The sequence below is a fragment of the Marmota marmota genome, unplaced genomic scaffold (genome assembly GCF_001458135.2).
Source record: "Marmota marmota marmota unplaced genomic scaffold, marMar, whole genome shotgun sequence".
Taxonomy (NCBI): domain Eukaryota; kingdom Metazoa; phylum Chordata; class Mammalia; order Rodentia; family Sciuridae; genus Marmota; species Marmota marmota.
This window is the reverse complement of record NW_026000048.1, coordinates 1,398,026-1,470,114: the sequence shown is the minus strand read 5'-3', so window position 1 is coordinate 1,470,114 and position 72,089 is coordinate 1,398,026. Positions and strand designations below refer to the sequence as shown.

Genomic DNA, 72,089 nt, shown 5'->3' with positions numbered 1-72,089 from the left:
GCCAGTAGGTGAGAGGGGATGGCCAGTTTTCATTGGATTTTCTGTTGTTGCGGGTGGAGGAGTTGGTCCTTCAAAATAGGACAGAGATACATTTGTTACACCAAGGAAACCAAAGTCAGATTATTATTCAGATTTGAGTCTACAAAATTTTAGTTAGTTCTCTCTGCTCCCTGGCTACCACAGAGTGAGCAGCTTTCCTTCACCATGCTTTTAGCCATGATGCTACAGCTCATCTTGGCCAGAGCAATAGAGTTGGCTGACCATGGACTGAACCTCTGAAGTTCATTATCAGTGTAGACCACTAGCAGTCTTTGCACTTCTGGTACTGTGTTAACACGGTAGAAACAAGGACCATTGCTCCTTAGGAACAGTTTCCAAGTGAATACACAGGGAGTCTTAGGCCCCTGGACTTAGACATTCCCATCACAGATGACATAGTTTCAAATGAGAAGGGCATATCTCATGACAGCAGGGGACAGGAATAGGCCTGAGCAACAGCTCTCCAGCTGTTCCAGAACAATCAAACCAATGTCTACTGAGATGACCAATGGTTAAAAACAAGACCACACCTGTAGAGTGTTCACCAGAAATCCTTGACATACCAAAGTGCCACTGATTACATCATCATCATTTTTTGGAAGGAAAGAATATTCATGCCATGTATGTCCCAAATATGGACCTGGTATTTGTCCATTGTCATGACATTAAGGAAAAAATCTGAGAAAGATCACATCTGCTAAGGCTAACTGACTTTTCAGGGAGTCTACAAGCTTTTCCCATCTGTGTCAGCTGTTTTATAGCCATTCCCTAGGTCTCCAAGGCAATTTTAAAAGGTAGCATGCATCCATAAATCTGCATAAAAATGCATAATGCATACATCTGCATAAAAATTGTGCATTGTCAAAGTGATCTGCCATTTCTTGAATCAATTTTGTTTTTGTGTTAGTGCCAATAAAGTTTGCAATCTCCCCTTAAAGAAAAAAAAAATCACTTAAAATTAAGGTTTGGATAATAACCAATTACCAACAGAATTTGTTTATCTGAGGTAAACAAATGTGTTCATTTTCTCCTTTTTCCTGTACACTGTGTTTTATGCTAATGTTATTAATGTTGCATCAATTTCTGCCACAGCTTTCTACAGATGACATAGTGTTTATGACAAGATATCATTACAAAGCAAAATCAGATCAAATTTTGGGAGAACATGAGATCTGCTAACTTCTCTTAGTGAAGAAGAATGTGACCATCCAACCAGATCCCAGTGAAGTTGACAGCTGCTGCTACCTGGCCCAGGAGGAATTGGAAGAGCTCCTGGAAAAGGGAGACAGGGGTGAAGTGAAGGTCACGCCCTGGCTGAGAATCATTGCAGAGAGGTTTCTGTATAAGTGGTGGCCTCACTTGGATGAAGTGACCCAGTTTGTGGAGCTTCATAAGATACACAGAATATGAAAAACAGGGAGGAAAGTGTCTGCCAGGAAGGGCCAGATAGCAAAGGCTATGCTTGCAAGTGGGAGACTCTGGTTTAAATGGGATTACGCACCTCAACCAAAAAGGGGACTCGATTGCTAATCATCTATAAATCACTACTTTTGATCATTTAATCTGCTTTGTCATGTTGTCTTCATTTCCCCCTTTTGCTTTATTTCTTTCATCTGCCTAATTGCAGGGAGGGAATTTATTGTTTGCCCCAGATGCAATTTCTAAAAAATTTTAAAGTTCATTTTAAAAATGGAGGAAAAAAGAAGAAGAGAAAATCCCACAAGTAGAGATCTGAAATCAGCATTGCAGTAGCTAAATGTCACATAACCATCTTTGGACAGCCCTTGGATGGGTCTCCAGGCCTCTTATTGAAAGAAGCACAGGAAGCCAAATCCAGCTATTAACAGTCAAGCATAAAATTTGGCAAGAACTGAAATGCCTAAATTACACTTAAGCTGTCCTGCTTTAACTTGCAAGAACTAGATTAACTGTCTTCTAAGAACTACCGTATTCACTTACCCACATTAAGTATTTCTACGTAATGCACAGTGGTCATAGTACATATTCATCAAATGAATGAATTAGGGATCCTTCAGACAAGCGTGAAATAATGTGTTAAAGTAGTTTCCTTTCTTGGAGTAACTTAGAATTTTCACTGACTTGAAACATACTCAAAAGGCCTGCCTGCTGTTAGCTGTTACACTTTACTTGTGGAGGGAAGCCAGAGCATCATTCTTGGAAAAACTGTCATTCTCACATTTTATTAAATTTATCCCTGTGTTTGGAAAGCAGTGGTCTATTTTTTTTTTTTTTTTTTTTTAGCAAGAAGGGCCTGGACTGACGNAGTGGTCTTTTTTTTTTTTTTTTTTTTTGGTACCCGGGATTGAACCCAGGAGTGCTTAACCACTGAGTCACATCCCAAACCCTTTGTGTACTTTATTTAGATACAGGGTCTCACTGAGTTGCTTAGGGCCTTACTAAGTTGCTGAGGCTGAATTTGAACTTATAATTCTCTTGCCTCAGCCTCCCAAGCTGCTGGGATTGCAAGCATGCACCACCACACCCAGCAGCACTAGTCTATTTTTTAAGTCTGTTCCTTTTGGGGGTGGTGGTACACCTATGATCACAGCCTGTTGGGCAGCTGAGGAAGGAGGATGGCAAGTTCAAGGCCAACCTGCACAATTTAGCAAGACCCTATCTCAAAACAAATATAAAAAGGACTGAGGATGTAGTTCAATGGTAGAGCACCTCTGGGCTTCAATCACCAATACTAAGGGAAAAAAAGTCTATTTCCACAGTCACAGGTTCTGGCCAACATCTTAACACTTTTAAAATTTTTGTTGTTTTTGATTTAGCCCCCTTAATGGGTAGAGGTAGTAGTTTCTTGTGGGGAGCCATTTTGACACGTGACTGGGCGGCTCCGGTTAAGGGTCTGAGGCGTTCTGGCTGTGTCGGAACTTTTTCAGCCCTTTCCTGATGAGAGAACCCGTCCGTGTGGGGGTGTGACTGACCACTGACCCCAGGGGCCCAATCACTGACCTTGACCTTGGAGTGTGGTCCCCCCTCAACCTTTATTGGATGGAATTATCCCTTGAATTTTTTGTTTCCCAATAAAAGGTTACTCCCTGGCGTGTTTTCTCTCTCTCTCTCTCTCCTGCTAGCCCTGAGTAATCCTTGCTGCCCTGCTGGGCGGTTAGAGGAGGGAACCAGAGAGGGGAGCCGTCTCGGACCTGGCAATAGAAAAAAAAAAACAGAGAGGGGAGCCGTCTTGGACCTGGCAATAGAAATAAGGTAACTGAGTCTGTGTGTTTTATTTCGATCTCTTCTAGCTAACTTTTATGCCAAGAACCTCATTAATGAAACCAATGCGTGGGCCGCATGGTGGAATTGGCGCCCAACTTGGGGCATTCTAGATTAGTTAGATTGAGTGGGAACACGCTATAAAGATAAGGATAAAAATAAAGATAAAAGAAGTGATGACAATTTAGAGTCACAAAAGTACCTGGAGATATTGAAGGAAAGAAACATTAAATTAATTAAAATGGGAAATTCAACTTCTACGGATAAGGAAATGTATCTGACTATTTTAGACAGTATAATTAATAAGAAAAAAAGATAAAAAAAAGCTCAGTTATTACAATTCTTAAAGATTGTTGGTAAATATTGTCCTTGGTTTTGTGAACAAGAGTCTCCAAATTTATCTACTTGAGAGAAATTAGGAATAAAGTTACAAAAGGTTTATTTTTCTAATGAACTACCTGGAGGCATAGAAAGTATTCAGAAAACTTGGACGGCTCTAGAAGTTTGTCTTTTTGAGTATATGGGCCAAAGTTTGTGGCCCCCTGAAGACCTGTTAAAAGGCTTACAAAGGGCTATTAAGTCTATTCAAATGGAAAATCCGCCTGAGGCTAAGTTAATTCCTTTTCCCTTAAGCCGTTTAAAAACAAAGACGCTAAGGGCCAAACCGAAGGTTAGGAATGTGACTTTAAACTTGCAAGACCAGACTAGCCCGCAGGGAGATTCTAGGGACGAATATCATAGAGGACAAGCCTCCGAGATCCTAGAAAGCCCTCCGGAAGAGGTAGAGGATCTTCCTGCAGAGGAAAATCCGGAAGAGATTCCTAGATGGGCACAGAGTTCTTCTCAGCCACATGGTTTAGAAACCCAAATTCAAAATGGCGATAATACAGAGTCTAACCATGGCTCGCAGTCTGAGGGAGAAAAATCAAACATTAAAATTCAGGACTTACAGAGAAATCTTAACAGGCTGTGTTTAACACCGCCTGCCCAGGCTATTCGAATTCGGCCAGTGCCTGCTAAAAGGACAAAATTTAACAGGTACGCTGGATTAACAATGACTTTTCTTACCCCAGTCCAGCGAGGTATTGAAAAAGCACAGGAAGATGGGGAAGATACTAACGGTTTTCACCTTTTTCCAGTTTTTGAACAAGTTAATGAACAAGATCAGAGAGTTAGAGTTCATACTGTAATCCCATTTAAAACCATTAAGGAACTAAAAAGTGCATGTGAGACGTATGGTCCAAATTCCCCTTTTGTACAGAGCCTGATAGAAAATATTTGCTCACAACCCCTTCCTCCTAGCGATTGGATTTCTTTAGCCAGATCTTGTCTGAGTGGGGGGAATTTCTTACTTTGGAGGACTTATTGGACTAATTTTTGTACTGAACAGACAAAAAAAAACAAAAGACAGGATATAAAAACACCAATAGAGATGTTTCTAGGGACCGGTGATTTCGCTAATTTAAAAAGACAGTTAAATTATGATTTTGTAATATACAATCAAATAACTGATTGTGCAAAACGTACTTGGAGACAGATCATCTCCAAGAACCAATCCAATTTAGTTCTTACCAAAATCAGGCAAGGTGCAAGTAAACCTTACTCAGATTCCGTAGCCCGATTGTATCAGGCTGCAAACAGGTCAGTCGGGGACTCAGGAGCGAGTGAGTTCATTGTTAGGCAATTGGCATTTAAAAATGCAAATAAATACTGTCAGGATATTCTCAGGCCGCACCATAAAAAGGAAACAATCTCTGAGTTTATTAGCCTATGTTCTGACATAGACTCTACTCATTTACAGACAGTAGCCCTAACCACGGCACTAAAGGAAACTTTGAGTCCACAGGATTTAAGACAAAAACCCCACAAAAAATGTTACATTTGCGGGAGAAATAATCATTTTGCACGGGAGTGTCGCATGTGCAATTTTAAGTTCAGGGCTCCATCTACTGGCGATAATAAATATTGCAGGGCTCAGCCCCATGCGGTAGATCCAGATGCCGCGGATGAGCCCGCCTTCTTGTCATCATTTCCGCCTAGCCGGAACACAAACTTCCAGTCGGCCCGCCCCTGGGCCGAGAATGAGAAAGTAGGTGATGGTCGCGCAATGTGACGTCATCGCGCCGACCATAGGGGCTGCCATCTTTAATTTTACCGGAGCGAAACAAACAGTTTCCATACAAACCCCTAATGATTTTCAAGGTTTTTAAGAGATATTAATTGGCTAAGGCCATCCTTAAAACTAACTACTTCTGAGTTAAGTCCTTTATTTCAGATATTACAAGGAAATCCCTCTCCAACCTCTCCACGTCAGCTGACCTTAAAGGCTAGAACGGCTTTAAGGAGAGTTGAACATACAATTAAAAATGCACAGCTTACTAAAGTTGATCCTAAAGAAATAGTGTATTTGTTAATATTTCCAACTAAACATACCCCAACAGGAGCCATATGGCAAAGATTGGGAGTTATTAAGTGGATTTATTTATCCCACTCTCCTCAAAAAACATTAATTCCTTTTCATGATTCTATAGCTCAATTAGTAATTAAGGGCAGAACTAGGATTTTACAATTAATTGGATCTGAGCCTGATATCATAATTATTCCATTTTCCATTCCGCAGACTAATTGACTTTTTCAAACTTCTAGCTCGTGGCAGATAGCCTTTGCTGATTTTCCTGGCCAGATAGATAGCCATTATCCTCGTGATAAGATTATACAATTTACATCATTAACATCATTATTTTTCCAAAGATTGTATGTGCACATCCTATAGATGAAGCTTTATTGGTGTTCACAGATGGTTCTAACTCAGGTAAAACAGGTTTTTATAGTCATATTCACACAGAGGTAATACAAACTTCTTATACTTCTGCCCAAAGAGCAGAGCTTCAAGCTCTGATTTGTGCCTTAAATTACTTTTCTAATGAGCCTATTAATATTTATTCTGACAGCTTATATACAGTCAGAGTTACTAAAAATATTGAAACTTCAGTTATTGGGTATACTTCATCACAGGAGTTATTTAAATTATTTCATAATTTACAAAAGGCAGTGCTAATGCGAAAGTACCCATGTTTCATAGGACACATACGTGCCCATACTAATCTTCCTGGACCTCTAGTCTCAGGTAATGACAAAATTGATAAGTTAGTAGCTTTTTGTCAACAGATGTCTTCATATGACTGTGCACTAGCTTCCCATTCCTTGCATCATCAAAATGCTTCTAGCTTACATAAAAAATTTAATATTACTAGAGAACAAGCTCGTCAGATTGTAAGCCAATGCCCTAAGTGTGTTATTCACACTCCATCTCTGCCATCAGGAGTAAATTCCCATGGATTAAAACCAAATCAAATATGACAAATGGATGTAACTCATATTCCTCAATTTGGTAAGCAGTGTTATGTGCATGTCATAGTAGACACTTATTCTAGATTTATTTTTGCCGCAGCACGTACTAAAGAAAATACTCAACATGTAATTTCTCATTGCCTAACAGCTTTTTCTGTTTTAGGGTGACCTATGCAGATTAAAACAGATAATGCTCCAGCTTATGTAAGCTCTTCTTTTCAACAATTTTGCCAAGAGTTTAAAATTAATCATAAAACAGAAATTCCTTATAACCCTCAAGGCCAAGCCATTGTGGAACGAGCTCATTTATCTATTAAGCTTCAATTACAAAAATTAAAGGGGAAAAATAGGTTTATGACTCCCCAAAATAGCCTTAATCATGCCTTGTTTGTTTTAAATTTTTTAAACTGTGACGCAGAAGGTCACACTGCTGCTGAGAGGCAAATGTCTCCCTCAGTAACAGGCCCTTTAGGCAGAGTTTTGTGGAAATATTTACAGACTGGTCAGTGGAAAGGCCCGGACCCGGTGATGATGTGGGGCAGAGGTCATGCTTGTATCTTCCCAGAAGGCGCTTTCCGTCCTATTTGGGTACCTGAACATGCTATCAGACATGGAAGAGATAGAACCCAGATTCAAGCGACTGAGGATCAACCCGGAGGAGCCCCTATCCAGAAGGAGGAGATATCGAAAAAGGGTGAAAAAAGACCAGATTGACCCAGCCAAAAAGCTGATTTCATGGGAAGACGTGAAGAAGCTAACAACCCAGGCTTCCCGAATACTTCGACACCTAGGAGAGAACAGGACCCCAGTGATGATGGTAGCAACAGTAATTGCCCTGCTGGGCTGTCAGGTAAAGGGGGATCAAATAGACACTTACTGGACATATTTCCCAGATCCACCCCTGGTACACCCAGCTGTGTGGACTGGAGAATCTATTCCAGTATTTACTAATGACTCATTCATGATGGGAGGATTTACAGATACTCATATTACTCCCAATCATGTGACTAGATTTAATTATTCTGGCTACAGTGCCCAATTACCTTTGTGTTGGTCACACGATAAACATGCTGGCTGTCTGAAAGTATCATTCGAAGAAAAGACAGCAATTGGTAGACCTAGACTGACAAATAATTCTATTTATGGGGACTTAAGACCTTATACCAGATCAGTAATTAAGATGGGACTTTCCCATAACAAGCCAGTCATTTCTACAAAACCTCCACGGATACCCCACTGTCCAAATAGTTCTACAATTGAGATTGGCACCTTTCCTAGATGGATGGATTATGTAAATACCTTTCCTGTACAACATAAGGTGTCTAAAGATAGTGGGTATATTTTAGACTGGTCTCCAAAAATTGATAAGAGACAATTACAAAGAAATTCTGCTATGACTCCTGCAGGATTTGTTAGTAATATTTTAACTTATAGTGAAGGTGGTGTTCAAAAAGATGTTTGGCGTTTAGTTGCTGCCTCAGAATTCTTACATTTTACAGACAAACCTTTACCAAAATTTGTTGGCAAGAACTGTAAAGAGGGATCTTGCTATGGCTTATGAGCCTGTGTCCAATATCCTTATGTTTTGATTATTGAAAATGTAAAAGTTAAATGGATAGATGACAGATATATTTTTACTTGTAATAAATGTAACCTAACCAATTGTATTACTAGGTATAATGGAAGAAAAGGAGTGCTGATACTACATCAGCCCTCTTTCGTTTTATTGCCTGCTAATATTTCAGAGCCATGGTATGCTGATACTGGTTTACAAGTCTTGCAGCAAATTCATGCCCAGTTAGCAAGGCCTAAACGTGCTATTGGAGTTATAATTGTTGGTGTTTTGGCGCTAGTCTCCTTTATTGCCTCAACTGTCTCTGCATCTCTGACATTGTCTCAGAATATTCAGCATGCAAAATTTCTTAATAATTTAGCTCAAAATACTTCCAAGGCTCTGCATAATCAAGTAAATATTGATGAAAGGATTGAGACTAAATTAAACGCCTTAGAGGCGACTATTATAGACATAGGTAATGAACTTTCAGCCTTAAAATTTAAGGAAAGGCTTAAATGTCATGCTAATTATAAGTATGTTTGTGTTACAGCTGCCAAGTACAATGCTTCTGTCTGGGATTGGGAGAAAGTTAAAAACCATTTGTTAGGTATTTGGCAAAATAGTAATAATAGCTTGGATATTCTGGAACTTCATCACCATATCCAAGACATTGAAAATAATAGAGCTAATTTTTCAGATCCTTCTTCTTTGGCAAACCAAATACTGAAGGAGTTGAATGGATTCAACCCTGGAAATATTCTTAAACACTCAGCCTGGTACATTATTGGATTATTCTCTTTGCTGTTAATTCTCTTTTGTGTTGTAATTATAGGATGGCGAGTCTTCGGAACAAGAATACAAAAACTCCAAAGAGTGAACCGCCGCCTCATTTTTAAGAATAGAAAGGGGGAATATGTGGGGAGCCATTCTGACACGTGACTGGGCGGCTCCCGTTAAGGGTCTGAGGTGTTCTGGCTGTGTCGGAACTTTTTCAGCCCTTTCCTGATGAGAGAACCCGTCCGTGTGGGGGTGTGACTGACCACTGACCCCGGGGGCCAATCACTGACCCTGACCTTGGAGTGCGGGCCCCCCCCAACCTTCATTGGATGGAATTATCCCCTGAATTTCTTGTTCCCCAATAAAAGGCTACTCCCTGGCATGCTCTCTCTCTCTCTCTCTCCTGCTAGCCCTGAGTAATCCTTGCTGCCCTGCTGGGCGGTTAGAGGAGGGAACCAGAGAGGGGAGCGGTCTCAGACCTGGCAATAGAAATAAGGTAACTGAGTCTGTGTGTTTTATTTTGATCTCTTCTAGCTAACTTTTATGCCAAGAACCTCATTAATGAAACCAATGCGCAGGCCGCATGGTGGAGTTTCTCACCAGTTTTTTTTTAATTTGCATTTCCCCAAGACTAGGTGATGCTGAACATATTTTCATATACTTATTTGACAATTTGTGGATTTTTTTTTTTGAGAAATGTCTGTTCAAGTCCTTTGTCTATACTTGGTTTGTTGTTGTTGAATCTTAGTTCTTTATGTATTATGGATATAAATCCCTTATCATATGTGGGTTTTGCAAATATTTTCTCCCATTCTGTAGTGTCTTTTCACTCTGTTCATAATGTCCTTTAGTACAAAAATTTTAAATATTGATGTAGTCCTATTTGTCTAATTTGCTTTAGTTGGCATTGCTTTTGGTATCATATTCAATAAATCATTGCCAAATCCAGTGTAATGAAGAATTCCACCCATGTGTTCTCCTAGAATTTTTAAGTCTTATATTTAAGTCTTTAACCCTTTTAGAGTGGTTTTTTCTTCCCTATACCCTCATGGTACTGGGGATTGTACACTGGGCCTCTACCACTGAGGTGCATACCCAGACCTTTTTATTTTATTTTGAAACAAATTCTCCCTAAGTTGCTTAAGCTGGTTTCAAACTTGCCATCCTCCAGCTCAGCTTCCTGAGTAGCTGACATTAGCATGCATCACTATGCCCAACTGTTTTTTATATTTTATTAATGCAGGACTTCACTAAATTGCCCAAGCTGGCCTTGGGATTGCTATCCTCCTGCCTTAATCCCCCAAATAGCTGGGATTACATGTGTGTACCACCACACTCAGCTTCAGTTGTATTTTTGTGTTGTCCTATGAGGAAGAGTCCAACTTCATTCTTCTGCCTGTACATATCAGGTTTTTCCAAAACTTGGAGAGACTCTCCATCTCCTGTCTATTCTTGGTCTCCTTGTTGAGGTCATCTGACAGTGTGTGGAAGGTTTTATTTTGGGGTTCTATATTTTGTTCCCTTGGTGTATACATCTGCCTGTAGGACAGTACCACAATGTCTATTACCATTGCTTTGTAGAATTTTTTAAGAATCAGAACATGTGAGTTCTCCAAAACTGTTCTTCTGTTTCAAGATTGTTTTGTCTGTTTGGGGGTCCCATGAGATACCATATAAATTTCAGGATTTTTTTTTCATATTTGTGCAATTAAAGAAAAAAAGATCTTATGGGATTTTGATAGATGTTGCACTGAATCTGTAGATATCCCCAGGTTTACAGACTTCCAATCTGGGAACACTGGATGGCTTCCCTCCTCCCTGCCTCTCTTGCCTCCTGTTTTTGTATTTGATTTATTTTTATTCATGTTTTGTAGTTTTCAGTATTTTTCCTTCTTGGATTATTCCTAAGTATACATTCTTTTTGATGCTAATATAAATAGGATTGTTTTCTTAATTTCCTTTTTGGATTGGTCATTATTAGTATATAAAAATAATGCTGAATTTCTCATATTGAGTTTGTATCCTACAACTTTGCAGAAATCATTAGTTAACTCTGTGTGTGCGTGTGTGTGTATGTGTGTGTGTGATCTTTAGGATCTATGAAAAGAAATTTTACTTCATCCTCCCACTTTTGATCTCTATTTGCTTTTTGTCTAATTGCTCTGCCTATGTCTCCAGCTGCATATTAAACCAGAAAGGGAGGAGTGGGCTTTCTTACCTTTCTTCTGATCTTAAATGTAAAATTTTCCATCTATCAACATTACAATTTAGCTGGGGATTTTCCCATATCTGACCTTTATTAAGTTGAGGTAGTTCCTCAGTTTTTAAAATGTTGGGATTACTGATTAAATCTCCTTGTTAATTACAGGTTTATTAAAATTTACTATTTCCTAATGATTGTCTTCAGTTTTGCATTTCTAAAAATTTTTCCATTTCATCTGTTAACCAACTTGTTGGATACACTTGTTTATAGTATTCCATTATACTCATTTTTATTTCTATAGAACAGAAGCAATGTTCCCATCTTCATTTGATTTTAATAATCTAAGTCGTTCTCAATGTAGCTAAATGTACTTTTCATTAACCTTTTCAAAGAACCAACTGGTTTCATTCATTTTACTGAGGATTGAATCCAGGGTTTTGTGTATACTAGGTAAGCACTCCACCACTGAGCTACATCCCCAGTCCTTCTTATTTTCTTTTTTATTGGCTCGTTTTAGTTATACATAATATTAGGGTTCACTGTGACATAATTAGACAAGAACAGAATATAATTTACTCCAATTCAGTCCCTACTACTTTTCCTTTCCCTTCTCTCTTCCCTCCTCCTGTTCCCTTTCCTTTCTTCTAGTGATCTTTTATTTTTTTAATTAGTGCATTATAAATATACATAAAGGTGAAATTCACTGTGATATATTCTTTTTTAAATATTTATTATTTTAGTTGTATTTGAACAATACCTTTATTTATTTATTTTTATAATATTTATTTATTTAGTTGTAGTTGGAAACAATACCTTTATTTCACTTATTTTTTTATGTGGTGCTGAGGATCAAACGCAGGGTCTCACACATGCGAGGCGAGCGCTCTACCGCTGAGCCACAACCCCAGCCCCCCTTTATTTTTATGTGGTGCTGAAGATTGAACCCAGGGCCTTGCACATGCTAGGCAAGCACTCCACAATCCCAGCCCCTACTGTGATATATTCTTGAGACAGGGTTTCACCAAGTTGCCCAGAGGGCATCCCTGTCTTGTTCCAGTTTTTAGAGGTAATGCTTTCAATTTTTCTCCATTTAGAGTGATGTTGGCCTGGGGCTTAGCATAGATAGCCTTTACGGTGTTGAGATATGTTCCTGTTATCCCTAGTTTTTCTAGCATTTTGAACATGAAGGAATGCTGTATTTTATCAAATGCTGTCTCGGCATCTATTGAGATGATCATATGATTTTTATCTTTGGGTGTATTGATATGATGAATTACATTTATTGATTTCCGTATGTTGAACCAACCTTGCATCCCTGGGATAACCCCACTTGGTTGTGGTGTGCTTTTTTTTTTTTATATGTTTTTGTATTCGATTTACCAGAATTTTATTGAGAATTTTTGCATCTATATTCATTAGAGATATTGGTCTTAAGTTTACTTTCTTTGATGTATCCTTGTCTGGTATTGGAGTCAGGGTGATATTGGCCTCATAGAGGGTGTTTGGAAGTATTCCCTCTTTTTCTATCTTATGAAATAGCTTGAGAAGTACTGGTGTTAGTTCTTTGAAGATCTTGTAGAACTCAGTTGTGTATCCATCTGGTCCTGGGCTTTTCTTGGTTGATAGGCTTCTGATGGCATCCTCTATTTTCTTGCTTGATATTGATCTGTTTAAATCGTGTATATCATCCTGATTTGGGCATATCATATGCCTCTAGAAATTTGTCAATGCCTTCAATATTTTCTATTTTATTGGAGTACAAATTTTCAAAATAATTTCTAATTATCTTCTGTATTTCTGTAGTATCCGTCGTAATATTTCCTTTTTCTTCAAGGAAATTAGTAATCTGAGTTTTCTCTCTCCTTCTCTTTGTTAGCATGGCTAATGATTTATCAATTTTATTTATGTTTTCAAAGAACCAACTTTTTTATCAATTTTTTCAATTGCTTCTTTTGTTTCAATTTCATTTATTTCAGCTCTGATTTTAATTATTCCCTGTCCCCTACTGCTTTTGGGGTTGATTTGTTCTTCTTTTTCTAGGGCTTTGAGATGTAATATTAGGTCATTTATTTGTTGATTTTTCCTTCTTTGAAGGAATGAACTGCATGCAATGAACTTTCCTCTTAGAACTGCCTTCATAGAGTCCCAGAGATTTCGATGTTATATCAGTGTTCTCATTTACCTCGAAGAATTTTTTTTAATATTTATTTATTTATTAGTTGTAGATGGACAGCATGCTTTTATTTCACTTATTTATTTTTTATGTGGTGCTGAGGATCAAACCCAGTGCCTCACGCTACCACTTGAGCCACATCTCCAGCCCTCTAAAAATCTTTTAATTTCCTCCTTGATGTCTTTTGCAACCCATTGTTCATCCAACAGCATATTATTTAGTCTCCAGGTGTGGAGTGGATTTTATTTCTTATTTTATCATTGATTTCTAATTTCATTCCATTGTGGCCTGATAGAATGTAGGGTAATATCTCAACTTTTTTGTATTTACTAAGATTTGCTTTGTGGCATAATATATGGTCTATTTTAGAGAAGGATCCATGTGCTGCTAAGAAAGTGTATTTGCTCATTGATGGATAATATACTCTATATATGTCAGTTAAGTCTTAGTTATTGATTGTATTATTGAGTTCTATAGTTTCTTTGTTTAGCTTTTGTTTGGAAGATCTATCTAGTGGTGAAAGAGGTCTGTTAAAGTCACCCAGAATTATTGTGGTCTATCTGACTCTTGAACTTGAGAAGAGTTTGACTGATGAACATAGATGCTCCATTGTTTGGGTCATATACATTTATAACTGTTCTGTCTTTTTGATGTATGGTTCCCTTAAGCAGTATGAACTGTCTTTATCCCTTTTGATTCACTTTGGTTGAAGTTTACTTTATTTGATATGAAAATGGAAACCCCTGCTTGCTTATGTAGACCATGTGAATGTTATAAATAAACAAATAAATAGATAGATAAATAAATTCCAACCTTTCACCTTCAGTCTGTGGGCATCTTTTCCTATGAATCTCTTAAAGGCAGCATATTGTTGGGTCTTTTTAAAAAATCCAATCAGCCTATGTCTTTTGGTTGGTAAGTTTAGGCCACTAACATTTAGGGTTATTACTGAGACATGATTTGTATTACCGGTCATTTTTATTTTTGGTATTTAGCTTGACTTGGTTTCTCCTTTGGTTGGCTTTTCCTTTATTGTAGTTCTTCCCTTTACAGAATTTCATTGTTGTTTTTCATTTCCTCCTTGTGGAATAGTTTGTCAAAAATGTTCTGTAGTGCAGGATTTCTTGCTATAAATTCTTTTAGCTTTTGTTTATCATGGAAGGTATTTATTTCATCATCAAATTTGAAGCTTAATTTTGCTGGATATAACATTCTTGGCTGGCATCCATTTTCTTTAAGAGCTTGGTATATGTTGTTCCAGGATCTCCTGGCTTTGAGAGCCTGGGTTGAAAAATCTGCTGAGATCTAAATTAGTCTTCCCTTTTACATAATCTGATTTTTATCTCTTACAGCCTTTAAAATTCTATCCTTATTCTGTATGCTAGGCATTTTCATTATAATATGTCTTGGTGTAAATCTGTTATAATCATAGGCCTCTTGTATTTAATTTTCCAATTCATTCTTCATGCTTGGAAAATTTTCTGATATTATTTCATTGAAGAGATTATGCATTCCCTTGGTTTAAATTTCTGAATCTTCCTCTATCCCAATAAATCTTAAATTTGGTCTTTTGATGGTATCCCATAATTCTTGGATGTTCTGTTCATGGTTTCTTACCATCTTCACTGTGAGGTCAACTTTATTTTCAAGATTGTATATTTTGTCTTGTCTGAGGTCCCGTCTTCTAAGTGACCTAGTCTGTTGGTGATGCTATCATTTTGTTGAGGATTGAACCCAGCACCTCACAAGTGCTAGATGAGCACTCTACTGCTGAGCCATAAACCCCAGCCTCTATTGAGTTTTTTAATTGGCTTATTATTTCTTTGTTTTGAGGGTTTCTGGGTTTTTTTCCCCAGAATCTCTTTCTTGAAGCAATCTCTTGCAACTTATATTTGCTCTCTTACCTCTGTGATTGATGGTCACCTGAATTTGTTCTCTTATCTCTTTGTTGAAGTGCCTGTATCTGCTCAGATTGTTCTTTAATTCCCCAATCATTTTGTTTATTCTGAACTCCTTCTCTGACATTTCACCTACTTTGCTATCTATGGATTCTCTTGTTGTAGAATCTTTCCTCCCTTGTTTTCTCATGATGTCCATGTGTGTCTTCCTCTCTTAACAGTGTAGATCTGAGGTATTACAGCTTATGCCCTATTGTCTTACAGTGTCCCTACAGGTTACCAATAACCCACTTTTAAGGGAGACATCAATATTACAGCACTGAATGTACCCAATGTGCAGCCATGTATCAGTTAGTTTCTATTTTTACATTTAGTTTTGTCAGTAAGGGAGACATCAATATTACAGCACTGAATGTACCCAATGTGCAGCCATATATCAGTTAGTTTCTATTTTTACATTTAGTTTTGTCAGTAACATCAATATTACCGCACTGAATGTACCCAATGTGCAGCCATATATCAGTTAGTTTCTATTTTTACATTTAGTTTTGTCAGTATAATCAGAAATGATGAGTTCAGATATTTTCTATCATATAGTCAATAGGTTTGCATAAAGGTTCACAGTTTCTGATGGTGGGGGGTTGGCTGAGATGCTTTTAAGGTAGAATGTGAGAATATGGAGGTATTAGATTATATGACTAGTGAGAGGGTAATCCTAAGAAGGTGGCTGTTAATAGGAAAAACAAGAGATAGGCAACCCATGTAAGACTCTCTGTTACCTCAGTAAGAGGATAACTGTTAGCAACCCTAGTAGAGAAACCTTTTGGTGCAGCCAGGTCCACAGGGACCTTGATGACATCGTACCAGGTCATTACTATTGTCCCTAGATATAAGTGTCACTATCCCAGTTTGGTGGCCATGGCAGCCTCAAGCCTATATATACCCTAATATTGGGCTGTAGAGCCATGCTTTGGTGAATAAGGAACCCCAGGGGTGGTGGCTCTCCTGGAACTCCAGGCTGCGGTGGATGGCGTGGGGCGGGTAGTTCCACGAAGTTGCTTTTGAAATTCCTTATCCTTAGCTTCTGAAAGTACTAATCCTTGGATGTCTGGTCCCAAATGGGGAAAAAACAAGTAAAGAAAGCAGTGGCCCTTTAATTTCCTTATAGTTTAGCTAATGGGGGTTTACAATAATGGCAACTCATCCATTCATCATCAGAAGCAGCTACTGGCAATCAGAACATAGATGTCACTTGAATCTGATTATTTCTTAATATAACCTTTCCTAGCAGTTATCATTATGCTTCCAACATATAATACAACAATATAAACATAAATATGCAGAAAAATCTGAATTATATTACAAAAAAAACAGAAGATACACTGGGGTACTTGAAAGGGTACTAGGAGGCATGACTTGCTGAGCCAGGCAGCATCTGTTCCTTAACCACATACAAAGTCAGTGGTAATGATAATAGTGTTTTGTAGCCAAAACGTATTTTTCCCTTTAATATTCCAGCATGCTTGTTACATTTTACAGTTTAGAGGGGTTTGAGCTTACACATACCTCTCTATTTTCCCCATTTAATATTAAGTGAAAATAGGGTCCAAAGAGGTAGCTTGGTGATGGTACGGTGGCATTTTTGTTATTTTCTTGAACATGTCACACTGGATTGCTATATAACCTTAAGCACTTTACTCCTCAAAATGTATTTTTGCTTTAAAAACAGAAAAGGTCATACCTTTTTTCCTTTGACCAAATCTACAGTGACTTGTAACAAATAGCAAAGTAAATCAAAACTATTTTCTTCTGAAGGTTTATTTTGGATAAAATAGTTGAAGACAGATTACAATGATATATTATACAAAGACTAGAAAAAAAATTTTCCTTCTTTTTTTTTTTTTTTAATATTTATTTTTTAGTTATCGGCGGACACAACATCTTTGTATGTGGTGCTGAGGATCGAACCCGGGCCGCACGCATGCCAGGTGAGCGCGCTACCGCTTGAGCCACATCTCCAGCCCCGTTAGAAAATAATTTGAGAGAGAATTTTAAACATAGGGTTCTAACACTCATAAGTGGATATGCCTTCTATCCTGCAGGGGAAGGCTGGTAGCCTCTGTCTACGCCCAACAAGTAGAGTGCTTCTTCACAAAAAGGGCTCTTCAGGTGTGATGATCCAAATCTCCCTCTTGCAAAAGTGTTTTCTCCATCAAAACAACCAAGTAACACCAATACTTCTACTTCTGCAAATCTTCCCTATCAGTTTGTTGAAAGTCTATTATCTATTAAGTCAGCTACAAGGGATAGCTTTATCAAGTTTTTACTTTATTAGGCCATACTTTGTTTCTTTGTGATTTTGTTGTTGAAAACTTGACATCTGAAGCTTGTATGGTGACTCTGAAGCAAACACTCCGTTAAATGCAGAAACACCATCTACTCAAAATTATAGTATCATGAAGTGATTAAAATTTCCCACACCTATATATGGTTATCCAGTTTTCAGGAAAGAAAGAACTTTAGTTACTTCCACTGTCTTTTCAGTTACTAGATCATGATTCCAATTTCATGAAACCAAACCAAGAATTAAACAGTAAAATTCTAGGCAAACCATGTCAACTGAAAAGGATGCTATCTCCTGTCCTTTTTACCAGCTTTCCTCTTTCCAGAGAGTAAGTGCTTGGGCTTCATATCAAACACATGTCTATCTGCCTCCCCTTTCTTTCCCAAGCGATTCATCTTCTTCTGAGCATTCTTCATCATAGTCTTGGCTTTCTTCACCATCTATAGAGATGAAGACAAAAAAGTTAATTAATGAAACCCAAATAAGTCTCCACCAAGTGCTAAAAAAAAGAAACAGGTTTTCTCTATAAAGAGATCCTAATAAGTCGAATCCACTCAGGTTCACCACAGTATCTGTAGCAACTCAATAAATGAAAACCATATCTAGTATAATTTTTGTACCTGGAAGAACTGGGACATAAGGTATAACTGTTATAAGTCCTTATAAACAACACTGAAAGTGGGGCTCAGGAGAATGTACTACTCACATCTGACTGACAAGGGGGCTATGCCAATATTAACACCCAAATTTCCAGATGGAAACAGCACGATGGAATGAAAAATTCAGGCTTCCCTAATGTAAGCTGCTTGCCAGTATACATATAGACTTTCTCCTGTATCTGAATTTTCAAGATATGAAACCAAACATTTTTGTGTTTTTCAAAAAGACATTTCATCAAAGAGATTGTGGACATTCAATGTGCCTTTGTCAAGAAACTAGAAATGATGATAGTGACCCAAGTTATCACTTTGAACAGAAAACATTCCCATAATAAAATGAAAAGAAACACGATCATCTCATGATCATCCAAAACAGTTCCCTCCAGGTTGGTTCCTCCATGTGGGCTTGTTGGGATTGAGGCCCCTGATGCTAATTTCCCAGCACTGCTCTGAATAGCTGGGACCTAAGCTCGGACTGCTGGTGTACTATGAGATCATGCTTCTGAAGGAAAGGAAAAGGAAAGGGAAGGAGGGGAAAGGAAAAGGGAAAGGGAAAGGAAAGGAAAGAATTAAAGAATGGTCCACTAAGGGCGACTGCCAGGGGCATCCAATTGTTTGTTCCATGGCTTAAGCTCATCTATAAAGGATGTCAATAAACTAAGGAATGGAGTGCACAGCTAAATTCCTGCCTGTAACTCCTGCTCCTCCAAATAACTGTTGGTGTTTTCCCTGAGCCCTCAAGTAACAAATACTATTTTTTTTTTTTTTTTTTTTACTATTACATATGAGGCTCTCATTTTCTCATTATTACATATCACAGAGACTAACCTTGACATCCCGAAGACCAGAAACATCACGTGGAGGTCGAGAGCAGCTCCTACTCCGGGCTACAGAAGAGGGAGGAACAGATTCTTCCCGCTTTCTCTTCCTAGTGACACTCCGAGATTTTCTTGCCTGGACTGCATAGTGGGCCTGAAATGCACAGAAAACAAACTGTGGTGCTCTAGATCCCAGCCTTGCTTTCAGGGCCAGTGATAATCAAAATTAGTCTAACAAAACGAATGGACAGTAAGGAGTTTTAAGCTAAAGATCTTTTAAGATATACATAATTAATTTCACATAATTACTGGTGAAATATTCTTAATATAAGCTGCTTGATGCTACAAAGCTGATTTTAGTTCCATTTAAAAAGTTAACTCAGAACCTCCCCTTCAAAACTGAACCTCAGATTTAGCATCACAACTGATTATTTCATACATTAAAAAATTACCTCTCCCTTACCCCACCATTCTGGGGTTATCCATCTGAACACAAACTGACAACCAACACACGGAATGTTCAACCCTGAGGTTCAAGCAAAGGCATGTAGTCTGCCTAAGAGGATGTGTTCTGCAGTCAGACCTTAGTCAAGTCACGGCTCTGCCTCATGCTGGGCATGGGACTTTAAACAAGTCCCTTAACCTTGTTCACCCACAATTACCTGGTCTATAAGATAAGGATAGTGAAACTACCTGGAAAGGCATGTAAGCATTAAGCCTGGCACTGAAGCAGCAACCAAATGTCAGAAGCGATAGACAAATATTAGAAAAATTCTCCAAGCAAGCACATGTGAAGCTAATAGCACTCACACACTGGTGATTGAATCTAAATTATCCTACTACTTTTGGAAAAACGGAACACAATGTTCTCTTTTGAGTTTGGTAATTCCACTTCTTGGATCATTTTTGAGAAAATGATCTAGTAACATGAAAAGGATCTTTTATATGAAGATGTATAAGCTCCAGTATAATTCATCACAGCAAAAAAAAATCAGAATTATTAACAGATATGTAAGATGCTTTCTAGTCTTTGAGATCCCAGGAAGATAAATTCTGAGGTGACAACAAATGAATTTTTGAACTCAAAACAATCCAAAAGAGCTAAAATAAAAATACATTGTTACTCAACTTAAAATGTGAGAAACTGACTCTAAAATGGGGGGAGGGGGGATACCACAGCGAGATGTAGAATATGTGGACTGCAATCATAAATATATATTTTAAAAAGAAAGACTGAAAAACCCTCCACTGAAGCCTACTTTATGAGGCTGGGGCTCAGTGCCTGATGCACTGAGTTCGATCCCCAGCACCACATTAAAAAAAAAAAAAAAAAAAAGTAAACAAAATAAAGGTATATTAAAAAAAAAGAGAGAGAGAGAGAACCTACTTTATTTTTGTATGATATAACTACTAGATAAGGACTGTTTTTGTTTTTAGTTTAATATTTTCCAAATTTCCCATCAATATGAAAGAGGTAGATAAGCAAAAGCATTGGGTTCATCTGATTTACCTGATGTTAATTAAAACTGAATTTTATGTAACACACAGGCAAACCTTACCCATCCTCAAGGATGAGTTTTAATTAAGGACAAGGGAACATGTGAGATCTTAAATTCTACTTGAATTGTTAGCAGTAAGAGCCGAGTTCTGAGAATGTCACCTTTCTGTACCACTAACACGAACAATGAAATAAGTCCCTAAGAATTCCCCAAGAGGGAACTGGAACAGTGTGGCTATCTCTTTAATTGCTAATCCATCACCTCAAACCAGACCCTACAGCAATAAATCTGCTCACCAGAAACACAGAATGTTCCTATTTCTTCTCCCTGTAATTCTAGCATCAACTTTGTGTTTCACAAGTTTCCAAGATCTTGGTTTTCTTTATTTAAACAAAGTTGAAGCTAGCCCCATGAATACAGTCACATGCAACATAACAACACTTTAGTCAATGATGGATCACATAAAAGAGTGGTCCCACAAATTATAATGGAAGCCAGGTGTGGTGGCACATGCCTATAATCCAGGGAGCTGTGAGGCTAAGGCAGGAGGATTGCAATTTTGAGGGCAGACTCAGTAGGTAAGTGAGCCCCTAAGCAACTTAGTGAGACTGTCTCAAAAGAATGGGGATGTTGTTTAGTGATAACACAGTTGCCACAACGTCATACCACTACATGTTACTTAGATTTGTGGTCATGCTGGTATAAACAACCTATTATGCTGCCAGTCACATAAGTGTAGCACATACAATTATATACAGTACATAACACTTGAAAATAATAAAAGACATGTTACTGGCTTTCGTATTTTACTATTTTTATCATTTTTTTAGAGGGCACTCCTACTTATTAAAAAAAGTTTGCTGTGGAATGGCATGCTGCTATGCTGGCAGCAGCCTCACAGAGCTCATGTGTACTGCATATCTTTATCGCATCATTTTCTCTTGTGCTTGACTTAATTTTGTTCACTGGCCCTAGAAGCAACAGGCTACAACCTCTATATATAGACACACGCTGATGCACTGCTGACCAATCACATAATGACGGATTTATTGGAACTCATCCAAGTGATTAAGCAGGGCAAGACTACACATAAAACCATCCCTGCACACTTACATTGTCTTTATCATCCATGTCAACACCAAGACTACGCATCTCATTTTCCAAAACTGTCCGCTGAACCTGAAAAGTTAAAAAAAAAAAAAAAAAGTTTTTAAGTAAAACTGGTCAGATGAAATGTTTAAAAAGAAATTAAAAAAAAAAAAAAAAAAAGGAAAACACATCTACTACTATGGTACACATTACTGGTTCATAATTCCTACACTCCTTGCTATTCCTAAATGACTAGAACAGTAAGATGAAGCAGCTATAGAGCAACAGAGATGAAGGAGAGTCTTTGCTATAACTAGGGTATTTCAGGTCTCAGGAAGCAAACTGTCTGATCTTTTGCCCTCCTTTCTCTGGTTCCTTTTTCCTCTGAAGGAAGCTATTTCTCTTTCTCAAGGCAGGTCAAACTAAAAATAAATTCCAGTCTTCCCCTGCCTTTCTGTCCTGAAGTTAGTTATCAAGAAATCATGTACCTCAGCCAGGTGTGGTAGTACATACCTATAATCCCAGTGGTTTAGGAGGCTAAGGCAGGAGGATTGGAGTTCAAAACCAACCTCAGCAACTTAGTGAGGCCCCATGCAACTCAACAAGACCCTGTCTCTAAATAAAATATAAATAAGGTCTGAGGAAGTGGCTCAAGAGCATGCCTGAGTTCAACCCCCAGTTCCAAACAAAATTTAAAAAAAGAAAAAAGAAAAATTATCTACCTCATTTGAAAGATGATCATAAAGATCCCTAGGGAGAAGGAATGCTACAACACAAGACAAGAAGAATCTAAAAAATAGCCTTGCTGGGCTTCCCTGTTCAGTCTACCCCATGAAAATCCAGAAGGCCAAGGTTTGAAAACCTTCTAGAAGGTTGAACATGTGGAAGCCTGCAGTAGTGTGGACAAGAACCCATTCAAATGCAGGGGAGGATGGTACAGCCCAACAACAAGGAGACTCCTGTGCTTGGGACATTTCCAGATCTCATCCTACTTATCTCTTCATCTGTGTCCTTTAAAATGTACTTTATAATAAGTAGGTCAATGTGTGTACTTGGTAAGTGTAGTGTTTTCCTGAGTTCAGTGACGCACATTGCAAATTAACCAAATTAACCAAAGACAGAATCTTGGTAACCCCAATTTACAGCTGCCAAGTCAAAAGTTGCAGAGGCCTGGACTTGAACTAGTATCTAAAGCAGGGGCAATCCATGAGACTGAGTCTTCAACATATGGGTTTTGATGCTATCTCCAAGTAGACAGTATCAGAAGTGACTTCAATTAGAGCATGCCCCGCTGCTATATGCTGCAGAACTGACTGCTTGCTTATTGACTGAATGGAACCTCTCCCTCACCGCCTCCCACCCCCCCACACATATTCTGGGAATCACATAAGTGATCTATGTTGTGGGTGTACAATCGGATAAGACAAACTGAGCTTGTATTTTCTCTATATCTACAGATCATGCCTTTTACAATGACCTGTAACACATTTCTGTTAGAAGGTGTATTTTTTACTCGGGATTACTTGCATGTTTTTGGATACTTCAATTAAATCCCATGAAAACTAACATTTACATTTCTCTGTTAAGATACAAGGCATACTGTCCTTTCATTCTTCATAAAAACCCAGGGGAGGGCTGGGGCTGTAGCTCAGCGGTAGAGCGCTCTCCTTGCACGTATGAGACCCTGGTTTCGATCCTCAGCACCACATAAAAATAAACAAATGAAATAAAGGTGTTATGTCCAGCTACAACTAAAACATAAAATATTTAAGAAAAAAAAAAAAAAAACCCAAGGGATAAGAGAAGGACTGTCATGGTATAGATGAGATAGTAAAGTGGATGGTAGTAATACACACTGAGACAGATTCAGTGTGCCAACATCTTTCCTCCCAGAAATCAATGAGTACCACCAGGAAAAATTAAAATATCCTAGTTATGTCAAGAACCATTCATTTATCACATTTTAAAGCATGAATATCTTCTGAGAAGTTTTTATAATGTCAAATTGTTTTTCTTCCTCTCCTATTATATTTTAGCTGCCTGCCAGTTGTCTTCTTTCTTTGGGAGTTGGTGCTCCCTTACCTCATTTCCTATGGTCCAGGAGGGTTATTATAGAACCCTGCCATGGCCATAATGCTTGGGTGTGCCCACGGCCTGGGAGGCCAGAGGCAAAGCTGAGAAATGGGAAGGATTTTGACATTGCCTGACCCATTCATGTCTAAAGTACAACTCTGCCCACCCTAACCAGTTACAGGAAACAGAAATCACCTTTTGAGTTTAAGTAAGATTTGAGTTAGGTTTCTGTAAGTTGTAAAAGGTAATAAGAGTCCTTGCAAATATAGAAAATTAAAAAAAAAAAAAAAAGTTAATTGATGGCTTTAAAACTGTAAGTTACAATTTTAACTTGGTACAACTACTACAAAATGATTGTATTTACAATTGTGCTGAATTTAAAAATGAAAGGGCACTGTAATCAAAATATAATAGATCAAGAGAAACCGCCTTGCAAGTCAATATACACCAACACATCTAAGTATGTGTAACTTTATGGTCACAAATGACTTGAAACCTTGTCTTTAGTAATGACTTACATAAGAATCCAATACACAAAAAACAGGTTGTCCCTTTTAGGAATGACACAAAACTTGCCTTCTTAGCAGTTCGAGGCATCCTGGGTCCCTGTGTATCCTTTTCCTTTGATTGTAGGATTTTCAGCTTCTTTTTATCTCTAATTTGTTTTGCTAGCTGTCTGATTTCCATCATTTCCTCATCTTCACTTTCAGATTCACTATCATACTCCCCCGCAGCTGTTCTGAGCTCTTCTTCTTTTTCTAACTCTTCCAATTTCTTCAAAAATAGAGTAGTCACAATTAAACAAAATCAACAACAAAAAACTCCTAAGTAGGTGTGGTAACATGATCCAGTCACAGTTGAGTCCTGATCATGTACAGAACTTATCTCACAGAAAACAGGTCCTGTGAACAAAACGGAGACGACATGGACACTCAGGGTTCACATCCAGCACTGTTCTACGCCACTGCCCTTTCTCCAAGACAACTTCAAGTCTAAAAATGTGCAGAGACCACTTCCCTCATTCCCCAACATTCCCAGCAAAGACAGGTAATAGATTTGTATAATATCCAATTTATCCATTCTAATATCATTCTAAATATAATCTATGAAGTTGTTAAGAAAAAATAAAAATTTAAAAAATACATGCATGTATATTTTACTCTAACAAACCAATCTGAACAGAAGCTTAACAGACAGGGGAAAAGGAAAGAGGCTGGGAAAGGATGGGACAGGCCAGATTGGCCAATCTGTCTTGGAAACTGGAAATGAAACAAGAGAAGATGAACACACAAGACACAGAGGGAAAACTTACGGGCATCACATGATTGCTCATATATGGGAATGAGAACACAGCATGGAAAGGGGAAGAGGTTGGAAAAACAGGGAGATAATGGAAGAGGAAGAAAGGATGAAAATTAGATGATAGAAGACAAGGGTAACAAGTAAGTGAACAGTAGGAATGGAGCGAAGGTGGCTGACATTCAGGTTCATTCTTTGGGCACTCTAACCAGCTCAACTTCTATAGTGGAAATGAGTTTGAGATGGAGGACGTGAAGAGCTTACAGAAAATGAAACTTAACAAGTAAATGAAAAAAGGAATTGAGTAGTAGAAAAATACAGAAAGCGAAGATTTTGTAAAGTATTTTTCCCAAAGAGTCTTGAAAAACAAGATATGAACTAAAGGAAGACATAAGGATAAACAAAGCTTTTGTTTTTCAAAAAGACAAGAAAATTGTGGACATTTATGTGCTAAGAAAAAGCAAGTAGGGAGGAGATACTGAGAAGAAAGATGCTGGTTATGGAGCAAAACTCTAAAGAACCACAGATCAAGAAGAGGCTGAGCATTCTCCAGAGTTAAATCAGAGTCTCTCAGATTAGAAGGATAGCTGAGACAGGGACAGAAAACAGGAGATAAGAAGAGTTCACACCCCATGGAATTGCGATTTTCTTGATAATGTGACGCCACCTGCTGGACAGAAAGAAATACAGGCAGGAGAAATACAGCCCCAAAGCCTGAACAGAATGCAGGTCAGTAACATGATTCACAGTGCTGCAGTGCTGCACCAATGTTAGCCAGACTGACAGCCCCTTACAGCACAGGGGGAAGAGCTCAGGACTTCTCCAGGACCAGGGAGGGCAGAGGAGGCAATGCCATCAGGGATGGAGGGGTGGTGATGCCTTAGAGAGAAAGGGGGGGTGGTGAAGGACAGGGGCAGAGGGATATACATGAAGAGAACAAAAGGAACAAAAATCAGCAAAATGTGCTTGTATCTTCCAACAGTCACACTAAAAAGGAAATATCAATAATTTTAAAAGTGACAGACCTTCATGATGGCAGGATCAATATAATCAGCTACATTATGGCCTTCCCAGATCTCTGGTATCTTATCATATTTTTCAGATGAATTCATTAAATCCCAGTATTCTAAAGTTAAAAAAAAAAAGTTAAATTTATGATAGTTTCTAATATCTTAAAGTACATTATGCCCCAAACGAGTTATAACTTATACCAAGTCTCATCACTTCATAAATATAACAGAACACTTGTTGAATACTGTGTAAGTCACTACTAACAAGATCAACCCTGACCGGGCTGGGGATGTGGCTCAAGCAGTAGCGCGCTCGCCTGACATGCGTGGGGTGTTGGATTCAATCCTCAGCACCGTGTAAAAAAAACAAAATAAAGATGTTGTGTCCACCGAAAACTAAAAAATATTTATTTTTTAAAAAAATAATTCTCTCTCTCTCTTTTTAAAAAAAAAAAAAAAAAGGTCAACCCTGACCAACAACTGTTCAAGCTAGAAAAATACTGTCTCATCTGAAAACAGAACATGACCTGGAAAGAAATCTCAGAGCCCTGTAAGTATATAATTTAGTTTTCAATAAATTAAATTGAAAAATAAAAAGGAAAAAAAACCTGACAAATATGCTTGGCGACTTCCACTCTTTTAAGTCTTGTCTTTTTTTCCTCAAATACCTCATATATAATCAGCATTTAAAATAACTATTACACTGTAGCCCTTACTTTGAAGATCCAAAATATAATCATCTCCCATTTCCAGCTCAAGATCCCGTTCCTGCAATGGAAAAAAAAAAAAAAAAAATTACCTAGTAAGCCCAAAATCACCTTGTTGCAATGTCCTCTACATCTTTCAGTACCTCTGGGGTTCAACTTCTATTTCAGGTAGGAAAGCTACAGCTGGACACTATGATGATTACATATCTTATATAGTTTGTTTGCTGCAATCTACCATCAACTAAAGAGCTCCAAGAGAGCAGAGATTTTTGTTCAAAATTCACTGCTGTGTCCTGGAATCTAAAAGGGTGGGGACCTGGGTGTGCTCAGCTTGTGTCCCATTCTCCAAGCCTCCTTCAAGACTTTAATATTCCACATGTTCAAGGCCATAAGCCTATCACTGTGCATATTCTGCTCCCTCTCCATAAAACTAGCCCGAGTTATAGCAACATACCCTTTTCTTCTTGGGCTCCCCAATTTCCATTCTCCTCTTGCGTGCTACAACTCCTTCTGGGATGAAAGGGGGCCTCTCCTGAGAAGACATTATTAAAAATATTTATGTGAAGCATCTTGCTGAATGAGAAAGAAACCTTAAAAAAAAAAAAAAAACAAGGAGCAAATTCTCTGTCTGCAGAGAAACTATAAAAACCATACCCATATCAATTCAAATAAACCATAAAGGTAGAGAAGGAGGAGGGTAAGCACTAGGGAGTAATATTGGCCAAATTATATTGTTACATTGTGTGCATGTACTAAAACGTAACAACAAATCCCACCATTATGTACAACTATAATGTACCAATAAAAAATTTGGAGAAAAAAATATTCGGGGGGCGGGGCATGGGTTTCAAGGTCAGTTTGAGCAAGGAGGCCAGGAGGATTCCACAAACTGGTCCTAATGTTTATTTAGGGAAAAAAAATCAAAATTATTAAGAAAAATTATGTAAGAAAGTAAAGCAGAAGAAATAACATATGAATTAATGAATAAGAAATTTAACACATAAATCCAAGTATGTGTTAGGAATTCAACAGAAAAATATCAATAATCAGTTCTGAGATAAATGACTATTAACTGAAAAGAGAGCTAGCTAGGTAAGTAGTACTTGCACCCCCCTTAGAACAAAAAAATCCAAGACAGTGAAGAAATGTAGCCAAAAAAGAGGTGAATTAAACAAACAAACAAACAAGGGAATATGGAAGAAAAAGAGTTTTTTAGATGGCAGGCCTTCCTATGTATGACAGAAAATGCAGCAGCCATAAAGGAAACATTATACGTTAATAGTTGAAAAACACGTAATTCCCTGAGGTTAAAAAAGAAAAACGCCAAAACATGAAAAGTGTGTAACAGAGAGGAAAAAATATTCATAGAACTTATGAGAAGAATTGGATTTTTTTAAAAAATCACCATGAAGATGATTACAAATCAACCTGAAGATGATAACCTAAGGCAGTCAATAAGGAAAACAAAAAGAAAAAAAAGCTCAACTGCATTCATCATTGAAGAAACATTTAACAATAAGAAAACCATCTTTATATTCTTAAGATGACCAATTAATACCCAACATGATATCCCAACTGTTAGTGCAATATAAACTAGACAAGCATTTTTGATGGTAGCATTTTCAATTTCACACCTTAAAATTAACAGATTTCCAAAACACTCTAATTCTATGTATAAAGGTGTGCAGTGTTTATAGTGGCAAGAAAGTGAAAATTTAAAAAGAAAACATGTCCAACTGCTTAAAATTTAAAAAAAAAACAAAAAAAACAAAACAAAACTACTCTATCAAAAACGTTCCTGAGCCAGGCGCAGTGGCACACACCTGTAATCCCAGTGGTTCAGGAGGCTGACACAGGAGGATCAAGAGTTCAAAGTCAGCCTCAGCAAAAGCAAGGCACAAAGCAACTCAGTGAGTCTCTGTCTCTAAATAAAATACAAAATAGGGCTGAGGATGTGGCTCAGTGGTCAAGTGCCCCTGAGTTCACTCCCTGGTACCAAAACAAACAAAACCACATTCCTAGAAGGATAAACAAGACTGATAAGTTAAAAGTAACTGCATCTGAGAAGCTGGTTTTACATGGCGCTTTACCTTCTTTGCCTCCCCAATTCTTTACCATGTATATGAGTAACTTTATTATGAATGAGAAACAAGCTTAATCATGAAGTCCATTTGTGCTTGTGTGTAACTAGATCAGCCACCTTGGGGAAAGGCTGTGACCAGCACCAACATCACAATATCTCAAAGGTTCCCTCAAAAGGCCACCTTACCTTATCATCTCTCTTGTTAGGCACAGCTAAATGCAACCTGTTCAGCACATCATTCACTTTGTTTCCTTTCATTTTTGTTTCCACTCGGTGTGCCAAAAGCCTGTCACAAGCCTAACAAAGTACGAAAACAAAGCCGAGTCACAAAGACATACGAACCCTATGCCTTACATTGAAGGAAGAATCAAGAATCAAACCCCCACTCACTGATAGATTAGATTGGAACTTCTAAGCATTTTCTCTCAATAGTTATCTATGCTGGTGCAGGTCACTCTCTACAAAGAAGAGGGCCAACCTGAGCCAGAATCCTGAAGAAGCCCTCCCATGTCCCATTCAAGGTCTCACTTCCACCATGAGCAATCCTGTGTAGATGAGTGCCCGCTATCTGCCTCACCTAGATGCAAGGCTCTTGCCCAGGACTCAACCAACTAATCCCTTCCAAGTAAAATATAACATGCTAATGTAGAAAATAAGATAGCATGTGAAACTGAACAGAAGACTGCCTCTCCCAAGATGTTCTTGATTTTAAGACTACTTCTTTCATTCTATGACTAAAAATGTTCTATAAAGGACTTTTTACCATGGCCACAGAGGAAGGTCAAAAGATAGAGCAGCCATTTTAATACCTCCTATAGTGGGAACTGTAAAGTACATGACCCTCCATATACAGTTTCCACAACTACCAATTCAACCAACTATAGAGCAAAAGCATTTGAAGAAAAACTTGCTCTGAACTAAACATGTACAGACTGGTTTTTCTTCATCATTATTCTCTAATATAATATAGCAACTACTTACATATCATTTACAATGTACTATGTATTGTAAGTAACCTAAAAATAATTCAAAGTACATGGGTGGATGTACTTAGGTGATATGAAAATACCATACCACTTTATACTGAGGGGCAACTGTTATCTCTTCAAATCCCATCATTCACCTGAATGGGGAACAGCATGAGTGTTCTGTGTCCATGTGGATGATCCATCTTATAATATACCATTCCTCAGTGTTAATAACTCCTAGAAAAATCATTCCCCACCCAATGACTTTTCATGTGTCACACACGAACACACATACGTACATACACAAGCACACATATATATTTCTAGTTGTAGTTGGACACAATACCTTTATTTTATTTATTTATTTTTATGTGGTTCTGAGGATCGAACCCAGCACCTCGCACATGCTCTACCACTGAACCACAACCCCAGCCCCCCAATGACTTTTCTAAAACAAAAGATGGGCAATAAAAAGATTGATACCTGACTTACTCAAGTACTGACCTCTGTTTTAACTTTAATAACACCTTCCTCAGTCAGGGTACTGGTCTCTATTACAGGGAATCCTTCAGCTTGCAAGTCTACAAATATTTTCTGTGAACACAAAGGAAAAATGAGACATGCAATATTGATTTTCAGTTCCCTAAGGAACAAACTGTATTGTCATGCAAATGGAGGTCTTAAATGCTAATAGCTCAATGTCTATGATGTAATTTTACCCCCAAAGAACAGGCATCTAAAAATGTACATTTTGTCTAGGATTAATAACCATGGAAAATTATGGCTGAATTTTGGTGAAAATTTGTTATGGTGATATTTTAGAATTATTTCTTTAGAGAAAGTTCTTGTCACTTTGCTAATATAATAAGTACTTACAAAAAAAAAACAAAAAAAAAAACAGGCATCTAAATGTTTTCCCCCAACACTTTTCTGTAAGGGGTTGGAGGTACATCTAAGTGTTTAGCATGCATGAGGTCCTGGATTCAATCCCTAGCAGTAAAAATAAACAAGCAAGCAACCTGGGAGAATCAAACCAAACTACATCCAAGTGTAATCCAAAGTTCTACAGAACATTCTGAAAGAAATCACTTTCCAAAACAGAAACAGGCAAAATCAGGATAGACTTTATAAAAAATGTTTTCAGTGCTATTTTTTGTGTTTTTGCAGTACTTGTGATTGAACCCAGGGGTGCTCCACTACTGAGCTATATCCCTGGCATTTTTTCATTGTCTATTTTGAGATAGAGCCTTGCTAAATTACTCAAGCTGGCCTTCAATTTGTGATCCTCCTGCAGTTTCCCAAGTAGCCAGGATACAGATAGGCACAATAGCAACCAGCTCAATGGTATTTCTTTCTTCTTTAAAAAATCTGCTTCACAGCCTAAAGGAATTCCTTAGGTAAAAAACAATAAAAAATGTTTACAAATACATTCTTACAGAATCATTAAGACTCTATAAGAAGGGGCTTGATTTGCACACCCTCCAGCAAATGCCACATTTACATCTAACTGAGTACGTAACCACAGTTCAGAGGCAGAAGACCAACACATGACAGTGAAGCTGCTCAAGAACAGGTCTACTTCCATTAGTACAGCATCTGAGGTCCCACTCTTCTGAGTCCTGGAGTGGAAGTAATGCCTGGGACATTGGCTACTTGTCAGCTGTGGTGGGGAAGTAAGGTCATCTTTACAATCCCCAGCTTGTGGTTTCAGGGAAAACAAGGGTTTGAGCACCAATTCTGCCACTTGGCAACTTATGACCCTAAAAAAGGCTGGTCACTGAGCCTACCTATGCATGTGATAGTTGTCATATGTGTAACTATTATGTAACAACATCACTGTAAAATAATGTTCACTTAACCAAACAACAATATTGTAACAGTGCCTGTTATGCATTTGCTTCCTGATTTCATGAAAACTTCTCAACAATCAATGATGTGGCATTACTTCCACTTAATAGATAAGCTAACTCCAAAATGTCATCCTACTTCTCTACCACACAGCTGGTAAGTAACTAGATATTACCTTCTCTGGGCAAGCTGGGGATTGTAAAGATGACCTTACTTCCCCACCACAGCTGACAAGTAGCCAATGTCCCAGGCATTACTTCCACTCCAGGACTCAGAAGAGTGACCTCATTCCCCCGTGTCCCCCCCTCCCCCCCGCCGCCCTGCACAGCTGGTTAAGTAGTAAAGCTGGGGCCTGAGGTTGTCTAACCCGAAGCCTAAGCATTTGACCACAAAATACTTCTTAAACCTTTCTGATGTTACCTACTGCCCCCCAACTCTTCTTCTCCTCCAATGCCTTTAAGACTGAAAAACTAAAATCACCTAGTAGACATAAAAGTTCTTTCAAAGACAAATAATTCTCTGGCATCAGTATTCATATAATTAATAAATAATTTAAAGAATTCACTGCTGTGTCCTGAGAAAACCAGCATGGCTATTTAAGAAAAGCTAATCCTTATCAACTATAAGACATCCAAGTAGAAGAAGACATTGAACGGGAAACAACACACTCATCTGACCTCAGGACCTTCTTCAATTTGGGTCAATGAAGCATACTCCACAGGACGTGGCCAGACAGCATTTCTCACTCAAGTGCAGTGGTTCTCACAACTCTAGTGCACTCCAGTCACCTGGAAGGCCTGCTGGACTCAGACTGCTGCCATACCCTAGGCTTTCTGACTCAGTAGCCAGGTATACCCAGGAATCTACATTTCTGACAAGTTAGCAGGCAGAAGTGATAACAGTGCTGCTGCTCCAAGGACCAGTGTGAAAACCACTATAGTAGTACATGTCTCTCAAAGTATTTGTTCATCCAAAAAGCTGCCTATTAAAAAGGGCTACAGAGTCAAATTTATTTGAAAAATCACACTTCATTACATTGCCTGCCTCCCAGAGAATACGTTAGCAGACACTCGCAATTCTGGAAAGCCCCACTTTATAAGAGCTTAGAGATTCTTGTTGTCCTACACTTAATCACTCGTTTCTGAAACTCATTTCACCACAGAATCCTTTCTATTAACACCTACATATATACATCCTAATAAGAACTTTATTTTGGAAATGCTGCCCTGGTATACCTGATATTCTGAGTCCTGGAAGAGATAAACACACCTCCACAACTTACTTCTTCTAAGCCACCAATTCAAAAGAATAATCCTTTCCAAAGTAACGACATTTTTCAAAGGTTCAATGTATCAACCCATCAAACACACAGATGGTTCCATAGAACCTGTGTCTTAGGTTTACCTAATGGTTATGCCACTGACAACAGAGGATAGTATCTGGCCTATTAAGGCTAAATTCCTTCAAAACTTAGGCTGATAAGAGAACTCAGAATAGTGAATAAAAGTGATTAAAATATTAAGGTGATTTACCTGATCATCTTCAGAAAGTTCAGCTATTCGTTTCACATCACATTTGTTTGCTACTATTATAAGAGGCTAGAAAGCAAAAAACAAAAACAAAAAATTATCTCTTTCATATTGGGGAATACTGCAGTCCCCCATCTGTAAAATATTAAAATGAAAAATTTTAGAAATAAACAATTCATAATTTTATACTGTACACCATTCTGAGTAGTACAATGAAATCTTGTACCACCCGGCTCCATCCCACCCAGAATGTAAATCATCCCTTTGACCAGTGTCTTCATTCTGTGTATGCTACCAACCAGTCAATAACTTTTTGTAATCTCAGTTATCAGATCAACTATTGTGGCATCATGGTGCTTTTGTTCAAATAGCACACATTGTTCAGTACTATCTATGATCTTAGGCACTGCGGGGGGCGGGGGGGGGCATCTTGCAATTCATTCCCCACAGATAAGGCAGAAGTACTGTGTAAATTAAAATGTGATTGTAAATACCTTATTGATAAAGAGAGGTCTGATATTCTGGAAAAGTTCTAATTGCTCTTTCAGCCCATGTCCACACTGTTCAGACAAGTCCATCACATAGAGAACAGCAGCTCGAAGATGCGCCAGGGCCGTGATAGCCTGCATTTCGATGGTGTTCCGATCCTCCAAAGGATGATCCAAAATCCCTGGAGTATCTACAACCTAATAACCAGACTTCATTACTCCTACATACATTTACTCATAAATTTCTTGTCCAGTACAACCCAGAAGTCATTTTCACATACCTAAACTAGACCTAACAAAACAAGTAAATGATGACATAAAGCAATAAGAAAAAAACACATTCTTAATACATTAAAACAAAAGAGGTGGAGACCTTGCAGAGCTAAAGAGCTAACCAAATACCTTGAGATAAACTATTCCTTTTCATTAATGACCATAACATAAAAACTGGAATAACTAGCAAACTCTCCCAGGTTGTAAGAATTATTTTGTTATTTTTACAGTCAAATTCAATTATGGAAACAAATTGTTTCATGTTTTTAAATAGCTGATGCCATTTCTAGTGGCAGAGTTAGGAATGATACAAAGAGAATTTCATTTCATTGGCAGCAATCACTAATGAAATGAAGCCGGGTGTGATGGTGCACACATGTAATCCCAGCAGCTCAGAAGGCTAAGGCAGGAGGACCCCAAGTTCAAAGCCAGCCTCAGCAACTCAGTGAGACCCTGTCTCTAAATAAAACACAAAAAGTTTTGGGGATGTGGCTCAGTGGGTTAAGCATCCCTGGGTTCAATCCCTGGTACCAAATAATAATAATAATAATGAAATAAAATCACTAAATCACACACTGGCAGCTGGTTGCCTCCTCTGAATTATATATAAAATATGAACTGCCCTAATACATCCCCATTTTTCATAATAAAAGAAATTTCAAGTTCTTGATGACATCAGAAAAATCTCTTTCCTAATCCTCAGAATCCTCCCTACAGGACAGTGCTCATAAAGGAGATAAATAAATAAGTGCACTATGGAATACAGACAAACACTGTAGTTCTTTAGGAACATCAACCCAAAACAATCCAAAAACAAAAAGGTCTGTTGTATATGTACAGATAAGATGCTTACCTGCCAACGCAGATACTTATAATCCATGTGCCCAACAAACAGAGACTTGGTGGTAAATGCATAGGGCTGAACATCAACATCTGCTCTCGTCACCTTGAAAAAAAATAATGAAAACTTCCACAGTCACACAAGTTCCATAACTCATTTCTTCTCAAATAATGTAAGCACAATACCTATACATTATTAAGACTGATTTTTAGTAGGGAAAAACCCAGAAAAACTTCACATGAATAAACTGCATAGGTCAGGAGCTATTAACTTTGGTAAATGCACTGATTCCTCATCCCTCAAACCACTGGACCTGTCTCAGGAGGCAAAGGAAGGCCCAGCCTATGAGGAAAACACCTCCTCTCACTCTCCCACTACCTGTACCACCCAAGAGTGCTCTCTGTTGACAGAAACTCTCTATGCCTGCACTTTCCAAATGGGGCCCCACCAGAGTGTGGTACTAATGAACAATTAATATATGGTGCCTGTGACCGAGAAACTGAATTTTTCATTTTAATTAGTTTATACAATTTAAAAGAGCCAGATGTAGCTAGCAGATGCCACACTAGCCCCCAGAGTCCTGGCTGGTCATAGAAAGGTTCAGCCCATGCTGACAAGCATTTAACACTTCAACCAAGACCATGGAGAGCTTTGCTTGTTATCATGCCAGGGTAACTTGTCAAAATAAAACCACTGATCTGCTTCAGAGCAAAAAATTATTCTTTGTACCATGTAAGCCCTAATATTTTAGCAATTTTTTTTTGATACCTCAACGGTTGCTAGTTTTAAACTAACATTTTAAATGCTGTTTCCATTCCTTTTAGGTTCCTCAAGATCAGCTAAATTGTTCTGAAGTACCAAATTACTCAATTACTTAAATATTACACTTGGATCTTAATAAATTCACTCAGGTAGAGAGACACTCAACAACTGACCACTACAATGGACCTCACAGTTTATATAAAAGATGACACAACAATCAAAGTGACAAACCACCAACAGAGTAGCTGCAGACTAGGAGAGTCCAGCTCAGTGTCACCTGCCACAGATACTCCTCTGGCACAACCATTCCCAGGATAAGCTGATAAAACACACCTGTGAAAAGCTTTCTAGTTGTCATCATAAAAGCACTCAAATTTCTAAAATTCCTCAGAAATTGTGAGGCACATACAAGAATTTAAAATAATGTTTTGTTTTGTTTTGTTGTAATAGCAATATAAGCATAGGTTCAGACAATGAATTACACTTTCCTGAGGGGAACCTGGTATCAGGACCTCCTGAAGACTAGGGTAGTGTTCACTAAAGCACTAACCGGTCACCCAGAAACATTACCATGAGCGTCCTAAATTCCACCAAGTGAGAATACAGTATCACTTTGTCCTAGTATAGTCAAATAATCTGCTTTATAATAAAAAAACACACCTACCTTATTAATGAAGCTGGATTTCCCAACATTTGGGTACCCACACAAAAGTAGAGTCCTTGTATTTGGGTCAATGGTTGGCAAGCGGGATAAATGCTGACGCACTATGAAAAGTTTAAATTGAAAGATTAAGAGACTCAAAATTTAGCTACACTGTAAGCTCATAGTTACATTAATCTCACTCAATTTTTATTACCCAAACGTGATGGAGAAAATATAAGTGAATGGAAAAAAGGAAAAATTGCAGAGTAACAGCATATATGTGCATATATAATAGTATTTCCCAAATGTAGATGAATCAAAAATTTCTAGGCCTACCAACCTGCTATTTTGATTCAATAAGTCAAAGGTGAGGAGGCCAAAAACACATCTGGAGAAGCGTCCAGATGATTTTTGTTAAGTGAGGTTATTGGGACAGCAGCATGTTTGGAAGCACACACTGGCTATCCCATGAACTACTTCCATTTAATTGCCTCATCTGCAACACCACACACTTGAGTGGCACCCACTGGGGTATCCTGCAGAGCCAAAAGTCATGTAGGAAAAAATTTTCAAAGTACTCACGTATCATAAAACTGGTCAAAAATGATATATAAAATGCAATGGAAAGGAGAACAAAACCAGACAAGTCAAAATGACTGTAGTGTAAAAACACATGTGTAGGAGGTAGTAAGTAACTCTTTCCACAAAATTTTTCCAAAATTCAGAAACTGTTCTGTTAAATAAAAGCATTTTTTAAAGATAAAACTGTCAATAATAAACAAAACTGCGAGTTACTTTACTTTCATATATTCTTCAGTATTTTCCCAAGATTCACATCTATGTCTTACCTATTCAGTATTAAAAACATGTATTTTTGTTTAATAGTAATTATAGTTTGTAGACATTATAATTACTATGTACTTTTTCAATAATAACTAGCCTACTAGAATTTCTTATAGATTATGCTAAAAAAAATCATTTGATCCCATCATCTCTAAAACAAACACCTTAAGAATAAGTCCTCAACAAGTATCAATCACCTCAACAAAACACATTAAAAAACATTTGTGGGCTGAGGCTGTAGCTCAGTGGTAGCATACTTGCCTGGCATGTGAGGCACTGGGTTCAATTCTCAGCACCATATATAAATAAATAAAATAAAAGTCTATTAACAACTAAAAAATATATGTATGTTTTGCACCAAAACAAAAATTTTTAAAGAAAAAAAAATATATGTATATTTTAAAGGCGGGGGAGGGGCTGAGGTTGTGGCTCAGCAATAGAGCTCTCTTGCAAGGCCCTGGGCTCAATCCTCAGCACCACATAAAAATAAATAAAATAAAGGTATTGTGTCCAACCACAACTAAAAAATAAACATTAAAAAAAAAAAAGTGCTCATGTAAAACAAGTACCTTGTTCCAGATATTCCAAACTCTGCCTCTGCCGCTTGATAATGGTGCACATTCGCCCAAGGGCAGCACGCTTCAGCTGCTTACAGCGGTAGAGAGAATCACCATACTTCATAAGCCGTACATAATCTTTAGCAACACTTTAAAAATAAAAAAAATGTAAGCCTGTTTTTATCACTTTTGACAATAACTTAAAAGACACTATTTTAAGAAAATACCTTACTTGTCCACTAAATTTTTGGCAATATTAATCTGTCCTAGAGCCAACTTGTAATGATCCTTGTCATACAGAATATTCATCAAATCAGCATAAAATGGATGGATATCCTAAAACAAACAAACAAAAAAGACCAGTTGTGTTGGTTCAATAGTTTCACATCCTTACATTTAAACAACACGTGAAGAATAATTTCCTTTTCCTCTCTATTTAAACCCAAGCTTCTCTCCAGACCCCTCTCCTAACCAATGACCCTTTCAATTTAGTCTTCTTAAGAGCAGAAGAAGCTGGGCATGGTGATGTGTGCCTGTACTCCCAGATACTTGGAGGGTTGAGGCAGGAAGATTATAAGTTTAAGGCCAGTGTTGGCATCTTAGTGAGACCCTATCTCAAAAAAAGGCTGAGGATATATAGCTCAGTGGTAGAGTGTTCACCTAGCATGTGTGAGGGGATAGGGGAGTGATCCATTCCCAGTGCCAAGAAGGGGGAAAAAATTGGTAGCAGAAGCAATCAGAAGAGAGACAGCAACTATCTACACCCTAACCTTCCTTCTAGCCAAGGACAGCCCTCCCCATATGCACCAGATCCTACCCTCTCCTGCTACTCAGGAATTTAAGCTCCAGAAATTCTTTCCTCCACCTGACTATTTACTGTTCAGGTGTGCTGCTAGCTGCCAAATCTTTTTTTTTTGGGGGGGGGGCGCGGTGGAGGGCGTGCAGGGATTGAATGCAGGGGCACTTGACCACTGAGCCATATCCCCAGCCCTATTTTGTATTTTAAATACAGGCAGGGTCTTTTTTTTTTTAGAGAGAGAATTTTAATATTTTATTTCTTAGTTTTCGGCAGATACAACATCTTTGTTCGTATATGGTGCTGAGGATCGAACCCAGGCCGCGCGCATGCCAGACGGTCGCGCGCATGCCAGACGGTCGCGCGCATGCCAGACGGTCGCGCGCATGCCAGACGGTCGCGCGCATGCCAGACGGTCGCGCGCATGCCAGACGGTCGCGCGCATGCCAGACGGTCGCGCGCATGCCAGACGGTCGCGCTACCGCTTGAGCCACATCCCCAGCCCAAGGCAGGGTCTCACTGAGTTGCTTAGCACCTCGCTTTTGTGAGGCTAGTTTTGAACTCAAGAACCTCCTATCTCAGCCTCCTGAGCAGCTGGGACCATATCTTTTAAAAAACTAAAAATTCCTCAATCCCACAATCCTTCTGCCTCTTGCTCCATTTTGTTGTTCCCTTCTTGGCAAATGCCGGAATGGGGTGCTCAGAAAGCACCCTTGGATTCAACTCATGAGGCTGAGGCAAGAGGATACCAAGTTCGAGGCTTAGTGAGACCCTGTCTCAAAATTAAAAAATATAAAAGGACTAGGGATGTACCTCAGTGGTAAAGCGCCTCTGAGTTCAATCCCCAGTACGTACCTACGTATGAAACAAATCTGTTTCTACATGGCTTTGGCATTTCTACTCAGATATTTCACACACATCTCAAGATAGCATGTACAGCCTGGACCTGCTCCTCTTAGTCTTCCTCAGTGTGTTGAACAGCAAGACTTGACATCCAAGGTGGAGAACCCTGAAGTCTTCCCAATTCTTTCTCTCAACCCTGTATCAAATCTATGAGCATATCCTTTTAGTTCTGCTTCTGAATAATCCTGAAGCCAATCACTTCTCAACAGCTTTCCACTATCCCAATTATCTAAGTTGCCATGATTTTAAAATCACACATCCTAATCACTGCACTGACCTCCTAATGGCTAGGTATCCCCAAAACCCTCTAAATTCTTCTTTAAGGATAGAATTCAAAGACCTACTCACACTGCCAGGCCCCTCCCTTTCCTGTTCCAGTTCTCCCTCACAAACTCTGCCCCACCCGCTGGGTCTCCTCCACTTCACAGCCTTTGCGTTTGTTGTTTCTTGGCCTACAGGGCTCACTCACTTCTGGTGACTGCTCCACCTCCCTGCAGACATTTCTCACTCCCCTGACCTGGCTACATTTCTTTTATCTGACATACTATGTACCTTTGATTTACCACTCTTTCACCCACTGAAATGAAGACAGGGACTTTATTACTGCTGTATTCCTAGTGCTCAGAACCGTACCTGACACAGTAAGTGTCCAATGAGTGACTGACTATAGTCAATTATCTGAGAACAATTTCAGAGTAGAGAGTTAGACTGTTACTAGGTAGCAGTAATACAATGTTCATGTAGTTGAACTCTTCCATCTCTAATGTATAAAAAAAAGGTGAAGAGGAAGAAAAGATAAGAATTGTTACAAAGAATCAAATGAATGTGATGGTAATTACATTAAAATAAAAATAAGTTGTTTGCTAAATCAGGTGCTTCCTAATATCAAGTTAGTTTAGAATAATTTTTTTTTTTTTTTGGATACTGGGGATTGAACCCAGGGACACTTAACCACTGAGCCACATCCCCAATTTTATTTAGAGACAGGGTCTCACTGAGTTGCTTTTAGGGCCTCGCTAAGTTGCTGAGTCTGGATTTGAATTCTCGATCCTCCTGCCTCAGCCTCCCAGGCCACTAGGATTACAGGCAAGTGCCACTATGCCTGGTAATAATCTCATTTTTTTTTCTTCAAATTTTTTGTAGTTGTAGATGGACAACATGCCTTTATTTTATTTGTTTTTATGTGGTGCTGAAGATGGAACCCATGCCTCACAGGTGCAAGGCAAGCACTCTGCCTGCTGAGCTACAGCCCCAGCCCCAATAATATCATTCTTAATCTCTTTTTTCATCCTTGGGTAATCTCCAGTACTTGACCTCCCCCAGTAAATCATTCACTCATTCAATATCCACTGAGCACCTGTGTCAAGTTCTAGAGAGACAAAATAAGTGCCTGTCTTTTACAGGAATTTTTTAATTAGTATTTTAAACACTTTTGTATATTTATTTTTTAAATATGAAAGAAAAAAATTTCACATAAACCCACCTTTTGTCTCTGTCTCACCTATACTCCAGGACCACTTTGCAGCAATGACCAATTTAGGCTTTAAGACTGTTCTGATACCCAGATCCTTCACAACCTCAAATAACCTTGCAACTCTGTGATTCTACACAGCCACTCACAAATTTTGCTATTAGGTTCTGTCAAGCAGTTTCTACTCATATCTCTATAGCTAAGTATAGAAATATACTTAGTAAACTACAGTATGCTGAGGAGTAAGGCAATCACTCAGCTTCTTTAGCTTAATGCAGGAATCACAACTCCCTCTGCCATCTCTTCTTGATAGTGAAGAAAACTATAAGTGCTGAAATGACCATCATCCGCTGATAAAGTAACAAGATCACAGTGGTGGATCTCAGCCCATTGACCCTCATCGAGCCAAGAGGAAAAAGCCCCAGCCAGAGGGAGAAGACAAAGCTCAGACATGCCAGTGTGTCCTAGTGAGCCCATCAGAGAATCCTGAGCTTTAGAGTTTATAACCACAGCTTTTATCTAGTTTGGGTTGGTCCCTGCAAGCCTACAGGTTTCAAAGAAAGTCAGGTAAGATAGCTTTGGGCCTCAATGGATGGAATCTGGTTGAGGAAAAACACTAAAAATAAAAAACAAAACAAAAAACAGATCCTGTTCCCAGCTTTAATGCTAGCATATCAATTATTTTCTGTTTCTTTTTCTGTCAAATGACTATATCAAACTGGCTAAATGGTGATTCTCTGAAGGCCCACATTTATATGACCATACACAACTCCTAGAATCACTTACATCCAATTTGGGAAAATCTGTTACAATCTGTGAGAGTCTGTCATGGTAATTCTGCTGAGTAAATTTGACTTTTCTCATATAAAAATGTCTAATGCGATGAATTTGGTAATGTTTATGAATCACTGTTGGAGTCTTTCGTTGAGTCTTCGATAATGTCAGGTCGATAAAGTCCTGCAATTAAAGAAAATAAAGACACAATTCAACATCTACCTTTCATCCACTTGTTCGAAATCTTCTTAAAACACTAATACCTAACTGTACTACATATTTTAAATTACTAGTATTTTTTCTTTTTTTTTTTAAAGACTGGAAATAACTTTTTTTTTTTTTTTTAAAGAGAGAGGGAGAGAGATAGAGGGGGAGAGAGAGAATTTTAATATTTATTTTTTAGTTTTCGGCGGACACAACATCTTCGTTTGTATGTGGTGCTGAGGATCGAACCCGGGCCGCATGCATGCCAGGTGAGCACACTACCGCTTGAGCCACATCCCCAGCCCCAAGTATTTTTTCTAACTAAATTTTTAATATACAACTTTTTTCATCTGTATGGTTCCTGGCCCTTAAGGAACACTGAATAGCTGCGGAAATAAATTTTGCCCCATACCTAAAAATATTTGAAACTATAGTCAGACAATTAAAACATAAATCTGAAAAACAAAGAAAAAAAATCTTGCAATTTCCATACGCATAGCTTTGACTTTTAAAAGGCCATAAAATAGTGGGTAAATTAAACCCACTGTTTGTAATTTCCCATAAGCACGTAAGTGACCATTAGAGGATATAAAAAAAATGTTTGCAATGCATTCCCCAGTGCAACTAGCTTCTGCTTCTCTTTAGTAAGGAATCTATCCCCCTACTTCTTCAATCATATACATAGCCATAAAAAAACTACTTGATTTCTCCTCAACACTTTCATTAATTCAACAACACTGATCATTTTTTATCCTGGAATGACAGAAATACTTAAGTGCTGAAGATAAAATAATGAACAAGACATTGATCCTTCCTTCTAGGAACTCAGGATCCAGTGACAGAGAAAACAAACAGTGATCGCAATACTGTCTTTCAATTTTATGAAAGGCATGAATGTTCATATCTTTTGTTACTACACATGGGATCTCTATTCTCCCCAAAAGAACCCATAAAGGGTTAGGTACTAAATACATGAAGTTTCCCAACTCTCCCATTGTATGTGTTCAGTACATATGCATTTTTTTTTAGCAAAGTATTTTCTATCTTCAGCTGGTTAATCCAGATGTGGAACCCACAGATAACCAAGAAGCCAATTGTATATACTATATATTTCTTTGTTATAACAATTCTGTTATTTCTAGTGTGGTTATAAGTGCTTCTTTTACACCTCTAGATAACTTCCACAATGATATCTTATGTATTTTGTACCCACAATCCCTTGCACAAACATCACTCACTCAATAGATACTACAATGAACTGTGTCCCCATACTTTCCTACTGTGATTCCTTTTTCACTTCCAATCACCAAAGGAAAATTGTTGTCATCTTTTAGACATAAGCAAATTCATCTGTTCTCTAGAAATACAGATATCACTCAAGACAATAGAAGATAGAAATTGTATTAATATATTTTAAAGTTCTCCATGAGTCTTTATATGAACAAAGTTCATATTATCCGAAGAGCTGTATTTCAGATAAAACTCTGCAAATTACTTCAACAAACTTGACAGATGGATGAGAAAATATCATAAGGGCCAAAAATACAAACAAAACATGACTCCTACAAACGATTTTTTTTTCCAGATAGTACAATCTAGAGAGAGCTGTACCAGAATGATTGTAGGTAAAAATGTACTAATTCAGGCTGGGGTTGTGGCTCAGTGGTATAGTGCTTGCTCAGCGCATGTGAGGCACTGGGTTCGACCCTCAGCAACACATAAAAATAAAGTCATCCTGTCCATCTACAAAAAAAAATTTTTTAATGATTACTAATATTATGCTAGGAACGTAAAATACTAGCTTTTGGAGAAGCTTTCCAAGGCAATCTCATTCCACCTTTGGCGCTTGAATAAAAGGAAGAACACTGTCTATATTCACAGTGCACCACGTTCAACGAGAGCAACTCATCCTCTGCATTGGCTCTGTGCAGTGCCCCACGGATTGCCCGACAAACACGTGTTTCCTGATAAGCGCTTTCGCCATCACAACCCACACCGCAGGTCCACGGAAAAACCTGACTGAACATTCTCAATATTCAACATTTTGGGGGCTGCCTCTTGCTACCTCCGAATAACGCTATAGAAACGTTTACCCTGCTGCGACTGAAACAACTGCGTTTCCCAATCCGACGGAAGAAGAAAGACCTAAAACTAAGAAGTCGTAAACCATGACAGCAATGAACCACGGCCTCCTGCGCGGGAGGCCCACGACTGGGGCGTCTCCTCACCGCTCGCCACCACCCACCCCCTGGGCAGTCCCTCCGGGATCACCTGCTCTCGCAGGGACCCTGGTCTCCGGGGAACCCCTGGCCTGGGGGCGGAGGGCTCGGACTCAGGCAGTGAGGCCGCTGTCTGGGGGTTCCTGATGGCCAGAGAACGAGGCCTGCCTGGAAGCGAGGCCCAACACCGGGGGACGACAGGGCACAACACGCCCCTCTCCAGGCCCCAGGGCTACAGGCTTGGGCCCTCCGCACGACCTATTCAAGGAAAAGGGCAAGATATGGGGAGCCTCTCCCTCGGCGCCTACCTTGGCGGACGGCACCACCGTAATCTTCTTGAAGTTGTAGTGCGCCATGCTGGCGGTAGGTTGCACGAGGAGACTCCGCCAGATGGACCGGACTTCCGCTGTCAAGGGTGGGCGGGACTACTGCCACCGGCTGCGCATTGCATTTCCGCCGCCGGCTCAGTAGTAGCGTCACTTCCGGAGTCTCCGCCGGGCACCGCCCGCGTTCCCCACGGCACGCTCGCGTCTCACAGCACCTCCTCGCGGCCCGGAGGTACGCCGCCGAGGGGTGGGGGCCAGTTGAACTGGGGCGGCGGGGGACAGCACCGTCGGGTTTGAGGGGTCAGGAAAGTTGCTCCTTGGTAGGTAAGGTGAGTCTCAACCTGAGCCCCGCTTTGGGTGTCGCAGTGGTCGAGGCTGCCTGACTCAGTGGCAGGAAGCGACGGTGCGTGGTGTCCCGCTGTCAGCGCGTGCTGCCCTCGGCCAGGTGCGCTGCAGAGGCGCTGCCCAGGCTCGGGCCAGAGGCACCAAGTACCTAACCAGTACCCGGGGCCCTCCGGGGAATGGGTGCCTGCGGCCGACTGGTCCTCCGGCCTTCTTCCTGCCCCCTCGCCTGCGGGTTCAGCTCGGCCACCTGTTTTCATCCGAGCCCTGCCGTGTTGCGTCTACTCCCGGTGGAGACAGAACCGTCCACGTTCCTCTGACCCACCTATTAGTGGCCTTTTCTCGGGCATCTCTTTCCCTTCTTTGCATCTCCTTCAAACACTCCTCTATTCCTGTGCATCTGTTATGCCGGTCTCCTCTAAGGTCTAAAACTCGGCGCCTGCTGACCACCTCCGACTGCCTCCCGCTAACGGTGGGTACTCCTCCACCCTGAGCTCGTCCTCTCCAGAATCTCTTTTTCTAAGCGGTTACCTTCTCAGATAGCCTCCACGCGGATGCCTCCAGGAAACGATTTTTCCAGCCTGATCCTGTCACAATTGCAGACTAATGTGTTCAATCAGTTGTGAAATTCCTACTTTTATGATTCCAAATATGTCAAAGTCAGCATATCTGAAAATCAAAACTCACCACCATCTGCTTTTTATAAATAAACCCACCCCCACCGTGCTGTTAGAGAGGGCAGCCCACAGCCAGACTTCCACTGAGACTGCGCCAGACTGGGCACAAAGCCAGGAGCTGGGCAGACCAAGGAACACCGGATAGTGGATAAGGCATGCAGGGGCAAAGGTGAAGTCAGGAAATGGAAAGAACAGGGAAAGAGAGGAGAAGCTTGATACAGGGGAGGAGCAATAGTGCACAGGAGAACCAAGGGGACAGTTGAGGGCCTCTTGAGGCCAATAGAGGAGAAATTAGATAAGGAAGGAGCACTTGGACACTTACCATGGTAATTTCCATTCATGGTAGGATGATTCCCAGGTAAGCCAGGGCTACATCCCTTAAGCAGGGCTAATCCTGAATAAAGCACTGTTCAAATCAGTTGATCCCAGATTAACTCATTTAATTCCTACAACAGCCATATGAGGTGGGTGAGCAATCCAAGGCACAAGGCTGGTAACCAGCACATGGTTGTACAGCTAATGGGCAGTAGAGTTGGGTTTGAACCTAAGCAACTTACCTGCTTACCATACTGTTTCTCAATCAGTCATTCCCCCTCACTTCTGGACTCTTTGAACAAGTTCTCTTGTTCTTACATGAAAATGTCTCTCATAAATTCATGACATTTCAATATGGAAAATCGTCTTTAATCAGTTTTGTCATTTAACTATACTGCTCGTTTTTTGTTTTTTGTTTTTAATAAATCCAGTGCTTTTTTTTTTTTTTTTTTTTTTGTAGTTGTAGATGGACAGAATGCCTTTATTTTGTTTGTTTATTTTTAGGTGGTGCTGAGGATCAAACCCAGTGCCTCAGGCATGCAAGGCAAGCACTCTACCACTGAGTCACAACCCCAGCCCAATATACTGCTCATTTTTGTGTCATCAGCAAGTTATATAAGCTTGCCTCGTATGTCTTTGTGGTATTTCTAAAGGAAGCCTCCAAGATCATTAAAATTCACTGACTCGCTAATTAAAACAAATAAAAAAAATAAAAATGTTTAAAAAATTCACTGACTGGGGCTGGGGTTATGGCTCAGCAGTAGAGTGCTTGCCTGGCATGTGTGAGGCCCTGGCTTTGATCCTCAGCACCACATAAAAATGAATAAAATAAAGGTATTGTGTCCAACTACAACTAAAAAATAATAAAATTTAAAAAAAAAAGAGTGGAGTCAGGATTTAAAAAAGAAAAGCAATTCACTGACTACAGTCATTTTCTAAATCACTGGATAGTCCTGGCCACCATTTCTCAGATTAGCAAAACTAATTACTCATTGCTTTTTTTTTTTTTTCCAGGTTCTCCTTGTTCCCTTGATCTTTTCCACTTTTCCTATAGCCAGCTCCTTTTTTTTTTATTCTGGTATTTAGATAAGACCAATCAATCCTTTAGCTCTTAACTCCAGGCAATAATTGGAAGATATCTTAGATTTGTGAGGCATGTTAATGTTTACAAAATGCTTTACTTTTTAGTATTCCAAAAATTCTCCCAACAGTCTTCTATGTGGTATTAAGATTAGATGTTTGCTTCTTATCCAAAGTCACACAGACTTAAATGGCCAACAGGACTAGACCCAGCTAAGGCCCCATGTCTTTTCAGTTAAACACAAACATCTGTATAAATAGTAGGTATAGGGGACAGAAGTTTTTTCATGATAACAATATTAGATACCAATATATGTGATTTTCTTGGTTTTATGCAGTACAGTTGAAGACTACTTGTTCATATAGAAGAATCACCCCTTAAAAGAAAGTAACTAGCTGAATGTAGTGGCGGACGCCTGTAATTCCAGCAGCTAGGGTGGCTGAGATGGGAGGATCACAAGTTCAATGCCAGCCTCAGCAATAGTGAGGCACTAAGCAACTCAGTAAGTCTCTGTCTCTAAATAAAATACAAAATAGGGCTGGGGATGTGGCTCAGTGGTCGAGTGTCCTTGAGTTCAATCCCTGGTTACCCCCCCAAAAAAATAATAATAATAAATAAAGTAACTGATGAAAATAAAGTATATTAATATTCAAGTCAGAAAATAAGTGTGAGAGGATTCTTATAAATCCTGACATTGAAAAATGAATACATATTGCTATTTTTACTATTTTCCTGAGAACTTGAAATTATCTTTCTGAACAACTTATTATTTTTAAATAGCCTGAGCTGTGGTGAAGAGTGATAGGGCCCGACTTCTGGCTACAGCTCCAGTTTGCAAGTGGTGTGAGCTAGAGCAGGTCACTTCACTCCTTAGAGTTCTGGTTTTCTCTTTCACAAAAGGCCCCTCTCCTAAGGGTTGTTTATGACAGCTGTGCAAGATAAGTATGCAAAGCACAGGCACAGAAGGAAAGGCACTCATGTGATGACTCACTAATAAAATTTAACTCAAAAACTTTATTTGGGTCAAAGTTTTAAAGGCCACATTTCTTATCAGGAATTCTTAGTTTCCACAGATGCCAAGAAATTCATTCCTTTGCATGCTTGTGAAACCCAGGGAAAAGCTGCATGAACCCTGTAGCTTTACTTGCTTTCAGTTACTTGCTTTTAGTTAACTTACAAAAAAATCAGTAATCTTGGAGGTCACATTCATCTCCCACTAGCTTTGCTGTGGATAATACCTCTGATGTGTGGGTTATGATGATAATGGTTGCCTAGGTTACTTTTCAGGGACTTGAAGGCCACTTCTGTTGAAACTGACTCTGCACTTGGGCCTCTGCAAGTCTCCAGTGGATGACTTTTTGCTACCAGGAGCCTAAAACTTTACCTGAGGATCATGTAGTGTAGCCATTTTCTGAACATACGTCCTGTGAAGAGTCACAAATATTGATTGCACGTGTGCCAGCCACCAATTCACCTTGAGTCATTTTCCCCCATGCCTAAAATTACCTTGCTTCTTTATCCCATGAATATCCCCCAATTCTGTCCTCTGTGAGGTGGATTTGAGACTTCTTGTGCTTGGTGCCTCATGATTAAACTCTCCTTTGCAAAACTGGTCATTTCAGTGATTAGCATACTTCCCTGCAGCAAACAGGTCAAGTTTAGTAAAATTTGGCTATGCAGAACCTGTGTTATTTGTTAGCTTTTCAAGGAATAAGAATTAGCACATAAAACGAAGATACATAAAACACCTTCTTATTGCATGTCTATCCATGTGACTAGAAAAGAGGGAATGGGAAACAAGACCATTTGTGAAGAGCTAACGGTTTTCAAGTTGTTCAGCCGCAGAGGATGCCTGTGAATGCACAAACATCGCATTCGTCATGGGCCAGAGATATAACCCAATGGTGGGGTACCAAGCATCTTACATCACCTGCGTGTTAAGGAGAATCACCATTCCTCCCTGTCAGCTCGTGATTTGTCTCTCTGCCTGTGACTTCCTGAGGCAGGCGTGTGTGTGTCTCTGATTACTGAGAACAGGCTTCACCGTGAACACTGCTGGTTCCCTTCTCTAGAGAACTAAGCTATCAAGGTCCTTCGTTTGAGAAGTGTTGAAAGCCACCTTCAGCAGAAGTCCAATTGCCACAGCTGTGCCACACCGTGGAGATGTGGAGGTAGCAGAACTCAGAGAGGTGCCTTGTGATGGGGGAAGGCTCAGCTATACTGAAGGACACCCTCAAGGGGACCTGCCAGGCATCTGCCTACCCAAGCACTACCTGGTAAAAAGTCTTATTTTATTTTTCAGACCTTATTTTGTGGGATTGGTCTCCTCTGTTTTACTTTCTTGTTGCTGTAATTCTGATTGATGAAAAGTACATCTTGCAGTAGACTCTGTGCCAGGGAAATGGGACTAAACTTCTTGCCTAAAAGGAACCTTTGTAGAAGGATTAGCCATAGGTAGCTGTGCTGTCGTGGAAGGTGTTAGGAGTGCTCCAGGGAGTCTGTAGGCCATTTCCCTGATCTTAGAAACTGTGTTCTGGCCAGCTCGTTCAGCACAAAGCACATGCTTCTCTGAAATATCTAGATGTTCCCCCAGGTACATCTGATTTCCAAAAGAGGGAGCCGACTCTTCAAGGGCAAGGACTGTGTGTTTTCTGCTGTACCTCACAGCAAGCATCATTGCCCTGAGCACTCCTGGTGACTGTGGGACTCCACTGATTGACAGCTAGATTGAATGAATTCCCAGTGCAGCCAGGTCTGGAACACTCAGAATCTGTGTGCTCCTCAGTCCTCTTACAGAACTCACAGTGCTGTCACACCAGCCGTGCAAAGCCCTAAATTAGGTCAGAAAAAACAGACCACAGGGAGAAAAACACACACCAGCCCTCCAACCTAAGGACAGCCTGGGACCACTCCCAGGAAGGTGCCTCAGGCCTGGGGCTCCTTGGACTTTGGTCCCCAAAAGTGTTGAGAGAGGCTGAGGGCCTGGGGTTTGGAGGCTGCACACTTGAGATCTGTGAGACAGTGTCTACTCGGATGAGTCTTCACTCAGCAAGCCAACTGCCAGTCCTGCATGTTACATACTGAAGACACACTGCAGCTGAGCGGCCCTGGAGGCAGGCAGGATAACATCTCACTAACACCCATCAGTGTTGCTTCTGACTCTTGACCTGTGGCCTCCTGGCATAAATTGATGATGCCTCAAGTCCTGGATGCAGGGTCAGGGGAGCCCACACAATGTAGATCTGCATGTGCAAATGTGTATCTGTGTCAAAGTGATTGGTGCCAAGAGAACTCACTGAAGGATGAAGACATCAAGGGTTTCCTCATCTTCAATCTCCTTTGATACTGAAAACTCAAGGCAAGGAAATTTCATCAGAGTGGCATTACTTAGCAAGTGGATTTTGTTCATAACAACACTAGATTTATAGTGTCTGTCAGCCCAGTTCTGAGAGTCTTGTAGAATCTTAAGTGTAGCAACAGATCAGGTTTGAATTCAAAAGTCACAGGAAGTACCCTCATTTGTAGAAGGCAGTTCCACATTAGAATGACATTAGAGCCACCCTCAAAAGGAGCAACCAAACATTCTTTTCAGATTTATATAATTTAATAGTGTGGGCTTCATGTTTGGACCCCATGTGATCCTGGACAAATTTTTCATCCCACTAAACCTCTATTTCTTCACCCGTAATGCCTACAGAATAAGGCTGGTGTGGAGTGAAACTAATAAAGGTAAAGTGTTTGTCACATGCCTGGTAAATGTACAAAAGATTACTTTTATTTATATATTATCATGTATTATCTATTTTCCTATTAAGTGCTTAGTTTCAATAATATCTCCTAAATTTCCATTTGCTCTTGAATTCTCATTGAACCTTTTTAATTGCAACACAGGGAAATCTTTCTACATGCCAGGTACTACTCACAATAGCTCAGCGAGAAAGGAATGATCCTCTCTGTTCTGCAGGTCAGAACGACGACTTTGGAGAGGCTGAGCCGTGTGCTGAGACCACACTGGGGACTGACTGATGCTAGGCCACTGAACTCCAAAGCTGCTCTTTCTGTTTTGCTGTTTTCAAGGAGTCACTTTGTTCCTGACCTTTGATGTTATTAATTTTTGGTATTCAAATGGCAGTGCACGGTGGATTACATGTGGAGTCATATCTGGAAATAATTTGTAAATAGGTGTTTGGCTAAAGCACCATATGTATACATAGGCAGGGTTTCTTTTGTGCGAATGCTCTGTTTTCATTCTTACATCACACTCAGGTGGGACCATTGCTTCCTGGGCTGATGAACTTCTGCCCTTGCTCATGCCAGCAGTTGTTGATAGGGGGTGTTTCTATATGTTAATTATAACACCAACATATGAATCGCTCTATTATACTAGCACATTGATGCCATTCTTTCCATTTTGCAATATCCTAAAGGACCTTTAAGTTTACTAAATATCTTGCAACCTCTTTCTTAGAGAAGATTTGTGATAATTGGAATCTGTGTCTTCATGTTTGATTGATTGATTTCTAAATGATTCCTAACTTCTATAGGCAGAGTTTCTTTAGATTAGCATCCCCACCATCCCCAAAAGAAATTCAAGAAAAGAAAAGACAGTTTTCATGTTGCAACAGACATCGGAATTGTTGGTATTTATGGAAGTTGGGTAAGTAGCTAGTTGTGCTGTCTAACCCTCAGGGTAAAGCCTGGAACAAATTATTTGATGATGTAATAATATTGTCACAAGTTTAAAAATTGATTATGAAGATCTGTCTGAGGAAAGCATGATGTTACAGAAATTTCAGTTTCCCAGGTATAGAAGGTTTAAAGTTCTAATCCCAACCTGCCACCAACTTTTAGATTACTAGTAAGCTAAGGGCCTTCACTTCAATTGCTTTTGAATTTAAAAAATATTTATTAAAAGAATATTTATTAATATTAAAAGAATATCAATATTCAGGATGTATCAGTCTGCATGGTTTAAGTTATGCTGTGATACAAAAAAATCCTAATATAAGCATCATGTTATTTCTTTCTAAAGGTTCTTGCCCACTGCTATGGAGTGAATTGTGTCCTCCTTAAATTCACATTGAAGCCCTGTCACCCAATGTGATGACATTTGGAGATGGGGGAATCTTTGGAAGGTGATTAGGTTTGGAAGAGGTCATAAGGGTGAGGCCCTCATGATGAGATTAGTACTTTTATAAGAAGAGATCCAGAGAACTTGCTCTCCTCACTCCTCCTCGGACATGAACCAAGGGCAGATCATGTGTGGATGCAGAGAAGGCAGCCATCTGCAAGCCAGGAAGAGATCCCTCACCAGAACTCAACTATGCTAGTACCCTGACCTTAAACTACCATCTCAAAATTGTGAGAAAAACAAATCTATGTTTAAGCATCCAGCCTATTTTGTTATAGAAGCCCAGGTTGACTGAGATACCCATCTTAGGTATGCAGGGGCTCTGTTCAGGATGGTCATTGAGGAAACCAGCGAACAAATGTTGACATTTGCCATGCTAAAGAAAAGTGAAAGAGTTTGATAATGAAATGGGTCAGCTTCAATTCATTGTCCAAATTTAGTCACAGGATATACAATGAAGGGGGAAGTAATAGTTACTTTCAAACTGTCTACCACATTGGCATCTAAAACAGATACTATGTAAATTTGTGTCAAATGGATAATTCAAAAATTGTGTAAGATAAAAAATAATATCCACAAATGGTGTGACTCTACTTTGTGTACAACCAGAGAAATGAAAAATTATGCTCAATATGTGTACTATGAATTGAAATGCATTCTGCTATCCTGTATAACAAATTAGAATAAATAAATAAATTTAAAAAAATAATATCACAATACTTTTTCTTCAACTATAAAATTAGAACATATAACTTTTATATTAAGGGATAGGCAACAAACCCTCTTATTATTCATTCATTCCAGGTTCCCAACCATACTGGCTAATAAAGATACAAATCTTCTGTACAAATATTCACTCATTGAAAAACTTCAGAAACACATCAGTATCTCTGAAAACTGACAAAGTAAAATTTCCAAACTCTTAAGCAAACACAATGAGGGAACACTAGTGAATAATTCCTATATGGTGTTTTAGAATATCCTATTTCCTTTTTTCTTATGTCTCTCTGTTGATGTAAGTCTTCAATGCTCACTTTCCATTGGGACTCATTCAAATCAGATTTGATTTATTTTAATAAGTTTTTCTCATATTCAAAATTTTGATGGTAGAGTCCCATGCCAATATCAGTAAAAATAGTTGAAACATATTCAAAATGGAAAAGAACTGGAATGAGTGATAGGTGGAAAAAGTGGAATTGTACAAAATTTTAATAATTTTAAACAGAAAATCTAGGAAACTGACATATAACACTTGATGATTTGATATATTTAGGCAAAGATAAATTGCTACCTGCTATCCCTGGCTCCCTCAGATGGTGCTTCCAGTATTTCAGCCCCCACAACTTGTTCTTTTTCTCCCTTTTGACCCAAATTTCCATGAGCAAATATAATGGAGTCTAAATTATTTTTTAAAATAAAATATAAAAAGAGGTTGAAAAATTAGAAGACTTAGAGTACTTTTGACTAGCACACATGCTAGGTGCAGGTTTACCATTTGGTTAAGAGATGTAGGCAATTTCACCTCTTTCCTGTGCCACACAATAGCAAATTTTAAAAATGAAGAAGTTCCATTGCTTTCACAGGGCCAGCTAGAAACCCAGATCAGTCTCATGCTGAATACAATGGAAGGTGCCAAAAATATTTTTAAACACTCTCCTAAACTATCCAAAGATTATTTAGGAAGGAATTTTTGGTGGTCACACAGAGGGAAAACCATATGAAGAACACAGGCAGAGACAGAGACAGCCCTGTGGCTCGAGTGACAGGAACAAAACCTAAGTAATGTGAGGGATTACAGGTGGACATGAGAAACTGAAAGAGGCAGAAGGGACTGTCCTCTGGAGCCCTTGGAGAGCTGGCCCTTGATTTTAGATGCCTAGCCTCTTCAGGTGTGGACAGTGCGAATATGCTACTCATGCCATCAGGCATTTGGTACTTTGTTATGGAAGCCGCAGGAACCTGATGTACAAACACATAGAAGTCTCAGGAATCGTTTTAGCTTTGTTCTCAAATAGTGGGTACTGTTTATCACGGCAGTACACAAATACCATCTGTCATCAGTTAATGAACAAATCAAATAGGAAGTCCAAGTAAGATAAGCCATGCTTTAAGAGTAACTGTCATACTTAAAAAATAGTTACTCAAACAGTAATAACACAAACAAAAACATGGCCTACACACAGGATGACATTAAGTCTTCTTTAAATATGCTAAAAGGCATTAGGGTAATTTCCCAGGATTAAAAGGAACATAATGAGATGCCACTCATTATCATTGATCATTTGACACCCACTGGCAGCTGTTGTGTACAAAGCTGTATTGTATGAAATACCTTAGTGGAATATAACAGTACTTCACACCCTATCTGTGCTCATGAAGTCTTCCTCTTAACCAGGGAGACAGGAATGGAACAGGTAACAATTTAACCAGTACCATATATATTTATAAATAACCAAAGCTCAAGTATGCCCTCCTCTCCTTACTCTGCTTTTCTCCCTTCTGAACCTCCTTCTTGCCTTGATCTACTGTACCCTCCTGAATCCATCCCCTCCCTCTAGCACGATGTGCACACACTTCTCTCTTCTTGCTGCCTAGTCAATCAGACAACACAGCTCCGCGATAGTTCCCTGGAGCTGTGCCCACGTTCCACTGCTCAGAGGTGCATTTCTTTCTTTCTTTCTTTTTTTCCCGAAGACTTAAGTTTATTTTATTTTTTTTTACTTATATTTGACAGCGGAATGAATTACAATCCTTATTACACATATAAAGCACATTTTTTCATATCTCTGGTTGTATACAAAGTGTATTCACACCAATTTGTGTGTTCATACATGTACTTCGGATAATAATGATCATCATGTTCCACCATCATTTCTAACCCCATGCCCCCTCCCTTCCCCTCCAACCCCTCTGCCCTATCTAGAGTTCATCTATTCCTATACACAATGGAATATTACTCAGCAATAAAAGAGAATAAAATCATGGCATTTGCAGGTAAATGGATAGAGTTAGAGAAGATAATGCTAAGTGAAGTTAGCCAATCCCAAATAACCAAATGCCTAATATTTTCTTTGATATCAGAGGTGCATTTCACACCCTAGTCCAGCAGAATATTCATGTGTGGTGTCCTGAGAACTTTGCCAATTTTGATTTAATTGCTTATGGGAAAGCACATTTTTAAGTCCCCAAAAATCAGCTGAAAATTAACTTTTAAAGCTGTTATAACACAAGCCCATGAGAACTGCTCAGATTAGAAACATAGATCAGTGGTTTTCAAGCTCCATGTAATGGGCATATAATTGTCATTGTGAGACTTGTTATAAGCCATTTGTTACAAATTACAAAGTTACCAAGTTTGTCAACAAATTCATTTTTCTTTTTTTAATGAAGTAGCACAGATTGAAGACTCCCTATAATGCCATTCAAGGAGATCTCTTGACTAGAAGAAAAAAAGGCAGTGCTCCAAGAATTACTATACCCCATACCTAGTTAATTTGGGCTGAAAAATATTTTTTTTCTCCAGTGCCAGGGATTGAACCCAGGGTCTTGTGCTTGCTGGGCAACACTCTACAACTACACTACACCCCTAGCCTTTTAAAAAATTATTTTAAGACAGTATCTCACTAAATTATCCAGGCTGGCATCAAACTTGTAATCTTTCTGCCTCAACCTCCTGAGTAGCTGGGATTATGGGCATGGACTGCCACACCTGTCTACAAAACAGCATTTCTGTACACCCCCAGAAGTATGTAAATATACAGCACTTATGAATATAATCATCTCATGCACAGCAGCAAGAGAATGTTGAGAAAGGCTGATATAGGCAATCTGTCCAGCTGACAGGTAGGGGAGACTGGCAGGGGCTGTTGGAATCAAGAAGGCTTCATAGAGATGGGAGGGGAGGGGAGGGGAAGGGGGGAAAGGAAGGACAACAGAATAAAATAGACATTATTATTGCTGTATGTATATACGTGACTGCATGACCAATGTGATTCTGCAACCTGTACACTCAGAAAAATGAGAAATTATACCCCATCTGATTCAAATGTATGATATGTTAAGATCATTGTACTGTCATGTGTATCTAATTAAAACAAATAAAAACAAAACAAAAAAAGAAGGCTTCATAGAGAAGGCAGGATTACATGGGCATCTTGCAATATGGTTGCAATTCCAATAGGCAGAAAGGGGGCATACCGAATAAGGGGAATTATTTGTTCAATAAGAATGACAAGTCATAGGATGAGGAGTGTTAGGGAAACTGATTGGAGCCAATGGATGGTTGTGTTCCTTTAAGGTTTGTTTGTTTTTGTTTTGTTTTGTTTTGTTTTGTTTTCACTTTGTCAATGGGTAAAGCATTTTGATGCCCATGAGGCAGATAAGATGATCCCTTCGATGTCTTGGTTGTTTTTTGACACTGCATACAAAACATATCAGAAAAACAACAATCCACATGTACTGAGCCCTGACCAGCAGGACGGTTCCTGTGTTGTCCATTTCATCCTCACAGTAGCTGTGGGAGGAGGGTCAATAACCCCCAAGTGGGCACTGTTCTTATCTCTGGCTTGCAGATAAGAATGTTATGCCCAGAAACTTCCTAGTTTCCAAGCCAGACAGAGCCAAGCTCAGGATGGACTCCTGAGCTTCACTTCTACCACTACACTAGACTGAAGACCTCCTGAGACCAGGTTCTGATGCAGGCTGGGACCCCTTGAACCACCAGTTGATGAGCAAAGACCAGCCTGAGCGATGAATGTCCACTTACTCATGAAAGGCATGGGGAAAAGTGAGATGTGTACTTAACAAAGTGGGCGTGAGAACACATGGCACAAACCATTTTTATTTTATTCTTCAATCAATGGCAATGTTTTGGTTCCTGCAGCTTCTGCCAACTGGGGGCTGAGAATCCATGACAGTCAGTTGGGCAATTCTTTGGAAGAATGAAGCCATACAGCCTTCATCAATACTGTCTATTTGAGTGGACATCTCCCCAAAGGAGAACCCTACCCACTGCTGGTGAAGACACAACTTGAGCACAACATAGTTCGGAGGAGGTTTCTTGGGATTCGCCCAGCTCATTTTTTTCTGATCCTCAATTTTTTTTTTTTTTTTTGTACCAGGGATTGAACCCAGGGGTGCTTAATCATTCAGCCACATGTCCAGCTCTTTTAATATTTTATTTAGAGACAGGATCTCGCTAAGTTGCTTAAGGCTTTGCTAAGTTTCTCAGGCTGCCTGCTGGGATTGATCCTCAAATTTTTTGAAAGCATTACTCTTAATTGAAAAACGATTTGGTGGTCAGTCAGAAATTATTCTGTTTTGAACAAAGATATTTTGCTGCTGCTTCACTTTTCTCTTTTTTCTTTTTCATGGTGTTAGGGAATGAATCCAGGGCCTTGTGTGTCCTAGGCAAGTGCTCTAACACTGAGCTCCGTCTTCAACCACTGATGTTTTGCTTTCTCTAAGTCAACTGTGCTAGGTCATGGTGTCTGTCCAGGATTTCCTTATAAGACTTAATGCTGTAAATGATATGCTCCAAATGAAAGAGCTGGACTTTGTGCTTGTCTCCTGTATCACTTTAAATCAAAACAACTATGAACTCTGAAATTAATGTGAAATAATTAGAATAGCACATTATGAATCAGATAATGTACTCTGACCTGATACTTGTATAATGCTAGTTTTGACAAAATATAGTAAGTTAAAATCATGTTGTTATTGGTCCTATTACAATAGGTCATAGAAGCCAGAACAAGGATGATAGGTAGTCCTTGCAGGGTAGAGTAAGAGTGGAGCCCAGCACCCAGTTATAAAGCGTGATTTCCCTTAGAGCTTCACCATCTGGTAAGCACTGTATCTCTGAGTATAGTCCAGCATTTATACTCATTTATTCCAGATTGCTAAATGTATAGATGGTTGCTGAAATCTGTAGGCATGAAAAATCCATTATGTCTATATATAAATCTATCTATCCATCCACCCATCTCTTACCTATACAGAAGATAGAGTTGAAACGGATTTTTCCCCTTTGTTCCAATTTTCCAAGGAATTATTTATGTTTATGTAAAGACTAAACATTTTCTCTTATTCCATTGGACCAAATAAAATGTCTTAATAGAAAATTATTAAACATTCTCTTTTATACGCTATTATTTGTGCACATACTCTTTATTGCTTACAAAAATAATGGAAAATAGTCTGGTGAAGTGGTACACACCTGTGATTCCAGCATCTAGGGAGGCTGAGGCAGGAGGATCACAAGTTCAAGACCAGCTTTTAGTGAGAACCTCAGCAACTTAGTAAGACTCTATCTCAAAGTAAGTAAGTAAATAAATAAATAAATGGATTGGGGATGCAGTTTAGTGGTAAAGTGCCCCTGGGTTCAATCCCCAGTACAAAAATAAAATAGAAAGTAAATGGATTTTTTCCTTTAAAGTGGGGTCCTATCTGATCTTTATTGCCTAAATGCTGACATTTGACAACATGGAATGGAGCTTAGGGTCCCAAAAGAACCTAGGTATTTTTAAAAATGGGTTTCAATTAAAGTTATTATTTTTTATTATATCAATAGTTAGCATCTCATCCTATAAAATGTCAGCTTAAGAATAATGATAATTATTTTAAGGAATTAAAAGTGCTGAAGGCACATACAGTGCCAATAGACATGGCGAGAAGACATGAAACTTGAACAGGCAGAACCAAGGTCCTGCCTGTCATTGTAGGAAGAGGCAGCAGGTGGTGCCTTGAGGCAGGTGGTTCACCCTTGGCTGGGCCAGAAAACAAGTTCAAAACTAGTTTCCTGGTCAGCTTAGGGGTTCTAAGAGTGGAAGCACTTGTTATTTCAAAGTCTCAGGCAGAAATTCTTTACATGGAGTCCATATTTCAATTTAACAGTATCTCTTGAGTAATTGGTATTTTCCAGTCATACAGGACTTCAGTCAAAAAATAAATTCAGCACTATTCACATGCCCTACATTTTCCCATAGACCTAAGTTCATAAGATTGGTTCCTCGCTATTAAGCAGATGGCAGCAGCAGGCCACTCTCATGCATGAGAGACCTAACCTTTGAGAATCTCATTCTGCAGATTTGAAAGTGAGTCCTGCAAATTAAATGGTGAGCCTAAATTCTCCTGACCACAGGCCACCTCTCCTGGGTTTCTGTCCATTATCTGACTTGTGTGTGATCACACTGCTCTGATTCTGGTACTTCCACCACCCCAACAGCTGTGTCTATCTGCATCCAGACTATTTGCCACCCAGTGGATGTCCCTCAAAATTGTCCCTTTAAAGATAAGAAAACAGCATTTCTCTCATTTCCTCAAACCTAAAGCTTTGCATGTGAAAATCTACACAGGGCCTGTGCTTCAGTGGCTGGGAGAAAAAAAGGATGTGAAATTCTAGAACATCCTTTGTGTATTTAGTACATTATAATTTGAATTCAATATATATTTATTAAATTCCAGCTATGTGATAGGCACTGTTCTGAGCAATTTGAAGACATCAATAAGTAAAACAGTCCATTATTCCTGCCCTCAGAGTATACATGCTGGTGGGACACCACAGGTGCATGCTAATAACTCAATTAAGCTGGGAAGATTATATTAAACAAGCACATAAACTGGCAGCTGTTTTGTAAACCATTCCTAAGTAATAAATTTACTATTCTTTCTGATTGCTGGGAACCTATAAAATCATGAAAATAATTTGTATGTACTTTTAGTTTAAATGTCAAAGAGTCCATGCGATGGTTTCATCTAATGCAGATATTCCTATGTACTGTATAGACCAGGTGTGGCCAAGGCCATTTACTGGATGAGAAGGGAAACTGGCCCAGAGAACCAAGAGGGTCAAGCTCACATTCCTAGTCAAAGAAAAATGCTGAATCCTGTGTCTCCGGACTCCTGGCCTTGCCCCACCTCTCATTGCTATTTTCTCATTTATTGTGACATATCATACCTGTTCCCAAACCCTTAATGACAGGGTAAGAGAGTCAAGTATTTACATGACAGCAGCAACAATACTAGCAAGCATTTGTTGACTACATGCCAAGTTGTGTTCCAAGCATTGTGTGTGCATTAACTCAATCTTCACAACAACCCCGAGGTACATATTAATATGGTATTTTACAGCTGTGGTAAATTATATCTTTTTGTACTTTTGTAAACACAGAACAGGTTACAGTTGTAACTTAATGGCTATGGGAAGTCTAACTGGTGACCTAGCATCATTCCAATGTTCTGAGACAAGAAACATACGGATAATAGCGATTATTTATAGATAGTAGCATATGTGCTGGGCACTTTGATTCACATAAATTATTCACAGACTATTTCAAGAGAGATTTTATTATTGTCAATTTATAGATAAGAAAAATGTGAACTACTTGAGGTCTCATGGGCAGTGGGAGGCTGAGGTAACAGAACCCCCAGCCTCTATGAGGGCAGGTGCCATTTTAGGAAGGGAAAGAGGGAAACTGCAGAAATCAATGCAGAGCAAAACCACTTCCAGACACACTGAAGTCCTTGGAAGGGCTGTGCTTTGGGTGGGAACAGTGCTGGTTGTTACAAAGCAGAGCGCTGAGTCACCCAGCCCTCAGGGACCTTGACCAGGTTGCTCCCTCTTGTTTGCCTCTGAAGCTTTGTTTGGTGAATGAGTGGGGTGTTTGCCAAACACTGCCAAACCAGCTCTCCCAGACCCTTCTCGCAAGGGTGCTACCTCCGATTGGCCATGTGGAATCAGACTCCTTGCCCATAGTCTCACTTTTTAACTATCATTTTTCCTTTATCCCCAGTGTCCGATCTTGAAAACATTGAGAGTTTATTGGATGTTTGTTGGATGGTAGGTTCATCCTTTGGTGTTTTGAGGGCCTTTATAGCCCCAATGGCTACCAGATGCCTGGGTTTGTCCCAACAACAAAAGGAGTATTTTTTTCTTGAATTTGAACTTCATCTTGTTGGGTGCAGAGCAGGCTGAACTCTGTTGTCTGCTGGGCAGGCTGAACAGATGTTGGCTGCAAGATAGCCCACGCACTCAAACCCCCCTCTATCTGGTCCTTTATCACCTGTTTGCCTCAAGTCTGAACATTCAACCCTGCTTAAGGCTGAACACTTAACCCCCCCTTGGGCCAACAAGGCAGCTTGCACACCCAGAGGCCCCATTAGATTTGGGCTATAAAAACTCCCTCCTGCCAGGCCCCCCTCTCTCTTGCTCTCTCTCTTGCTCTTTCTCTCTTGCTCTCTCTCTCTTGCTCTTTATCTTTCTCTGTCTCTCTCTTGCTCTTGCTCTCTCCCTGTTCATCTCTTCTCTTTTCTCTCTCTCTCTTTCCTTCTTTCCTTTCTCTTTGTTGCACTGCTGCAATAAAGATCTTTTGGTTGCTCCGAGTGTTGTGGTCACTTTCCTTTCACATCTAACTCCCAGTAGTAGATCAGATTTAAGGGGATTGGAAATATTTTGTCACATTTAAACATGAATAAAAAGATACAAATCCTAGAAGGTTGTATTTTTTAAATTCCACAATATGGTTCCTTCTTTGAGATAGTGGAAGATAGTGTGGATTTGTGAGTATGAAGCTGTTAAAACCTGGTCCGTATAACTTCTGGAAGCTCTTAACTATGGTATACCATGAACAATACCATTTGATTTAAACTTTAGCTAATGAAAGCCAATGTGTACCTGGCAGAACATGGGGAGATGATTAATATTAGAAGTCAACTAAAAGCAGACTATGCTCAGATTTTTAAGTGCCGTCTGCATGAGGCCTTAGTGAGGCAGGTTCTTAGCTGTAGTAATATGACCCAGCTTGCCTGGAGCAAGAAAGGCATAAGTACTTCCCTGACTGTCCAATTAATCTCCACCCCTGCCCTGGGCCCAGGAAGTCAGCTAAGGTCTCCAGTGAGAATAGGTGGTCATGGCCCTGCACTCTTGAGCCTCTGGACCTGTTTCTGTGAAAGCCCTCCAGGGCTAGACTGTGATAAGCTTTGCTTAACCCTGTCACTGTACCATGAAGTTCTTGAAGCCAGGACCCTTCTTGTGCAATCCGGGAGAAAGAGCTCTGGGCCCATGGTGAGAACACTGACAACCAGGTACGTTTGCACTCGGGGTCTCTCTCTCTCTCTCTCTCTCTCTCTCTCTCTCTCTCTCTCTCTCTCGGGGCTCCTCTGTGACTGTCAGCCCTATGCATCCTCCTGGACCTGACAATAGCGTCACTGTTGGTGACAACTGCCAGCTCAATGAGGAAATTCAGTGCTTATGATGTCAGCATAACAGAGCAGCTCTCAATATTTGCATTTGACTTGTCACCATGGCCACAGTAAAGAGTCCTCAAAACAAAGCCTCAGCAAGAGTGGTCAAGTGTCCTTAACACCAAGACTTACCAGGCAGCACCGATGGCCTTGGAGAGAGATGGCAGCAACCAGCGACTGCATCTCTGTTCCCAGCTGCTTTTCTTTGCCTCTTGGTGGAGATGAGCTCTAGATGCAGAATATCGGATACTCTCAATAACTGGTTCTTAGCAGGTGTGCTCTTCAGACGAGCTAAGAGCTAGAAATGGTGTGTCATGATCTCTTGACAGTCTCTCCTCCTTTCCCAGTACACAAACTGATGCTGTGGCTACTTGATCTCTTTGTCTTTCTTTAGCTTTTAATACCCCTCCTCACCTTTTCTGAGCCAGGGTCTCTCTATGTTGCTCAGGCTGGCCTTAAACTCCTGCCTCAGTCTCCCAAATAGCTGGGACAATAGGCACATGGCACTGCACCCAACTCTTTCTTTCTCTTTTGAGAATCTCATTAAAGCTAGACACTATCCACAATAATGAATACTGGCTTATTTCCATACATTTTTGAAACATTTTTTTAGTTGTAATTGGACACAATATCTTTATTTTGTTTATTTATTTTTATGTGGTGCTAAGGATTGAACCCAGTGCCTCACATGTGTGAGGCAAGCACTCTGCCACTGAGCCACAACCCTCTTTCCATACATTTTTGCAAATAATCTCAAGAGGTTCGTAGACACTACCCTTCTGATTTGACACCTCCCCAAAACAAATAAACAAAGCCACCTCATCTTTGTGTAAACCCCCAAGCCTTCCATGGCCATCTAGAACAATGACGATGTACTTGGTCATTTCACATTATTTTGTGGCAACGTGGCTGTGTGGCTTGTGGTAAGTGATCTAACCTCTCTGAGCATCACTTTCCTCATGTTTATATTGTATTTCTCATTTAATCATCGTGTTGCTGTTAGGATTACAATAATTAAATCAACTATAATTAAATAAAGTACCTGCATGGTTCCTAGTGCATAAAAAATGCTCCATCAGCATCAACTCATAGAACTCACACACTGCTCAATTTTAATTTCTCTTTGCTTTTTCCCTTGCATTATCCCCATTTTCTAGCCCTACTCCAAGTATCATTTGTTGTTTTTTTCCAAAACCAGAAGCTTTTACCTGGGCTCTTCCTGTGACATGGAAAAGAAACTCTGCTAGTGCACATTAACTGCAGCCTTCTGAAATGGAAATCCTAAAGCAGCTTTTCTTCCCTCCAATAGGCTCTGCAGAATACCTGCCTTTAATTCATCATTTCAGAAAAGAAAACAAAAACAAAACCACCTTCTTCCACTTGCGCAGCTTCCAGGTATTTTTTCCTACCTCAGGCACTTGAAGTCCATGACCTGCCTTCTGCTCATGCTGCGGCAACCCATGTCATAGTCTGCTCAGTCCAGCAGCCAGAGAACCTTCTAGATTGGATCTAAATCAGAAACAGCACTCCCTGGCCACTGCATCTGACAGGTGCCACCATGCTGGCTGTCCCACCTATGAAAGTCATTAACAGACCAGGCTCAGCCTCAGCTCCCAAGCTGGGAACGCCTTCAGATGCAGATGGAAGTAGACAGGAGCCCTCTGGCCCTGGAGGACCATCTCTCCCTTCTGGCCCCGCAGGCACGGTCTTCCTTCTGCCTGCTGCAATTTAGGCTAAGACAAACTACTAGATGTTTTGTCATGCTGCCAGGCTGCCGCAAAGAATGCCAGTAAACTGAAATCTCTACTACACAGGAAGCCATATATCTGGAAATGCCAGTAACTGTTACATTGCTTTAATTTAGAGGGTGCGGAAAATGATGCTTTAAATGCAGACAGACAGTGACACAACTTTTTTTTTCTTTTTTGGTACTGGGGATTGAACCAGGGGCGCCTAAACACTGAGCCACATTCCCAGCCTTTTTTTGTATTTTATTGAGAGACAGGGTCTCACTGAGTTGCTTAGGGCCTTGCTAAATTGCTGAGGCTGACTTTGAACCTGTGATCCTCCTGCCTCAGCCTCCTGAGCCACTGGGATTATGGGGTGACACAACTCTTAACAAGACAATATAGACAGATTCAATAAAGTTTGAGCATAAAAAGGGCCAAGCAACTGAGGGCCTTAGAAATAAAGTTTTATTTATTTACTCATATCATTTAAGAAATGCATTGCATGGCTACAATGTGCCAGCATTGTTGGTCAGAGTGGTAACCAGAATAATGCCCTCCCAAGATGTTCATTCAGTATGAATCCCCAGAACCTGTGAATTTGTTACCTTATTATGGCAAGGGGGATTAAGGCTGCAGATAAAATAAAAGTCCCTACCCAGTTGCACTTAAGGTAGGGAGACCATCTTGCACTCTCCAAGTGGGCCAATGTAATCCTTGTACTCAGGGAGAGGGAGGCAGAAGATTCAGTATCATAGCAACACAGAGTGAGAAGGACCAGCCTGCCATGCTGGCTTTGAAGATGGGTGCTGCAAGCCAAAGTTCATCCTCCACCTCTCCAGAGGTGGGAAAAGGCAAGGAAACAGACTCTTTCTTCACCCTCCAGAAGAAATGCAGCCTGCTAACATCTTGACTTCAGCTCCTGGGAAAGACCTAGTTCAGAGTTCCAGTATAAATAACCATAAGATAATAAATACATTTTATTTCATTTTTACTTGTTCTACTTAGTTTTACATGACAGCAAAAAGCATTTCAACTCATTATACACAAATGGAGCACAACATTTCAATTCTCTATTTGTACGCGATATAAAGATGCACCATTCGTGCAATCATACATGTACCTAAGGTAATGATGTCCATTTCATTCCACCATCTTTCCTATCCCCATGACCCTTCCAAATCCAAAGTTCCTCCATTCTTCCCATGTCCCCCATAAATACATTTTATTTTAAACCAAGTTTGTAATAATTCATTAGAGCAGCAACAGAAAGCTAATATTTAACCAATGGATTTGCTAATTTAGTCAGATTGTCAGTCAATAATTATCTCTATAAAGAAAAAACAGGGAAGACATGACTCATGGTCTGGAGAAACAAACATATTAACAACTAATTATATGAGTAGTTTATATATATATATATATATATGCACACATACATACATGAAAACTACTCTATTTTTATATTTGTTGTTTCTATTTGTTGACTGAGCAAAATGGAAGGGTTAAACACAAAAGGGAAATGAATAGAAGGCATTGTCTGAGGTGGATTTTTTGGTTTTTCCTCACTGTGAATCCCTTTGTAGCCCAGAATGGTTTTTATGGAGTTCTTAGTAATTGAGTAATTATGAATTCTTCTCAACCAATACCAGGTTGGCTGCCAGCCCATCTCTCCTTGACCTGCCCTGTGGTAGGACGGAGTGCAATGTATTCTTCCTAGAAAAACAGCATTTACATTCTCACCAACCATTGAGAGGACAGAGTTCTGGTTGCACAGCCACGTGCGCCCCAAGTGACAAAGGCAGCTCATCTGCTGAGGGAGGTAACAGTAGAGCACCGATGGGTGCTTCCTGAGACACCCCTGTCACCTGCTGAAAGTGACAGGAAGAGGAAATTCCTCCCAGGTTTGGTTGTGGCTGTTGTGGCTGTGGATCTCTTACCACTTCCTGACATTTTCCGATGCTTTGGACTCTAATAGGTTAGGGCAATGTCAGGCCAGGGTCTTCCGGAACCACTAGAAGTGTCACCAAGGGAATGTGTCCCATACATCTTCAATTAAAAAGAAAAAATTGTTTTCAGATCTAATTGAGAAAGTGTAAACAAATGAAGAAGGGACCTATCTTCCGGACCCAGAAAGAATGGAAAGATCTGTTTGGACCTAGCTGGTTGCCAAGCTGGTTACCTACAGTGCCAGATTCTACTGGGGTGCTTTCTTTTTCCCCCACAATTGTGATGACCTCCACCAGCCACCTAAAACAAGCCAACAGTATTTAGGACTTCATTGGGCTGTTCTAGAACATACCGTCTGATAAATGCTGCATGCCCCTTGGACCCAAGAAAAACAGGCTACTCGTCATCACAGCAGCCTTTAATCTGCATCTGATAACCTAGTTATTAAAAGTTCTACCACCTAAGAAACCTTTCAAATATCCCGTCTTGCATTTACTACATATTTTTGCAGTTTCATTCTGCGCTCACTACTGAGAAAATCAGACTGTAGAACCAACAACTTCCTAAGAGGCACTGAATGCGGGGGTTCTGAGCAGTCCCAAGCAATTGGACTGGTTTAGGATTCGCAAGGTCACTCTTCCCAGGCTGTCCCTTAACCCCAGTGTACTGCTCCAGGCTAGCACGTGCCCTGTGGTCAGAAGGAGGAAACTGCCTGGCGGCTGCTTGGCCCTGAACAGCACCCCAGAACACTGCAGGGCTGCCCGGCTGCTCACAGGTTCCTGGAATGTTGCTCTGCTCCCTCCCCTCGTGCTGAGAGGTGCTTATTAGCAGAAGCACAGCTGCAGGACACACCTCTCATGGTGGCGGAAGACCTGGTGACTGGAAAGAGGGAAGGCAGTGCCAGGCAGAGCTACTCTCAGGAAGTCAAAGGAAACCATGCCCAACAGCGCAAATGGCTTTTCACCACAGGGAAGCCAGTGGGGGCAGAACAGAAATTCCTACCTCAGCCAGAGTGTCCCTGACCTTTCCTGCCTGTTGACTTAGTAGCAAAGCCAGTCAATAAACAGTCCCTGGGAAACCACAGGGCTCTTAGCCCAACTGAATCAACTCAGTGCTCATTAACTTCCTAACATGTGCTCATTACTAAGATTTTTCTGCACTATTTAAAATTCCCCCAGCAAGATCATAAGATCGTATTTGGGCCACAGAGTGAAGACCCTTAGCCATGGAACTCTGCATTCCTCATGTCTGATCATATGATACTTGTTAGTGCCCAAATATTAAAAATAATATAGAGCATGACTGTTAATACTCACCTAATTGATGCCCATTTAAAACTGTATAGTAAAAATAATTGTACTGTAGATTTTTAACAGAAAATGAAAATGTGTCAAGGGGGTGAATTATAAACCTAAACATAAGAATACAAGAGAAAACACCATGAATTGAGTAGAAAAGTCATGGGTGAAGGATGGAGGGGGCTCACCAAAGGAGGTTCTGGTTGGGAAGATTAGGACCATCTCCAAGACTGCCCCCAGGGTGGGGGCCATGACACACCTCAGGATAGCCTGCATTTCAGATCCCCAAGCCCAGGCTGCACCCCAGCACAACTGGGTTAGATTTCTGGGATGGGATCAAGGCACATTTTTGTTTTTGTTTATTTATTTATTTTTTTAACTCCTTAGAGGAGTCCAATGTGCAGCCCAGGCTGGGATATTACCCCTGTAAAGGGGGCTTAGCTCACCACTGGCTGCACAAGAACACAGTCAACATTCCTCCTAACTCTTTAGGTCCATCATCCTATACATGGCTATACCAATCACAAAGGTCTTTCACGGGTACAAAATGTGTCCCGTGTTCCGTGTCCCTGTCCACTCTGCAGACCCATTGCCTCCATCTCACGTTGGACTGGAGAGCTGGCCACAGGGGGCGGGGGGGGGTGGTGGTGGTGGTGGTGGTGGCTGCTGAGCACTTGGCATTTGTATGGTGCAATTGGTGAGCAGGGAGCACAGAAACATACTCATATTGAAACGTTAGTGCAAAATGTCCCATTCATCATTTTAATATTGGTTGCATGTTGAAAAGATAATATTTTGGTTATGTCTGATTAATAAAATACATTATTAAAATTAATGTATGCTTGTGCCTTTTTATTTAAGTGCTTAACAGATCACAAAATTACAATGCTCGAGTTACATTTCTATGGACAATGATGTTCCAACATACCCATTATTGCTGACCAGGGCTAATATAACCTTCTAATTTGGTTTCTGCCTGGCTTCTTTCTCTCTCAGGACAAATCTGGGTGCCTCATTCCTTGCCTCCCCGCCTCACGTCACTCCCACCCCCAGCAAGTTAGTCTTGGCACGTAACTCAGATGTGACAAGGCACCTGCTCCTGTTTGCCTCTGTCACTCTATATGGGCCACCTGTCCTGGTGCAGTTTGTTACCTGCACTTCCCACACCCTGTTTCCTCTGCTCAGAATCTATGGGGGAAGTCCCCTGTCTGTCAGTGGGAATTCTGACTCATCTATTCACACTTCCCCCTCTCCAGCCAAGGTAGACAGGTGTGCTATCTCTTTACCCTATCCTTCAGGAGCTAGGGACCTCAGATGAGCTCTCCTAGCATTGATTACACACTATCGTAATTGGTGTGCAGCCTCTTCCCTGCTATATGTTTTGGCTTCTTGAAGACAAAGAAGTAGCATCATAGCATTCATAGCAGCATGCTTTATGCTTTGTAACAATTAAAAAATGTTGATCTTCAGAAGAAAGTAAATGAATGAATAATGCAACCATGAAAACAAAACATGGTAAAAACTCCCATATTTATACCAACAGTACTCAGCGGTTACTGTGCCAGGTATCAGGTATAAATGGTAAGCATTCTCATTAGATAACTCCTACATAGCTCTCTTTTCCAATGGCCTCCACCCATATTGCTCGGTCATCTGCCTCTAAGAGGTAAAGTTACAAATGCAGTTCCTCCCCACGAGGGTCTCCCTACCGGGGTCTCCCCACCTTACGCCTAGGGCCTTGACAAGATTTGGGAGAAGAAATGACCCTGCAGGCCACACCCTTGCTGGAGTGGGCCAGTATGTTCAGAGGAAAGAATTATGTACAGGGTGTGGGGGAGAGCTGGGGATCCCAATATGTCAGTCACAAATCCTGCAACCACTCCCAGAAATCATACCCAAACCTGCTGAAGGAAGTTCACCTTTAGATACAACCCTAGGCCATCACCTCCCACCACCCGTGCACTCAGGAGACAGTGTTTCTCATTGTACAACCAATATGCCTGCTATGAATACGTTTTAACAAAGGATTAGCATTGGTATCATAGGACACTGGAAACTTAAGGATGAAAGAGAAGAAAAAGAGGCAGAAAGGGGGACTGAGACATTAAGGACAAGCTTGAAAACTTGTGAGTTACTCTTCTCCTGTCTTCTGCCTCCTGGGGCCATTTAACTTCTTACAGTATTTCTGTCCAGGAATTATTCAACAGATTGAAAGCAAATGAAACTCCTGGGGTCTGCTCTTTGTTATGCCTGTCATTCACTTAACTGGTCTAACTTCCTGACCAGAGCTCTTCTGGAGCCAAAGGATTGAATTTGGGTTTCACTCCCCTGACTTAATTAGTTCTAGAGCCTTGGATGAGTAGTTTGCTTCCATGTACCCCAAATTTCTTTTAACAAAATTGGATTTAATAATTATTCATACCATGGTCGTAAGAATAAGTACCCGCCACCCTCAAGATGTCCACATCCTAATCCTCGGAGCCTGTGAATGAGTCATCATCCGTGGAAAAAGGGACTTCACAGATGCCCTTGAATTCCAGATTAGGAGCTCTGCAGACGGCTGCAAACTTACTGTGTGTGCATTTATTTTTGTTTTGTACATTCTTCCAGAATTCCTACTTGAAGGCAATATTGTTTGCACTCATGTGAGTGTGTGTGTGAACTCCTGGGAAGCAGTGGGAGGCAGAGCCCAGTCCCCTTCCTGCTTTGTTTATCTTCAGAGTCTGTGGAACACAGCCTAACACCTGGTGTCACTTGAGAGGGATGAGCAGAGGCAGGGGTTTGCACTAACAGGCTCCCAGGGGCTGTGTTACCTGGGTCCTGGCTGCAGTCACTGTGTGCAGCATTGCAAGGAGGTATTGTGCTTGTGTTTACAAAGGAGCACAGACCAGGAAGCAGTCCAAGAGACTGCCCTGGATGCACCCCTGGGGGCTGGTCCCACATTAACTACTCATGTCGAGGTCAGTGAGAGGACCTGTGGCCCTCCTGTTTCTCTATATGTTTTGATTCACAGCATCATGATCGACCATCTCAGAGACACAGAATGCTCATGGAGGCATGTACCTGCTCAGGGAGAAATCTGGATAATGACAACTGAGGAGTGCGGAGGGACAGGTGCCAGGTGCCTCTTTCCCTAGATTCAAGCAGAGGAACAGTCCTCCAGAAGGTTTCCTCCTGCAGGTCCCAACCAGAAACCACTCCACTGTCAGTGACACGATGTACAAGAAGGAATCACTGAAAAATGCTGCCTGCTGTTGGCATCTTTTCAAAACCCAGGCTGAATTTCTCTCCTCGTGTCCTCTCTTATCCCTCTCTTAGCTCATTAGCTAATTGGCCTTGAGTGTAACTGAAGCTGGAGCTCTGACTCATGGGGCCAACCTTACACACGGGCGTGGACTCCAAGAGCCTGAACAAAGCTGGGAACCCCATGTCATCGGGAGCTGTGTACCAGCCTGCCAAACGCCAGCCAGCCAGCCGCTCCTGCTGTCTGCGAAGATCCCCTTCCTGCCTATGCATTGGCTGGGATGTGAAAACGAGTGAGTCCTCCTAGAAATTAACCATGCTTCATTCATGTAGCAAATTCTTATGTTGCACCAACTGTATTCCAGGACCTCTGTGGGGCACCAGGGATACAATTAGGCATTGAGGAACTGTGTGCTTGAAGGATCTAATAGATAATTTTATAATAACATTTTTCTGAATATGAAACACACGTGTTTATTGTAGAAATAGAGAAAAGAATTGAGAAAAAAAACAAAAATCACTCAAATATGTCAACACCTAAAACCAATTACTGTTAGAATTTTTTTTTTTTTAAATATCTTACTTGCCATCTCCTTGACAATTCTGGTCATTTCTCTTTCTTGTCCAGTTTCCATCTGGTAAGCAGAGCTTCCTGTGGTTTCCTGTACAGGAATCAAATATGTGAAATGTATTAGTGGTCCTTCCCTTAGACAGGGGTTTTACTCTCCAGCCTGTTGGTGGTGGTTTTTTTTTAACTGTATAAAGAATGTGAATGAGAGTGTCTCGATTTATCAATTCCCCAACTATGAAATGATCACACTATCTTAATGTACATTAAATGTTACACCTGTTCCCTCTATCAGAGTTAACAACCCAGAGATGATATATTCTGGCACATTCATTAGAATCTACCCAGCACAACTAGAGACTTTAAAAAAATCTATCTTCAACCACAAAATAAATCAAACACTACCAGATGTTCTGTGACTTCAGATGCTGGGTGGGAGGGACAGACAGCATTTCTTTCCCTGGAAGATAGCAGGGCAGGAGGAAGGTCAATGCAGGAAAAGTGCCTCTCTTAAAAATATTAGACCTGTCCTTTGCAAGGTCAAATGCTCCTTACTTTGTGAGAAATTCAATGTAACGTATAAAGTGTTGTATATAGTATTAGAATCTTAACATTTAACTTGTCAAACTCATTTCCGTATGTCCTTGCCTAGGAACTATAAAAATAAGCTACTTATAAATGAACCACTCTCAAATTTTGCTTCTCCCTTCTATCTAACCAGTCAGTAGTTATCAAGAAAACAGCAGGAACTAGTGAGCACCTCTTTGGCAATGATGAGCAAACAGGTCTCATGAGAGGACACCAGCATCCCCTCTAGCCCTTCTGTCTAAGCTCCTTCTTCCTTACTTAGTACACTGGTGTCAGATCTCAAGTCCAAAGTCAACATGCTAATCACCAGCCATGGGAAGTGTCACCCTCACGCCCAGGGCAAGCAGCAACTATCCAGAGAGTTGCAAGAAAAGGCTGTTATGGAACAGAAAACATACTGATGGAATTTTCACACTTTTTTTGTGAAATCACAGTAAAACTAGCAACACAAAAATCATCCCCAAATAAAGCCTATCTCTTTCTCCCTTTTCTCTCTCTTCTCTTTTTGTGATGTTGGAGAATGAACTCAGGGGCACTCTATTACTGAACCATATCCCCAGCCCTTTCTTATTTTTTTATTCTAATGAAAAAAAAATTTTTTTAGTGCATTGTAGTTATACATAATAGTGGGGTTCATTTTAACATTCATAAATGCAGTTTTCTTC

The 72,089-nt window shown here is 40.0% G+C and overlaps 2 protein-coding genes and 1 long non-coding RNA gene across 4 annotated transcripts in view; 2 read left to right on the top strand and 1 right to left on the bottom strand.

Annotated features, from left to right (window-relative positions):
* The window catches only part of Idi2 (isopentenyl-diphosphate delta isomerase 2), a 10,199-nt gene extending 8,648 nt beyond the window's left edge, over nt 1-1,551 (top strand). Inside the window, 1 exon segment of the mRNA XM_048812780.1 lies at nt 1,132-1,551. Within this exon segment, the coding sequence (XP_048668737.1) occupies nt 1,132-1,449 (318 nt within the window). The 3' untranslated portion in view covers nt 1,450-1,551.
* Nucleotides 1,552-17,036: 15,485 nt separating this feature from the next.
* Nucleotides 17,037-44,700, bottom strand: Gtpbp4 (GTP binding protein 4). The gene is made up of 17 exons (XM_015495138.2): nt 44,245-44,700; nt 41,526-41,696; nt 37,802-37,905; nt 37,582-37,718; nt 36,191-36,291; nt 34,777-34,869; nt 33,657-33,848; nt 33,166-33,231; nt 30,290-30,379; nt 29,004-29,114; nt 27,189-27,266; nt 26,744-26,795; nt 26,043-26,143; nt 24,295-24,492; nt 21,670-21,735; nt 19,068-19,211; nt 17,037-18,020 (listed from the first exon to the last, which is right to left on the bottom strand). Exons 1-17 carry the CDS (start codon nt 44,290-44,292, stop codon nt 17,868-17,870), a joined length of 1,905 nt encoding a protein of 634 aa, XP_015350624.1. The 5' UTR covers nt 44,293-44,700; the 3' UTR covers nt 17,037-17,867.
* On the top strand, nt 17,163-52,499 carry LOC125619542. 2 transcript variants are annotated; one of them, XR_007351069.1, is made up of 3 exons: nt 17,163-17,224; nt 48,750-51,481; nt 51,710-52,499. It is a non-coding gene; the product is annotated as an uncharacterized LOC125619542 (long non-coding RNA). The 2 variants fall into 2 exon arrangements; XR_007351068.1 differs by lacking the exons at nt 17,163-17,224; nt 51,710-52,499 and adding an exon at nt 41,943-41,986 and having other exon boundaries at nt 48,750-51,270.
* Nucleotides 52,500-72,089: the final 19,590 nt, after the last annotated feature.

What these genes read in the sequence shown, in the direction of transcription:
- Gtpbp4 (XM_015495138.2), bottom strand. Translation starts at nt 44,292, where the DNA reads ATGGCGCACTACAACTTCAAGAAGATTACGGTGGTGCCGTCCGCCAAG. An exon ending in TTTGGAATATCTGGAACAAG is followed by an intron (nt 36,292 to 37,581) that starts GTACTTGTTTTA and finishes AACTTTTCATAG; the next exon opens with TGCGTCAGCATTTATCCCGC. An exon ending in CTGGTCTTCGGGATGTCAAG is followed by an intron (nt 18,021 to 19,067) that starts GTTAGTCTCTGT and finishes TCATCTCTATAG; the next exon opens with ATGGTGAAGAAAGCCAAGAC.